Raw genomic sequence first — 72089 nt, 5'->3', positions numbered from 1 at the left:
AGAAGAAAGCAGGCGGAAAGGAGATACATTTTCAAGTACATTTTTTGCAGCAGAAATGAAAGGTTTAATTCTGATTCCTAGTGATGGAATAAGGGATGACTTTTTAATGAAACATGCCTCATAAAGAGGATTAAAAACGCAGGTGTAAGCTTGATTAGACTTATTTGCATATCATTTAATTATGCATTGGAAAGATAGTTTATACCGCGCTGTTTAAGAGAAGGTTCATCAGCCCCAATGTACAAACTGTCAACAGGAGTTCTGAACGTTCTGAAATTTCCAAGACAGAGTCTAAAGGCTTAAGGTTGCTTTTACCGGCTCCACCATAGATGATAGAGCCATCGTCGAGTTTAGAACGGACAAGTGATCGATATAAGTGAAGTCTGATCTCCTCCCCACTTGGAATTAGAAATTACTTTTAATAAATCTAGTGCCATTAGACATTTAGTTTTCAAATATTTAACATGTGGTAAGAAAGTGAGGTGATGATCAAACATTATTCCTTAAAATTTGGCTTCTTTTACGACTTTAATTGGAGTTCCACCTAGTTAATCTGGGTCCCTATGTGGTTTATATTTTCAACAAAACTGAATACAACCAGTTTTAAATTTAGAAAACGTAAAGCCATTCTGCTCTGCCCAAACATTGATTTTATTAAGACAAAGTTGCAACTGTCCCTCGATCGTGTCATATTGTTACCTGGACATGATAAATCGAATTCTTAATTCAGTTCAGTACAGGCCTCAGGCCCTTTGTGACTGTTGCCATGATTATGCCATACATTTTGTACAATGATAAATAAAAAAATACGTGTTCTCTCTTCTTTACTGTGATGCAGATATTTAGTGATATTAATAATCAGCTTTGTGTTTGTTGTAGATAAAAGAATATTAAACTTATGGACATTTGGGTGGAGATAATATTTTGAAGGAATATAGAGATGGCGTAGGTTAGTGTATGCAGGGCACACTACCAGGAAATGAAACTCCTTTTCTATTAGGCCAACTTGACATAGTTTGCAAAATCTTATTAAGTTTTCTACCAGTTTCTATTTCCAGCCAGTGTGCAACCTTGACATACATGACCGGAATTTACTCACGGTTACACAATACAAATAGTCTTCACACTTCAACGTTAATTTAAAATGAGAATTGAAGGACATTTTGGAGCTATTACATAAACTTCTATGCCATAATTGTTGAAAATTATCTTTCAAACGTTGAAATAACATCCAAGTTAATACCTGTACGTTACCAGGTGATCGTGATAACAAAACAAGACGGAATCGGAATGGAAATGATGTTGTTCTAATATTAGTAACCCAATTCTTCTATCCTTGACTATCGTATAAATACATCATTTCATAACACTTTTTAGGTAAGCGGGTACCTGGCATACACATTAAACGTAGCCAATATTTAAAAGCTCTCATCACTGCATTGATATGTAAGGGCAATCTGCCAAATTCACCAAATACATCGCTACTTGATGTACATTGTTTAACATTCAATAACCATTTACACGCATATAAATGAACTTTCTCAACTTCTTCCATTTTATGGATTGCCCATATTTCTGACCCACACAGTAACATAAGTGATATCTTGGAGTCAAACAATCTGAAAAGAAATTTTGGAGAATAAGGTTGTAAACAATTAATGCTTTTTAATAGGTTGATTACTACCATTTTAGCTTGAACTGTTATGTTGCTTAAAGCTTGTGTCCATGAAAGCCTGCTGCTAAAAAACAAACCTAAATATTTATACCCTTGTGTGACTTCCACAAGTCGTCCATTCAGATACCATTTTTCACTTTTTTTCAGCAGCCCACCTTTCTGAAAAACTACAATTTCAGTTTTTTCAATATTAACAGGCATACTCCAGTCCACACAATATTTATCTAAGATAGATAGATCCTTCTGTAGTCTCCCAATAGTATCTGAAATTAAAATCAAATCATCTGCTAAGAGGGATAATATAACTTGTATAATATCAGGGTGTATCTGTACTCCATATAGCTGCTCCTGTTCCATTGTGTGTACAATTTCATTTATGAAAAATTGAAATAAGAAGGGGCTTAAAACGCAACCTTGTCTAACTCGTAAATTACATTGAAATTGGTTTGACAACAGGTTGTTACTTCTGACACATGACTTGACATTACCATAAATTTTGTACATCTTTGTGCTAACACCGTACTTTCCAAATACTTTCTACAAATAAGAACGACGAACAGAGTCAAGCGCCTTTGAGACGTCTATAAAGGCTATAACTTACGACCAGACATACCTAAATATCTTTGAATTATAGCATTTAAAATAAATATATTGTTAATTGTCGAGTCTCCTCGTCTAAAGCCAGATTGACATTCTGATATTTTGTCATAAATATCTGCTCAAAAAGCTAATCTATTATTTAATATACTTGTGAGCACTTTAGACAAAATACTCAATAAACTAATAGCTCTATAGTCATCTTTGATTAATCTTGAGCCTTTTTTATATGTAATGGGATAATAACACCTGTATCCCAATCTTTTGGAAAAAAAACACTATCAAAGATACAATTGAAAATTATCTCAACATGAGGGACAATGTTAGATGGTGCAAACTTCAGGTATTCTGGGAGAATATTGTCCATACCAGGTGATTTAGAGTTTTTGAGAGAATGAATACTGTCAATAATTTCATCTTTTGTGATTGGTCCATCCAGGATGTCGTGGGAAATTTCCTCGCTTTCTATTATTAGTGGTTCGGCTTCGTCGTTTAAGAAATCACTATCTTCTTCAATGGTAGATTGATTAAATAAATGTTCAAAGTATCCCATTCATTCTATTGAATCTATGGGATTATAGTTACTTTTCGTATTCTGCAAGTCCTTGATTTTCTTCCAGAATGACTTTGAATCAGTAGTTTGCTCCAGTGTGGTAACGTACGTTTACTCTTCATGTAATCCCCTTGTTTTTTCTACAAATAGACTTATATTCATTCCTGATTTGATGGTAATTCAGCAAATCTTCATTGTCTTTAGTTTTTCTAAATGTTTAAATGCACGACAGCGTTCGTGTTTCATTAACAGACAGTCATCATCATGCCACGGGTTTCTTGTTTTACAAATACGTTGATGATTGTTATTATTAGTTTTTTAACATACATGCTGCTGAAAGAATTGCCTCTGTAAACGTTGATACACTCTTCTCTATGTCAATAAGAGCTTCTAAACTCGCTTTATCAAGATTCGTTGCAATTTCGGGCGATTCCATAGTATGTATGAACTGTTCCTGCTTGTTATCCACCCAGGTGTATCGTACACGGCGGTCTGTTGATTGCGTTTCCGCGGAGCATTTTGCCACGGGCGTTGTCATAGTTACAGGTAGATGTAGTGAGTCACATCGAGGCACAACCTCAAAATCGCATATATGATAAAAGAAGTCAGATGAGCATACAACATAATCTATGGTACTACAACCATTAGGGCTGACATAAGTGTACTCTCCTATTTGGTTATCCACACCTAGTCTACCATTTACTATGTGAATGTCTAATACTAAGCACAACTCAAGTAGGCTTGTTCCATACATGTTGACTACTTTATCGCAGGAATATCTTGGTAGGCAGAACCTTGGAAAATAATCTGAGTAACACCCATTATTATCAAGGAATGGGAAAATGTCATCTTCTAAATAATATACTTTTTCGCCTGTTCTTGCATTAAGGTCTCCCATCAATATGTTATAATAAAATCTTCAACAAATAACGACCCATCAACAGAGTCATTCAAAACCTTAGCTAAACTATTTATCTTTATACTAAACAATGTCACTGATAAGATGCTACCTTGGATGACACCTTGATCTTGGTCATAAAAATCTGACAAGGTGGATCCCACACGTACCTGGAAATGTCTATTTGTTAAAAACTGTGATATAAAATTAGGCAAATGGCCCCTCATCCCCATCCCATGAAGATCCTTTGAAATTCCATATTTCCAGGTCGTATTGTACGCTTTTTTTCTAAATAAAAAAATATAGATACGGCGTGTTGCTTATTGATGATAGCAATTTTAACAAACGATTCTAATCTAACCAAATGGTCAATAGTACTTGTATTTTTTCTAAAACCGCATTGAATATTTGTTATGAGATCATGTGTTTCTAATTACTATATTAGTCTATTATTGATGATTCTTTCCATGGTCTTACAAACACATCTTGTTAGCAATATTGGCCTATAGCTTGAAGGATCAGTGTGATCCCAGCCATGTTTTTGGTATTGGAACAGCATTCGCGCATGACGAATGGAAATTACCAGTTGTCCAGATTTTATCAAATATATTTAATAGTGTTTCTAAACAGGAGTAAATGTTTAAGTACCTGATATAGGATATTATCACTGTTAAAATTAATTTTCTTTATTGTTGGTTTTAACATTTCTGAAATTTAAATACATAATTTGATGATGAGAAATGTTTAGCTAAAGTTTCTCCTAATTTATTGGCTATATCAGATTTATCAGTTAATAAGGTGTCACCCTCTTTAAGATGGAGAACAACAGATTTGGAACCTTTAACTTTTATTCTTTGCACCATATTCCAAACCTTAGAAATTGGTGTTCATGAATTTATTTTAGAAACATTGAGTTTGTTTGAACGTACGACATGCTTTTGCATTTAAATTTTTTAATTTATATGAATTGTGGACAGTGGGATGATGGCGGAAATACTTCTCCGCCTTTTCCCTAGCTTTCCTGGCTTGTTTACAATCGGTGTTAAACCATGGTTTACGTGTATGTGGATTTTTAGAGGACTTTGGTATACATTCGTCTGTAGTTTCATGTAAAACGTCAGGAAACACTTGCATAGGATCACCAACAGCACTGAAAACTTCAGGTTTTAGTTTATGTGGACATAATGTCTGAAATAGAGACCAGCTTGCCTTGGAAATAATCCATTTCGTTAAAGGTGGAATATCAGATGGATTTACTGCTTGAATAACAGTAGGGAAATGCATATGGTCACTTCCACAAAGGTCATTGTGGACTGACCATTTAAATTCTTTGAGTAGGTTAGAATCGGTTAGAAATTTAGAGTGGAATCGGTTCCAGTTGCAGGATGGAGATAAGTGTTGGAGTCCTCATTAAAATGCACAGATCATTAATAGAGATGAAATCCACAAGTATTTTGCCTTTCTTATAAGTGTTTGTGCCACCACATAGTGGGATGTGGCCATTTAGTTCACCCATGATTACACAGGGTTAAGGTAGTTAATCATAGAGAGCTTGAAGATCTGACAGCCTGAGAGCTGATGAAGGCGGCATGTACAGTGAACACAGAGTTAAAGCAACGTGCAAAGTAATTCGAACTGCAACGGCCTGGAGATGAGTTTTAAGTGTAACAGGGCTCTGGATAACATTATGCCTCACAATGATTGAAGAACCTCCAGTGGCCCTATCACCCAGGGGAGAAAAATAATGACATGCATTGAACTGACGTACGTTATTTTTTTTTTGTCGGTTTTAGATAAGTCTCCTGCTGCTTGTTTCAAATCTTGCATTAAAAGCTGCAATTATTTCAAATTTACCCTAACTCCTCTACAATTCCATTGTAAAATACTATCAGAAGAAAGTATTTCTTTGGTGGATTGACTGGGGATCTACTCCTCACCTTCCTAGGGGGCGACAAGCTCTGTGACCGATGATGGCTGTTTTCAGACACATCCATGTTCTCTAGGGATCCAAACTTGTTTTCAGACCCTTTGGGGGCTCTGCCACTTTGACAAGATTTTGCTCAAGATTTGATCTTGGTCTTCAGATTTGAGTCTAGTTACACTAACACCGAAGAAACGTAACCGTGCTTCATATAAAGTGGTAAAAATGTAATTGTTGGTGATTCGTCTGATAAATGTTCTATCATAACAAATTCATTGACGAAACAGAGAGACACGCCCTAAACAAAGGATGGTGTAGCAACTCAATCAACACTGCCAATACCAGTTGTGACGACTATTTTCGTTGATACAGGCGAGATAGCGGCGAAGAAATTAAGACACCCGTGATTCAAAACAGCCTGGGGGATGTTGTTCCTGATGTCAACCAAAGATTGGCCCAACTGAGCTAGCATTACCGGCTGGTTCTGCCCCTGTCGTAGGCGTCGTTTCATGTTCTATGCGGGAGAGGTCTGATGAACAAGCCGGCCATGGCAGTACAGCCATGTAATGCTGCCTCAAAAGGACCCTTACAACATTTACAACATATCCTGCTGCAGCCTGATGTTATATCTCTGCACTTGCACAAAGAGTAGATGTCGAAAGTTGTCGCCCCGGTAGCGTACATCATTCAAATTGCCATTAACAACGATGCGTTTTGGTCTCCAATGAGTTGTCATGCCACCCCATAACATTACACTTCCACCCCTGAACTGACGAAAATTGAGCGATAATAGAGTTGTCCAGATAAAAACTGGACCCGTCTGTGAACAGTATACTATATTGTCTTCTGAACCGGAGTTACTGTCAACACCAAGCTGTGCGGACCTGATGGTGACGCTGAAGCAAAATTAGTTGTATCACTGGACCTCGAGGCCGGATGCTATGCTCCCCCCACTACTTGCGTACTGTTCTGCCAAATATTTATCTGATTCCAGGTGGTGACCAAGACGTTAATGTGGTATTTCGGTATCGATTCCGTAGATGCACCAACCGAATATGGTTGTCTTGTTGACATGACCTCACACATGGATGTGGCAAGCCACAGTGTTGCCTGCTGTAAATAACTCCTCCAAAGAGATGATATTGTGTTTCATTGAACATGAAATTATCTGCCATCTTCGTTCTGCACCAAACCTGCTTACAACATACCCAAGGGGCGTCAACGTTGATTTTCAGCAAGTCATATCATTGCGTAAGCGGTATCTACGGTGAAGCAAAAGCGTTTTTTTACGAACACCTCATAAGTAAACAATCATTGTGTGCTGTTGACATCACAAAAACACTAACGTGAGCATCATGCAACACGCAAACAGCAATTGTGGGTGCCGTGCATGAACATGCATGTACAACTTGTGAATCATGACCTTAAAGTCGAAGAGATGTTCATGAATATGTCATGAAATGTGCATTATTTCATTGAAAAACTAATTTTTACTGATCTTTATAAGAAGCACAGTTACTTTTTCCCCCGTGTATCTACATGTGTTGTATGATAATTCCAAGGCACGATATACAAAGAAGTCAGTCACAAAACATGTTTGGGTAAACCTCGGATTTTGACCATATGGACGTCAAACAAGGTGACACATCGCTTCCCTAGTGCTTCACTGTGATAACTGTTAATGTTCCACATAGTTTCCACTGACAATGCTACCAGGTGTTATTTGTTTGACAAAGTTGCAAATTTAAAGGGAAACAACTCTTCGAAGCATAGTAAGACATTAATCACTTTTTCAGCTGAATATATCATGCCTCTTTTAGGTTGGTTAAGTGTGTAAGAGAAGAAATTAACGCCGCCATGAGTTATATGGAAGCTTTGCACGATTCACTTTCGAATATTTATTCATATTTGTGTATTGTTTTGGTTGGATTTTCCAAGTAATGACGATTGTTTGTCACAAAAACCTGTCGCTGAAACCGTATACACTGCTGCACCATATGACGTGACGTCAGGAGACGATGTATACGAAGCGTCGAGAACGTCATTGAAGGTATGCGGTCCTTGAATATTACATTTCATACTTGTGAGATATTTACACAATGACATATTGCTTCAATGACCCATGTCAAAGTTCACTGCCTACACTATGGCTAGTTGAGACTTATCTGATATAACTTGCGTGTCGCTGGTTTTGTCACCTACTTGACCGAAGTTATTAACTGGATAGGCTTGATTCATATGTGAATGTATACAGCGTTGCTTACTGGAAGCTGGCAGACATAGATCATGAGATCTATTCCTGTACATACAGTACATACAGAACACACCAGATAGGGCAGATATGTGCAGGAAAATGTTTTAATCGGTAACAAGAACGACAGAACCAGTTTGGGGGATAAATTGGAACCTTTACATTCAAATCAAAATAGGGGGCACGGGTGGCCCAGCCGTCTAAGGCGCCGCGATTCGCTGTGCAGAGTTGCGTCCCTTGGGCACGCCAGAAACCTATGATTGTGTGTTCGAATCCCGGTTCGCCCCGATTATGTTTCTAGGTTTGTCAGCACCATACCCGTGCTCGTGGGTTTCATCGAAGTGGTAAACGTCTGAGACCTGCATCACTTCGGGCTTTCCTCCCACATTAAGCTGACACGCCGTGATATGACTGGAATACTGTTAAAAGCGGCGTTAAACCCAACTCACTCACTCACCAAATCAAAATATCAACGGTGTTTATGTTTACAAATACACGCATAACAATAAACTCTTATGTGTGACTTACGGTGCAGTGAATCTAGTGAATAGCAGGCCTTGGACTCCAAATAAGGGTAGAATGAAGCCCACCTCACATTTAAATCCTATTTTCTAGTATCTAGTTGCTTTCTTTTGTTAAAAAGAGTATGTTTGGAATTGTATTAAGGGTGAATGTGAAGTGAATGTAAACATGTAGATGTCATATGGTTATGGCTAGATTGGTGCCTCTAGATAACTTCATCAGCAACCATTTGATAAACATTTAGACCGTCTTGCACACAAAACTTCCCTGTGTTATTTACTCTAAAGCTGTCGGAATAAGTCTGCCTTGTCAAAGTTAATACTTACCCACTTTCAGACAAGTGAAACCGTAATAATTTCAACCTTGGTTGTAAATGTAAGCACTTGAAAATACATTTGGCAGTAATCCGGTGCACGGGCAGACACGACAAGAGTTACGGCGTCGCATTCGACTCACGTGACCCAGGAGCCCCGGACACATTTAATGGTGGATGCTAACCAGTGTCTTCTAAATAAAGGCTGTATCTTCAGTGAAACTTATGTTTAATTATTGATCCCTTATGGCCAGATTGTGACCTTATTAAGCCAAACGAATAGTATCTCCTTTCTTTCATAAATAACATCCTACTCAGCAATATTTGTTAACTGAGGAAAAATCATGAAACCATTATGTTTGCTTTGTATCTTCTTTTACTTAGATCCAGTTAATTATACATATATGCATAATTCTTGGGCGGTGGGGTAGCCTGGTGGTTGAAGCGTTCGCTCGTCTCTCCGAAGACCCTGGTTCGATTCCCCATATTGGTACATGTCTAGTGTCCCCAGCCGTGATATTGCTGGAATATTGCTAAACGCGGCGTAAAACCATACACTTTCACTCACTCACTAAATAATTCCTTTGATTACTAGTACTAGAACATTTATAAATTGTATGCAAATAAAAATGAAAAAAATATATGTAATCCAGTATGATACATGTAAGATGTTAGTAAGTGAAACTTTTCAGTGCATTTATTCATTAGCCTATACATTAGTTAAGCTGACTTGCAAATACTGGTCGATAATCCAGTGTAGACGTAATATGATCATTTGTGATACGAAATTAATGGAGTAAATGTGAGTAACAAGAAATTGACATGCTTTGATCATCGGAGCGTGAGACGTACGCTTCACTGAATATGTATAGTACGCTAGACTGAACGTCGAATTATAGCTTTGTATTCAAGGCCCCGTCACTGAAGCTGGTTGACAGTACTGAACAGGCCATTCAACTAATATGTCAGTTCCTTTGTTGGGTTTTAGTAGCACGGGACATTTATTATATTTACACGGACATAACTTGACATCTGGGTACATTATAAAGTGTGTTGACAGTACTGAGTCGGATCATGTCATCCACACACGGGAGAATTCACGACGAGATATTTGTTTGACGGAGTGCAGCTGGGACAGAAACCACAAATGTTGTATGAAGCAACAAAGACGTCATTATTGCTTTATGTAAAGGATATCCAACGAATACTTCAACATGTGGTTAAACATCGCATTCTGTGCAATCCCCCCCCCCCCCGAACAGCCTATTCAACTAACCTGTCAGTTCCATTGTAGGGTTATAGTAGCACGGGATATGTATTACTTTCACACGGACATAACTTGACATATGGGTACATTATGATACTTCAATGTGTTCAGGCGCGGAGAGGGATTACTGATGTATACAATGTATACTTCCACTTAAATATGAATTGGTTACAGTTGTTCATGGTTCACCCTTACTTCAAGTCTGTACTAACTTATGAAGATAGACGCTATTACTCAATCTCTGGCTTACAGTGTGAGGTCTAGTGGCATAGTGAATATTCTTACAACCTGTGCAAGTCAGGTAAACATTTTAACAAAAACGGACATGTCCATTGATTTAAAAATATTTTATTTACAAGGAAAAGGATTTGGCACAAGTTTTCACAACTTACGCAGACCTCTCCAAACCTTTACATGGGTAGCAGTATAAAGTAACAACATTGAAATATGTAAATAAGACAGAGTATATAGAAACAGAGAGAAGCAGCAAGAACGGGGTTTTGTATGTACATAAATCTAGTGGTGTGGTTGATATACTTATGGACAGAGTGAAACAACTTACATGTTCGTTGTAGCTGAGATGGGAGCTCCCATTTAACAATATTGACACACCAGCGACTAGTTTGGTCCTACACATTTCAGTTATATAATTGAATATAGGTAGATAAAATTGACATTCGATTAAGTAGTGATAATCGATTTCACACGGATTACTAGAGAGACTGTTACAGTTCGATGTCGCCAGAATTATTTCATTCTGCCAGATGGTCATTTCTTGTGTATAACAAGCCTTTAATAAACTCACTATTATCAACTGCTCATGTATTATGTTGAACTGAAGTTTCTCCCAATCTTATTCTGCATTTGCTTGGATTTGTAAAAAGATATTCTACGTTGCAAGGAACGTTATTGCGGGTGAATATTGAGGTGAATAGATAAATGTAGGGTGTCATCACATGTCACGTGGTTATGTGTTGATGGATTGCGGTAATAATGTTTTGGAACTTCAGTATTCATCCGTTAAATGTTTCGTCCTCCTGTCCTACAGTTGTTTGAAAAGTCCACCCTGTCACCTACTGTAGCACCGCTCTTATCCACTGAGCATAGTGTCCCAAGTTATTGGGTGAATGAGTGAGGTAGGGAGGGTGGATAGAGAGATTGACATGAATAAAATGCAACATAAAATGGAGTGATAGAGTGATAAATGGAATAAAATAATTCAGGAGAAGGATGGAAAATATTTCTGATTGGCTGAGGGGTCTCTAACTCAAACATGTCGGAAAAAGCAGACGCTCGTTGTTTGCTAGATAAACTACCAGGGACTCACAAAAATCAGTAGTTTGGGAACATTTCGGGTTGTCAGTGACATTTGAAGATCGAATCAAACACGTGTTCAAAGATGAAACGTGCTGTCGCGTATGTCACGCAAGGTTGAAATACACGTGCAGCACGACAAACATGACAACACACATACGCCGCCATCACCCAAATATGGACACTAGTGGTGCCACACGTTTAGGAAAAAGACAAAGCCTGTAACTAACTTTACTAAATCCCAAACGGATTTTAACATGAATGATCAGTCACACCCAGTTGGTCAACTTCGTTCACCAGAGGCTTTCAAAACCAAATTGCCGGCAATGTCATCACATGCCCGAGGCATTGCTAGGAGTATCGGCATGTATCTCTTGATATGAGACCAGATTCTGTAGTGGAGAATGTTGGATTCAGAAATCTGCTGCAAACATTAGAGCCCAGATACGAAAGTCCATGTAGGACTGTTACTTTTATGTCTGTCTAATGGCATTTCAAAATACTGCAGAATTTTGAGTGTTTGAAATGTCGATGAAACGTGTTCAGTGTTTGAAAAAAAATCTTTAATTTGGATTCCTTTTATTTGTATCATGTATCATATATGATCAGAAGTTTTGTGACATAATTTTTTTTAGTGACAGTCATCTCCTCATACACTGTTCTGTTGGTTGCAATAATTTTTTTTAATTTTTTTGTGTGCCTTTGGCTTTATACATGAAAATAGCAAATCATTAGTTATTGGACACTGGTACATTTAGTATGTACTCCTTCTATCTAGTCACAACTCACAAACATGAAGGACTGTTATTGTTGTGTTTGCTTCGGAAATGGCAGATGATTCATGAAGTTAAATACTCATTACAGTATATATTTTATGACTCATGAACAATCATTCACTTTAATTTTATTTTTCATTTTAATAAACTAAGTTTAATTCATTTACCTCTTGTCTTCTATTGTCACTATGTGTATCGTAGCGTATCTCGATACGCATCGAATCGTGATGTAAGTATCGAGATACATATCATATCGTGACCTACTTGTATCGTTGCAGCCCTATTAATTTATCTTAAACTGGTTGTGACAGGCTGTCTTCTACGAAACGCAAAGGGCGTTTCAGAAGAACGTTAAAAAAGTGAATAACTAATTTGTATATTTGCTTGGCTGAAGCAATCTGTCTCGAGGAGCTTGTACATTTATGCTTGAAGTATCATATTTTCTTGTCTGGCTCAATACGTTTCATCCTGTTGTTGATGCATTGACGTAGGTCGGATCTGAAACAATAAGGGAGGAAATAAGACCAGTTACACATTCTTGTTCCAACATCAAACATCAAACGACGAGGGACTGCAACTGAGGGACTGCAGTGCACACGTCCCAAACCATCTGCAGGTCAACAGATAAGAGATCAGAGTAGCTAGAGGTATGACCGAACTCCACATGGTTGACTCCTGAAGTAATCCTTCATAACATACACTTCTTCACACTGATAAACATAAATGTAGATGTAATGTATCTGCTTAACATGCCACAAAACGTCCTTTTGTATACAAGAGAACCACCAGGTTACACAGCAATGGGCAAACAATTAATAGAAAGTAGATTGGAAAAGATGTTCAACCTTTCACATTCCTGTCCGTACTTTCATACGTATGTAGCGCCACTGTTTCGTAGGTGGTTTGAGATCTCTCCTTTGGACCTTTGTACTCCGGCTCATGTGGCACACGACCTGCTTAACATGCAGATTAATTAAAGTCCATACAAATGATCAAATCAGCTCTTACATTCATTCAGGACGATTACACAGTTATCTAGTTTGAAACACATGTCCACCAATTGACATGTAAACCTAGGTGATAGTGAAAACTGTATCATGTGTTGGTTGGCAGAACAAACAATAAATACTTCTTTAATAGCTGATATGGACTATTCGATTGCATGTGTATGATTTGATTGCTGTCATCTGATTTGTAATCAAAGACAATTTTAGTCTCCAACACAAAGATTCACCAAATGTTCCTGTAATCCATTAACTCACCTTTATTGTTTTCGTAGATCTTCAACTGGGAATATGGCTGGGAGGCGCACTCCTCAAACCTGGCATACTGATTAAGATCCTGGATACCTGCAATGTTTTAGACAGAATACAACACAACATTGTTTCCTGCGTCAAAGGCCACAGGCCTACAGGACATAACATTATACAATATCTGTGTTGCTTGACGCAAATCAGAAAATACATTTCACACAAGTACTGACGGGTATAACTTAAAGGTATGAAATACAATGTCTATAGTTTGGCTTTTGGTATTGGTAACATTTTCAAAACATTCCAAGCATTGCTTATTTTAACATCGAAGGTGACTTAATAATTTCATTAAAGCGACAAAAGTGAAACATACAAGTAAAATATGAAACTCACAATCAACATAATCATAACAAAATATAGAACAAAGCAACTGACATTCTCTATCAACACCAGATCTTTGACCAGGCTCTACCCGTGAAGATCCAGGGTAGAATAGGTCTTCAGCAACCCATGCTTGCCGTAAAAGGCGACTATGCTTGTCGTAAAAGACGACTTACGGGATCGGGTAGTCAGGCTCGCTGACTTGGTTGATGCATGTCATCGATCCCAATTGCGTGGATGTTCATGTTGTAAATCACTGGATTGTCTGGTCCAGACTCGATTATTTACAGACCGCCGTCATATGGCTGGAATATTGCTGAGTGCGGCGTTAAACAACAAACAAACAAACAAATCAGGCTCAATCTTTAAATTATGGCAACCTCATAATCTGGATAATGATTGCCGATAGAGAACCATTCCAATGTTAGTTAGATACATTTCTATGTTTACAATAGATTTGTATGTATAGTAGGCGTATAATCTGGAGTTGGAGTTTCAAGTGATACTATCCATTGTTAAAGAGTTAACATCCTTTAAGTATTGTTTAAATTCCATTAACAATATTGATTTATTGAATCATCCAAGCATAGCGAAGTCCATATTTAAATAACACGTCCTTAATGTAGGTGATCCATGACGTTCTGTTTTCACTCTCCAGTCCATATAACATAAGGTACGTTTTGTTGGGAAGTCTATTGTTATCCATGATGATCAGCTTAGCCCAAAAGGTGATTCACTATGAAAGACGTGACACATATCTTAAGTGTTTCTGCCACAATCCCCACAAACAGATGCATTATTAGCAGTTTTGGGTAAATACAAAATTCTCTTGAAAAACTTGGTTTGGACTTGTCTCCAATCTGCGATATGTATTTCCAGTCCACCTGATTTAGATTTTGAAGTTTTAACATCATTTGGCATACTTTCTCTGCTTGTTGTTACAGTATTGAGGTTGCCCTTGTCCGTACAGCTTAGGGTGTAAACATTATTCCAATATATTGGTAATGAGAGAATCTGTTATTCCTTTAAATAACCACTTTTTTAATTTCTTAAATATCTTTCATTCCGAAACACAACAGTCTGAGGCATCACGATGTCCTTCAACAAGAAAAAAACAGCAACTTTATCTGTATCATGGTAGGAAGGACATCAATCTGATTTCATTCACATGTTGTGGGTGCTGATTTCAAGACTTTGGTAGTAAGTCTATGTCATGTCCTACCTGCATGGCTGCTTAGTGCAAAACATTAATGAAAATACCAGAATAATGATCTTACCTGAGTTCTGAGTATTGCCAGTTGGTTGTTCCCGAATGTCTCTGAAGGGAAAATAAAGAGAATACAAACGAAACATTTTCATCAAACAATTGAATATGATTCAATATGTTGACTTGATTCTGATACATAATATTAATAACTTCCATTGATACAATGTTTTCTGGGTGCATTTTTTAGTTTCTACAAAGACAAAACAAATTGAAAGTGTATTGCACAACTTACCTGTCTTGAATCTGAGCAGCAGGTTTACCTGTAGCAAATGATACAAACCATAAGTATATATCACGACTGAAGTCACCAGGAAACATTCCTCAATGAACACCAAAACACTTTACATATAGGACCAGTTTAAATGGACTGGTAATTGTAAGTGCATAGTTATGGATGATTATTTCAATGTTTAATAGTATTAATAATTGACAGTGAGATAACACCTGCCTCTGACTGATGAACGTTTCTATCGCCACTAGTTTAATTATTCAGGAGCTACAAGTGGCACAACCATGCTGTGGCTTAAAGAGGTTGCTTTCTCTTTGTCATAAATACTTGATGGTTGATGGCGGCAATGTGTGGCATAATTATCTGGGCAGGTTTGCTTCATCAGGCGTGACAGAAACATGGTATCTAATCCCTATTCTCCCTGATAATGTTTCGCTGAAAGACTAGATCAGAAAACTGCAGAAAAACCTACATCGACGTTCCCATTACCTCGATCATGTGTTGACAATAGGTGACGTCTTCTAAGTCCTGCGCCCATCACTATGATAACAATGATGCATATCCCAAGCCCTAGACCAAGGCCAATTCCAAGTGATGACGCAGACACACCAGACCTGTCTGGATTCCCTGGAGATAGATCAATATAAACACATATGGTAATTTCTCTATTACATTGCAAGTTAGATATTGTTTAGATATTGTTAAGTTTAGATATTGTTAACCATGTGTGTATCAGTGACATTTAACTTTCCCCTGAATCTCACTTCTCTTTCATAGTACTTGTCACATATTTAGACCACTGAGGTTCCATTGTGAATATCGTGCAGTACACACCTGACTAGACACTACTCTGACTTTGTAAAGTCATGTAAAACATTTTCAAGTCTTCATAAACTAATATGTTTAATATCTCATATTTACATTTTGTTTCCCATGACTCGACCTGTGTGAAGGGCCCCTCGTTGTCCTGCTCCCTGTCATTCCTGGCCATCACCTTGAACTCATACCGAGTTCCTGACTGGAGACCTGTGACGTCAGCGTACACATATCCTCGGGGGTTGTCCTCACACTCCTGCGTCTTCCACTCCCCCGACGTCTCCTCTCTGTAGTACAGGAGGAATGTCTGTGTGAAATCTCCACCAGGGTAGTTAGACTTCCATCTCAGCAGGACGCTGGTCTCTGTGGTGTTGACAACCCTAAACTCCAGGGGAACCAACGGAGGTTCTAGGTTTAGAAACAAAAATGTCATTAAAAATATGTAAGCGGTATTTCCTATGTGTGAACACAAAAGTCCACAGTTCGATCATCACATGAACATTTCAACAGTCAAAATCAAAACAACGTCATCGCCATTATCTGCAACTAGCATGCTATCCTTGCCAGTATTAATACCACCTACAATTTCACTCACACTCAATATACTTACAAACCCTTAAGTCAAACAAACAAGTTTATTCATTGAATAAAGTTATCTGCAAAAGCACTAATGAAACCAATTGCAAGGTTAGAACAAAAACAATCTATTTACGTATGCGTTTATACAGCAAGTTCGATGATTCGCACTGACGAAAGTCAATAGAATTTGGTGTAGTCTAGTTACAGGACAGTAGTTAAAATGTAATGGGAAAATGGGTTTAAATAGCCACATCATTATTAAGAAGCTTCATCCAGTTACGAACATAAATGTAAATGTTAGAATTAAGAATTCTTTCTTCCGGAACTTAATGTCCTCAGTGCCGTGGATTTCCTTCCGAAAAATCCTGATTGTGTACAAACTTTGCTTATCCAAAATGTCATCACAGTTATCTGTGGAGTTTCATGACAGTAAAAATATTAGCCTTAAATTTGAGTGAAAAGCATGAATCAAATATAAAACCAAATAACAGAAATACCCCAAGTTAACCTCTGATTATTAACAACCATCTAGGTATTTATCACCCGTGATTTTGAGGGGCATGGTTACCTCTGATCTAGTTATTGTTTTGATTAATTACCTTCTACTCACTCTCTAACTAGGTATAATACGTGTGATTTTTTATATGAACAAAACTTTTGCTTGTCACATAGAATCCCAAGGTTCAATTCCCCACATGGGTACAATGTGTCAAGCCCCTTTCTGTTGTCCCCTGCCATGAAATCGTTGGAATATTGCTAAAAGCATTGTAAGGCCATACTCCCTCACTCACTACATAAACAATACAGATTTTACCTGCAGCTGTCAAGTGGACCTGTGATGAGTGACAGCCCACTACATTACACACAGTGACTGTGTAGACGCCGATGTCCTGTTCCTGGAAGTTCTGGATCTCCAGAGACACACTGAAGCCAGCATGCTGCACCTCCTTGTTGTTCTTCCTCAGTGTCACCTGACTTGACCTGACTGAGTCTGGTCTGTTGACCAGGGTGTCCAGCTGTCCAAATGTCCACTTATAGGATGTGTAGTTCAGGTCACTGTTGTAGAAACTCTGGACCAATGTTGTGTTTGTTCCTACTTCAGGCCCGAACCTTTGTTCAGAATCATCAGTGAACTTTGGACGTGCTGGAACAGGTAAACAATGAAGCTTCATTATCAATACATATATGTAACACCAAGCATTCCCATCGCATACCATTACGTTAGTAAAATGCACGTGTACTACAACCTCAGACGAGATAAAAGTATATCCACTCTACACTCATACACAAAGTACACCTACCTCTAACATTGATGCTAACTCTCTTCCTCTGTACTAACACATCGTTCCTGTCTGTGACTGTGTTATCCACTCTACACTCATACACAAAGTAAACCTACCTCTAACATTGACACTGACTCTCTTCCTCTGTACTGACACATCATTCCTGTCTGTGACTGTGTTGTCCACTCTACACTCATACACAAAGTACACCTACCTCTAACATTGACACTGACTCTCTTCCTCTGTACTAACACATCATTCCTGTCTGTGACTGTGTTGTCCACACTACACTCAAACACAAAGTACACCTACCTCTAACATTAACACTGACTCTCTTCCTCTGTACTGACACATCATTCCTGTCTGTGACTGTGTTGTCCACTCTACACTCAAACACAAAGTACACCTACCTCTAACATTGACACTGACTCTCTTCCTCTGTACTAACACATCATTCCTGTCTGTCACTGTGTTGTCCACTCTACACTCATACACAAAGTACACCTACCTCTAACATTGACACTGACTCTCTTCCTCTGTACTAACACATCATTCCTGTCTGTGACTGTGTTGTCCACTCTACACTCATACACTCCTGTGTCCAGGTAGGTGGCAGCACCAACACTCCATGTGTAGTCCCCTCCACTCGGTGTTCCAGCTCGGCTGTCAACTGATGTATTTCCCCAGTACTGAATGAAACTACTGAAGGTGTATGAGGCAGGACGACCTCTAGCTTCACACTTCAACGTCAGTGGCTGTCCCTCTGTGATGTCCACAGGGCTGAAGGTAATGTCAGGAGCATCTAGGGGAAACAACAGTTAGCTGATAATCATACAAGCCATGCTCAGTTACAAAAACAAATTGCAATCCATAGGCTTTCCATACTCGTCAGATTTATCTGGAATTACATTTGTGTCCTAAATGCATCACATGTATTAAACTTTGCATTTGGAGATTCGAACAGAAGCTTTCAACTTGATGATGTCATAAACTGAACGATACTATTTTGTGAAGGTAGTGAATTGTTCCCCTTAGGCACAGCTGTACAGATAAACACAATGGCCAAACGATTGGGTGGGTGAGATTGCAATTCAATAATAATGTTCTTATAATTACACCCTTTCTGAATATTAAAATTGATGTAAATACCTTGCAGAGACACATCCATAAGCCTTATCCCCTATAATTGTTTGGGTATTTGCTTGTACCAGCCTTAAACATGGGTCAAATAATACTTCTGCCCTACAGATAAGGAAACTGTCTAGTTTTAAGTATTTGATTAAATACAGTAATAAATTCATTTCTTCCCATAATTATTTAAATTTACATCTTTACTTGATCTTCGAGATTCAAAAGTATCGCCAGGATAATCATGAATACCAACCTGTATAAAATCAATACAGTAAACTACGTTTATAACGAACACGCTTATAACGAACTGGCAGATATATCAAACTGTTTTATTTTTTGTCCCGGCCATTTGCTGTATATATGCTGTTTATGTGCTTATAACGAACTATGGATATAACAAACTAAAATTTGGGGTCCCGTTGAGTTCGTTATAACCGTAGTTTATTGTCATTGTCATTTGGGATATAACTCAATCAATCATGTCTACTGTGAGGAGAATATCACAGTGTGGGTGATCAGTTGAGATAATATGAATGCTCAATTCCATCATAATTATTCTTTTGATAGCTGGGAGGCATTCTGGCAATAGGTACCGGTATGTGAAAAACAAAGTTATATCACTTTCCCACTTCCATCGACTGATCTTTACAAGCAAATCCATTGTTCAAAATTATGTCAATGTCCTGACTTGTATCCTTCTAAAATTGAGTACAACTCAATGAGAAATGTCATAACACCTCTATAGAGTGTTTTGTTTTCCCTCTCAAACAATTTCCAGTTTCATACCCTTCTTAGGAATTATGAAACTCATTCGGTATTTTTACAAAAGATTCACAAAAGGCAGTTATGTCATAGTCCATGGTCTTCTCTTCACACACGATTGTTGTTACTTTGGTGAGTGAGAGTGACCTCCCCCTGATCCGGGTCCAAACAAAGGACACTTGGGCCCCACCCCATCTGTTGTTGGAGAAATTGACATCTCTGGTCCTTGCGTGATCGTTTCATTTTGACTATAGTCTTTGTCTCTCTGTCACATTTTAAACACTTTGTTGTCGATTATCAAATGATTGAGCCTTGCTTTTGGTCGTTTCCCTGCCTTTTGTGCTTCAGAAAACCAATGTGATACCAGTAAGTCTGTTTTCTCTGATGTGACGGAGGAAATCCTCAGTCACTCGGTACTGTGTGTCCTGTAGCAGATTCTTAGCCTCTCTGAATAGAGTACTTTTGTCAGTAGTGGTGACAACCTTTATGACAATAGGGGAGTCATTATTTTTGCATACAGGTGATGGGCTCTGTCGATGATAATGCTACATGCATCAGGCATTTCAAGTGACCCTGATAAAAAGTCACAAATATATCCTTTATATTGTTCCCTAGTTTCACCTAATTGATATTCCATGAAAATTAAGATTGTTTCTTCTATTTCAGCATTCAAAATCATCCATTCTACCGCTCATCTCTGTTAACCGGTTTTAGTTAAAATTTTGTTTGTTTTCAGTTCTCAATACACATGAACTTCGGACGCCATGTTGTCAACTTGGTTGTTCAAAGCTTAACAGTATTGAGTCTGGGTGTCAATAACTAGTACCTCATGTGAGTTTTTGTCTGTTGTATTTATCCTGACTGCAGCAGTTGGATCAACTGAAAGCGTAGCTTGTTGCTGTCGTGTGACGGGACCCGTTGCTGGGCGTAGGTTGGCGGGCATGCTCAGCATAAATAGGTATGTTTATTTATTGACTGGTTGACAGATCCACCAATGACTTCAAGTTTTGAGAGAAAATATCTGTAAATCAACTAATAAATAATTGAAGGCCTAAAGAGACTCAAACACATAGAAAAATAGGTTGTGTGAAGAGTCAGATGTTTCCTTGATTTGTTTGGCTGCATGAAATATCCAATTTGCGCTCTATATTGAGCTAAACATATACCTGTTGTCACAGCTTGTAACCCTGTATGTTAATAAACATCCTATTCCCCTTTGTCTCTTGATCTAGCCCAACACTGTTGCATCTCAAGACAATTCCCGGAGATTGCTTCTGTATGGTTGCCATAACCCCTGAACTGTTGGGCTGTTCATATGGGCTCCCCAGCCAGAGTTTAATGTATCCCTAAAAACATCGGTGTTCATGTACTGAAAGTACAAATGAAATGCCCCTTTAAGATGTTTTCCACCAAATGAGATACTTCATTAATATTGGTGGAAAAAATATATCAGATATCCAACCTCGATGACCATACTAAGTTCCTTCATAATAGTATGTCACAATGTTGGTGGAATATGTAGAATAAGAGAGGCGGAACAAGACAGAGATGCCAATCCGGCAGTGCTAAACGTTTGCCAAGAGCAGGAATTGTGTATTGTCTATGAAGCAGTAGACTGGTAAGGTCCTGACGACCTTTGTTTTTATGCAATGAATTAATTAGTCATTCGACCCTTGATGAAGCAGGACCAAGTGATAAAATGAAGGAAGCGCTTTGAAAGAGAAAATGGAAAGTTTGAAACACCCACATGCTATTATGGCCTCTATTCGAAAACAATGGCATTTTTTGTAGCCACTCGAGCAAAACAGACCTAACTTTGACATTCTGTCAACACGAGTCTTGAGTCGTATAAGGGCAACCTTAACCAACTCGGTCCATTTCAATAAAAAATATATAAGGGTCTTCATTAAAAAATAGTCTCGTCCCTCAAATTTTGATGAGATAAATTCAAGTATAGCATCGAGTGTACTTGAATTTAAGTAGATTTTAGTTTTCTATTGAAGTTACGTGAACTATTTTCTCAACTCATACCATATCTAATACAAAATAATCTTCGCCTTTTTGCGACCTGTGGAGCGAGTCGTTTAAGTTACAGTTACAGATTATTCCACAGGACTGTAGTCAGTTACAGCGGAAATAGAGCCTTCTTTCCAACAGTGTGAAGGTTCTTGAACTGGAGAGTCTTATTACCCACAAGCCAAACTTTCTGCTTTAAGCACAGACTTCTTATGAATATTGAGAGGTTTTTGTCAGTTTAAATTGTTATTAAAAAGGCTCAACAGGTATCCTAAATCAGCAGTCTATGTAACAGGAACAGTTTTGGCAACCAAGGCCTGGGCTGACCACATCATGAGCTATGAGAACAATCGTGCCGTCCATGTCCTCGATTTCCCAAAGAACTCTTTCAAGAACAGGCCAAAGACAAAGCATAAGTGAAGAACCCTGTTCAATCCATGGACAACACGTCCACTTGAAGAGTGAGTGAGTGAGTTTGGATTAACGTTGCTTTTAACAGTATTCCAGTTATATCCAGTTATATTCCAGTCAGCTTAATTTGGGAGGAAAGCCCGAAGTGTTGCAGGTCTCAGACGTTTACCACTTCGGTGAAACCCACAAGCACGGGTATGGTGCTAACAAACCTAGATTCATAATCGGGGCGAACCGGGATTCGAACCCACAATCATAGGTTTCTGGCATGCGCAAGGGACGCAGCTCTGCACAGCGAATCGCGGCGCCTTAGACGACTGGGCAATCCGTGCCCCCTTCCACTTGAAGAGCTTAAGGTGAACATTCAGCACTGGGCTGACATACACAGGGACCTTGTTGTTGAGGCATGTGGTGAACAAGTGCAGATGAGGTCTGTCCCACAATGACATTATCCATTAAAATACCTCTGGATGGAGTGACCACAGCGGGATAAGCTATAGGCCGAGATGTTGACAGTGCCTAGAATGTGGTGGGCGTCCATTCTGCCATGGATCAAATCAACCAAGGCGAAAAAGTATGCACTATGCTCCCTAATCGATGGACGAACCAGTTATGTTGCAGGGAAAGGCACTAGTATGTCCCATGTTGATGACCGCTTTGAATATGTGCAAGCCTGAATGGGATGAAGGTGAAGTCTGCCCCGGTAAGTCCTGTCTTGTACTGACATCAGATTTCCGAGCAGTGACATCCACTAGCGAAGAGTGTGGTTGGATCGACCATCCGCATCATGTTGAAATAAAGATCCTCTGCTGGACAAAGAATTCCACTGTGAAACTGGAATATTGGCGCCTATATAGATGATAGCCTGTTCTGGGTTGAGTTCTGAGCTGGTTGCCTGAATCAGAAATCACTTTCAGATCGATGATCATGCACAAATCGGTGGTGTTTTCCTTGAGTACAAGACTGGAGAATAGATAGAACTGCTGGTCGGATGGAAATGGAGCTTGTTTCCTTCCAGAACCACACGTGTTAGGCTTGGGTTAATTTACAGAAGGCAAGAATCTAAGTCCATAGAAATAGCCAGGTCGACAGGGTTTGGTCTAGGGGTACCTGACAGTTAGTAGCGGTCAATAGCGTGGAAGTGTCCTCCTCCCAGCAGATCGTAATCAGGTTGTCAGTAACCATCCCGAGGACCCATGTAGGGTTGTGAGCGCGGAAGTGTGTCCAGTATCTACACCCATTCCTTGCATAAAGGCATAAAGTTTTTTGGGGGGAAGGAACTTTTCTTGGATGATTCCAGGCTTAAGAGACATAGCTCCGGGCACTGGCCGAGATTATTGTGGATTGCTCAATCCCATATGTGGTGTCCTGACACACGTCCATCAGGTCTTGTTGAGTGTTTCATTAAATAGAAGAGGCATTTATCCATGACAGTCTTCCTAGTCCTAATCTTCGATGTACTCCATGTTTTCCTTGGTAATCAACATTAGAGGTCCCATGTAAGTGTTGGGAAATGGCTCTATGCCCTGTCTTCCATCATCAGCCATGGAAATCTGACACTACTCAAGAACATCGCCGTCCACGTCCTATCCGAGTTCTGGTGGACTTCAACCATAGATCCAAAGGCCCATGACCCATTCCAGTAGTTGAGTTACCTCCCATCATCAGATCGAGACGATCCTGGACGTCACATCATGAGTGACGTGGATCCAAGCTGCCTGCATCAGATCCAATAATCCAAGTCACCCAGCCATGATACTTGCTCCCCTAACGTGGCCACCCAGCTGGCAGACCTTTCTCAGTCTGCTGAGGTTGAGTCTGTTCTGTCAGATTGGTAGCATCTCCACCGAGATCACGTCCACATGTCTGCATGGCCTACTGGTCTTTCAGTCACTCCTTCATAAGACTCACTGAAAGTTGAGGCATGGCTTCTATCTGGGGCAGAGCCATAGACACTGGAGGAAACTGTGAAATGCTCACATGTGGTACCCGGTACATGTCGGTGGAGGAGACGCCATCTTGTTACACACAACACGTTTACCACCTTAGAAACTAAAACCCCAAAGTAAACTAATTCTCTTCAACTTGAACGCAGATGAGAAGCATGATCTCTTTCTTCTTGTAACTGAAATTCCAAACTTTATTACAGAGTGAAAATGACCAACTTTCATGATATTATATCTTCGATTTTTTTCATGTGCTTCTAGTGTTAAGAGGTGAAGACTTCCTGTCTGTGCTTGCTCAGTGGTTGAGGAAGAGAGGTATAATTAGTATCTCAACTGGTTGACGCTGAAGAGGACTGTTGAAAAGCTAAATTTGCATCTAGAAGTTGGTAAATGAGTAAAACAAACGTACAACTTTATGTATAACAACTTCTAGTTTATTGTATATAGCGATTTTATAGTGTGATGACAGATGAAATATAGGATTTCTGGCACTGATGTCATAAAGGTTTTATAATCATAAGAATTATCTTTGTTGCTTTATCAAATGTGATACACACAGACACATCGTTACTCACAGTTAACAATCACCCTGACAGTAGACCTCCCCTGCAGACTACCACCTGGACACACACTGCCTGTGTTGACTCTCCCAATACAGACGTACTCCCCGTCATCAGATCTGTTCAGGTCAACTTTCATCACACTGCTTCCTGGTATGGGGGAATCATTGAAGGTCCAGGAAATGACAGCATTGTCAGGGTTACCATCAGCTGAACATGTGAGAGACAAGCTCTGTCCTTCTTTTCTGGTCTGTGTGGCAGCCGGAGTTATTGTTGGTACTCCCATATCTGACAGATAAATTGTGTTTCTCAGTATTGGCTATCTCAATAAACATACATGTAGAATATGGTCAAGGGTAAAAAAGACGTTTAATGACCTCTCACAGCCAAATGTTGTCCCTGTCAGAGTAAGCGAGTGAATGAGACAGTACTTTTCACAGTTGCCAGGCCCTTTCTTGATATGTCTGTCGGGGTACCAAGACACACATTTTCTACCATCCAAACCTCAAACAATATAACATTTGTCATCAATAAAACAATAAGGATCTCTTTGGTTTCTTATTTGAAAATAAAAGCAGTAAATAATGTTACACAGGAAAGATGTATCTGATAGATATACATTATGCCTCATAATGTATGAATGTACATTCTATTATATTACTATTATCAAAACAAACCTCTAATGAAAGTCATGTTGCTTCGGAAACTGAGTAATTTGTGACTGTATAGAACTTAATTGTTTGATAGGCATTTCTTAAAGTAGACAAATGAAGTTGTTGTTCATAAAAAGTGTTTACTTCATCATTTAATTTAATGTTCAGAAAACAATGATCATTTGACTAGTAGATGTTACAAATATAAAACAAGAAGGGAATTATCCACTTGTATCATTCTCTAAATGAAATATTTTCCAATCTTAAATATTCAAAATAATCAATCTCACAATATACACTCAGCAGCCTGGCATCTGACTGTCGACGTGAGGACCCGGCTCTGTCAGTGTAGTTGTTACCAGCAGCACATCTGATGTCAGCTCCGTTGTCAGTCTTCCATGGAGAGAATGTGTAGGAGCTGCCTGTGTGGACTGCTGCGTTGTCCTTTGTCCAGTAATAGGTGGATGGAGGGTTGCCAGGGTAAGGAGACGAGGAACAGGTCAGTGATGTGGACTTTCCTTCACACAGAGTACCAGGGTTGGTAGTGGTGGGTTTGTCAGGTGGATCTGTAATAAACATTTACATTGCCGAGGTCATGGGATGAGGAACAGGTCAGTGATGTGGACTTTCCTTCACACAGAGTACCAGGGTTGGTAGTGGTGGGTTTGTCAGGTGGATCTGTAACATGCATATACAGGGAGTAACAATGCCAAGATCAGGGGACGAGGAACAGGTCAGTGATGTGGACTTTCCTTCACACAGAGTACCAGGGATGGTAGTGGTGGGTTTGTCAGGTGGATCTGTAACATGCATATACAGGGTGTAACAATGCCAAGATCAGGGGACGAGGAACAGGTCAGTGATGTGGACTTTCCTTCTAGTGTACCTCTATAAGACTGGGTCTACTTACACAAAATCTCTAGTGTTTCTCTATTACACTGGGTCAACTTACACCAAACCTCTAGTGTATCTCTATAAGACTTGGGTCTACTTAAACAAAACCTCTAGTGTATCTCTATTAGACTGGATCTTGCCTACACCAAACCTCTTGTGTATCTCTATTAGACTGGCTTAACTTACACCAAACCTCAAGTGTATCTATATTAGACTGGGTCTATTTACACCAAACCTCAAGTGTATCTCTATTAGAATTGGTCATCTTATAACAAACCTCTAGTGTATGTCTATTATACTGGGTCTACTTACACAAAACCTCGCATGTGGCTCTCTTAGACTGGGTCAACTTACACCAAACCTCTAGTGTATCTCTATTAGACTGGGTCAACTTCCACCGAACCTCTAGTGTATCTCTATTAGATGGGGTCTACTTAGAGCAAATGTCTAGTGTATCTCTATTAGACTGGGTCAACTTACACCAAACCTCTACATTATCTCTATTAGACTGGGTCAACTTCCACCAAACCTCTAGTGTATCTCTATTAGACTGGGTCTACTTACATCAAACCTCCACTGTATCTCTATTAGACTGGGTCAACTTGCACAGAACCTCTAGTGTATATCTTTTAGACTCGGTCAAAATACACCAAACCTCTAGTGTATCTCTATTAGACTGGTTCAACTTACACCAAACCTCTAGTATATCTCTATTAGACAGGGTCAACTTACACGAAACCTCCAGTGTATCTCAATTAGACTGGGTCAACTTGCACATAACCTCTAGTGTATATCTAATATAACACTGGGACAAATTACACCAAACCTCTACTGTATCATTATTAGACTGGGTCTACTTACACCAAACCTCATGTGTATCTCTATAAGACTGGTTCAACTTACACCAAACCTCCAGTGTATCTCTATTAGACAGGGTCTATGTACACCAAACCTCTAGTGTATCTCTATTAGACTGGCTCAACTTACACGAAATCTCTAGTGTATCTCTATTAGACTGGGTCAACTTACACCAAATCTCTAGTGTATCTCTATTAGATTGGCTCAACGTACACGAAACCTCTAGTGTATCTCTATTAGACTGGGTCAACCTACACCAAATCTCTAGTCTCTCTCAATTAGACTGGGTCTACTTACTCCAAACCTCTACTGAATCTCTAATGAACTGGGTCTATTTACACCAAATCTCTTGTCTATCTCTATCAGACTGGGTCAGCTTATACCAAACCCCCACTGTATCTCTATTAGACTGGGTCTGCCTACACCAAACCTCTTGTGTATCTCTATTAGACTGGCTCAACTTACACCAAACCTCAAGTGTATCTATATTAGAATGGGTCTACTTACACCAAACCTCCAGTGTATCTCTATTAGATTGGCTCGACTTACACGAAACCTCTAGTGTATCTCTATTAGACTGGGTCAACTTACACCAAACCTCTAGTGTATCTCTATTAGACAGTGTCTACTTACACCAAACCTCTAGTGTATCTCTATTAGACTGGGTCTACTTACACCAAACCTCTAGTGTATATCTATTAGTCGGGGTCTCCATACACCAAACCTGTAGTGTTTCTCTATTAATCGGGGTGTACTTACACCAAGCCTCTAGTGTATCTCTATTAGACTGGGTCTACTTTCTCCAAACCTCTAGTGTATCTCTATTAGACAGGGTCTATTTACACCAAACCTGTAGTGTTTCTCTATTAGACTGGGTCAACTTACACCAAACCTCTAGTGTATCTCTATTAGACTGGGTCAACTTACACCAAATCTCTAGTGTATCTCTATTAGATTGGCTCAACGTACACGAAACCTCTAGTGTATCTCTATTAGACTGGGTCAACTTACACAAAATCTCTAGTCTATCTCTATTAGTCTGGGTCTACTTACTCCAAACCTCTACTGAATCTCTAATGAACTGGGTCTATTTACACCAAATCTCTTGTCTATCTCTATAAGACTGGGTCAACTTATACCAAACCCCCACTGTATCTCTATTAGACTGGGTCTGCCTACACCAAACCTCTTGTGTATCTCTATTAGACTGGCTCAACTTACACCAAACCTCAAGTGTATCTATATTAGACTGGGTCTACTTACACCAAACCTCCAGTGTATCTCTATTAGATTGGCTCGACTTACACGAAACCTCTAGTGTATCTCTATTAGATTGGATCTACTTACTCGAAACCTCTAGTGTATCTCTATTAGAATTGGTCATCTTACACCAAACCTCTAGTGTATCTCTATTAGACTGGGTCTAATTACACCAAATCTCTAGTCTATCTCTATTAGACTGGCTCAACTTACAACAAACCTCTTGTGTATCTCTATTAGACTGGGTCTACTTACACCAAGCCTCCACTGTATCTCTATTAGACTGGATCTACTTACTCGAAACCTCTAGTGTATCTCTATTAGAATTGGTCATCTTACACCAAACCTCTAGTGTATCTCTATTAGACTGGGTCTAATTGCACAAACCTCTAGTGTATCTCTATTAGACGGGGTCTCCTTACACGAAACCTCCCATGTGGCTCTCTTAGACTGGGTCAACTTACACCAATACTCTAGTGTATTTCTATTAGACAGGGTCAACTTCCACCAAACCTCTAGTGTATCTCTATTAGACGAGGTCTACTTAGGGCAAATGTCTAGTGTATCTCTATTAGACTGGGTCAACTTACATCAATCCTCTAGTATATCTCTATTACACTGGGTCAACTTCCACCAAACCTCTAATGTATCTCTATTAGACTGGGTCTACTTAGAGCAAATGTCTAGTGTATCTCTATTAGACTGGGTCTTCTTACTCCAAACCTCTAGTGTATCTCTATTGAATTGGGTCTACTTACACGAAATCTCTAATCTATTTCTATTAGACTGGGTCAACTTACACCAAACCTCCATTGTATCTCTATTAGACTGGGTCAACTTGCACAGAACCTCTAGTGTATATCTTTTAGACTCGGTCAAAATACACCAAACATCTACTGTATATCAAATAGACTGGGTCTACGTACATCAAACCTCTAGTGTATCTGTATTAGACTGGGTCAACTTACACGAAACCTCCAGTGTATCTCTATTAGACAGGGTCAACTTGCACAGAACCTCTAGTGTATATCTAATATTACACTGAGACAAATTACACCCAAACTATAGTGTATCTCTATTAGACTGGGTCTACCTACACCAAACCTCTAGTGTATCTCTATTAGACCGGGTTTACTTACACCAAACCTCTAGTGTATCTCTATTAGACGAGGTCTACTTAGGGCAAATGTCTAGTGTATCTCTATTAGACTGGGTCAACTTACATCAAACCTCTAGTATATCTCTATTAGACTGGGTCAACTTCCACCAAACCTCTAATGTATCTCTATTAGACTGGGTATACTTAGAGCAAATGTCTAGTGTATCTCTATTAGACTGGGTCTACTTACACCAAACATCTAGTGTATCTCTATTAGACTGGGTCTTCTTACTCCAAACCTCTAGTGTATCTCTATTGAATTGGGTCCACTTACACGAAATCTCTAATCTATTTCTATTAGACTGGGTCAACTTACACCAAACCTCCATTGTATCTCTATTAGACTGGGTCAACTTGCACAGAACCTCTAGTGTATATCTTTTAGACTCGGTCAAAATACACCAAACATCTACTGTATATCAAATAGACTGAGTCTACGTACACCAAACCTCTAGTGTATCTGTATTAGACTGGGTCAACTTACACGAAACCTCCAGTGTATCTCTATTAGACAGGGTCAACTTGCACAGAACCTCTAGTGTATATCTAATATTACACTGGGACAAATTACACCCAAACTATAGTGTATCTCTATTAGACTGGGTCTACCTACACCAAACCTCTAGTGTATCTCTATTAGACCGGGTTTACTTACACCAAACCTCTAGTGTATCTTTATTAGACTGGGTTTACTTACTCCAAACCTCTAGAGAAACTCTATTAAACTGGGTCTACTTACACTAAATCTCTAGTCTATCTCTATTAGACAGGGTCAACTTACACGAAACCTCCAGTGTATCTCTATTAGACAGGGTCAACTTGCACAGAACCTCTAGTGTATATCTAATATTACACTGGGACAAATTACACCAAACCTCTAGTGTATCTCTATTAGACTGGGTCTACCTACACCAAACCTCTAGTGTATCTCTATTAGACTGGGTCAACTTACACAAAACCTCTAGTGTATCTATATAAGATTTGGTCTACTACCTTCAAACCTCTAGTGTATCTCTATTAGACTGGGTCTACTTACACCCAACCTCTAGTGTATCTATATACGATTTGGTCTACTACCTTCAAACCTCTAGAGTATCTCTATTACACTGGGACTACTTACACCAAACCTCTAGTGTATCTCTATAGGACTGGGTCTACTTACACCAAACCTCTGGTATTTCTCTATTAGACTGGGTCTACTTACACCAAACCTCTAGTATATCTCTATAAGACTGGGTCTACTTACACCAAACCTCTAGTGTATCTCTATTAGACTGGGTCAACTTACACCAAACCTCTAGTGTATCTCTATTAGACTGGGTCAACTTACACCAAACCTCTAGTGTATCTCTATTAGACAGTGTCTACTTACACCAAACCTCTAGTGTATCTCTATTAGACTGGGTCTACTTACACCAAACCTCTAGTGTATATCTATTAGTCGGGGTCTCCATACACCAAACCTCTAGTGTATCTCTATTAGACAGTGTCTACTTACACCAAACCTCTAGTGTATCTCTATTAGACAGTGTCTACTTACACCAAACCTCTAGTGTATCTCTATTAGACTGGGTCTACTTACACCAAACCTCTAGTGTATATCTATTAGTCGGGGTCTCCATACACCAAACCTGTAGTGTTTCTCTATTAGTCTGGGTCTACTTACACCAAACCTCTAGTGTATCTCTATTAGACTGCGTCAACTTACACAGAACCTCTAGTGTATCTTTATTAATCGGGGTGTACTTACACCAAGCCTCTAGTGTATCTCTATTAGACTGGGTCTACTTTCTCCAAACCTCTAGTGTATCTCTATTAGACAGGGTCTATTTACACCAAACCTCTTGTGTTTCTCTATTAGACTGGGTCAACTTACACCAAACCTCTAGTGTATCTCTATTAGACTGGGTCAACTTACACCCAACCTCTAGTGTATCCATATAAGATTGGGTCTACTAACTTCAAACGTCTAGTGTATCTCTATTAGACTGGGTCTACTTACACCAAACCTCTAGTGTATCTCTATTAGACGGGGTCTACTTACACCAAACCTCTAGTGTATCTCTGTTAGAATGGGTCAACTTACACAGAACATCTAGTGTATCTTTATTAGACTGGGTCAACTTACACCAAGCCTCTAGTGTATCTCGATTAGACTGGGTCTACTTACTACAAACCTCTAGTGTATCTCTATTAGACAGGGTCTATTTACACCAAACCTCTTGTGTTTCTCTATTAGACTGGGTTTACTTACACGAAACCTCTAGTGCATCTCTATTAGACTGGGTCAACTTACTTCAAACCTCTAGTTTATCTCTATTAGACAGGGTCTATTTACACCAAACCTCTTGTGTTTCTCTATTAGACTGGGTTTACTTACACCAAACCTCTAGTGCATCTATTTTAGACTTGGTCAACTTACACCAAACCTCTTGTGTTTCTCTATTAGACTGGGTCTACTTACACCAAACCTCTAGTGTATCTCTATTAGACAGGGTCAACTTACACCAAACCTCTAGTGTATATCTATTATTTGGGGTCTCCATACACCAAACCTTTAGTGTTTCTCTATTAGACTGGGTCTTCTTACACCAAACCTCTAGTGCATCTCTATTAGACTGGGTCAACTTACACCAAGCTTCTCGTGTATCTCTATTAGACCGGGTTTACTTACACCAAACCTCTAGTGTATCTCTATTAGACGAGGTCTACTTAGGGCAAATGTCTAGTGTATCTCTATTAGACTGGGTCAACTTACATCAAACCTCTAGTATATCTCTATTAGACTGGGTCAACTTCCACCAAGCCTCTAGTGTATCTCTATTAGACAGGGTCTACTTACTACAAAGCTCTAGTGTATCTATATTAGATGGGGTCTACTTACTACAAAGCTCTAGTGTATCTATATTAGATGGGGTCTACTTACACCAAACTTCTAGTGTATCTCTATTAGACTGGGTCAACTTACACCAAACCTCTAGTGTATATCTATTATTCGGGGTCTCCATACACCAAACCTGTAGTGTTTCTCTATTAGACTGGGTCTACTTACACAGAAGCTCTAGTGTATCTCTATTAGACTGGGTCTATTTACACCAAACCTATAGTGTATCTCTATTAGACTGGGTCAACTTACACGAAACCTCTAGTGTTTCTCTATTAGACTGGGTCAACTTACACCAAGCCTCTAGTGTATCTCTATTAGACAGGGTCTACTTACACCAAACCTCTAGTGTATCTCTCTTAGACTGGGTCAATTTACACAAGACTTCTAGTGTATATCTCTTAGACTGGGTCAACTTACACCAAACTTGTAGCGTATCTCTATTAGACTGGGTCAATTTACACAAAACGTTTAGCGTATCTCTCTTAGACCTGGTCAATTTACACCAAACCTCTAGTGTATCTCTATTAGACTGGGTCTACTTGCACCAAACCTATCGTGTATCTCTATTAGACAGAGTCTACTTACACCAAACCTCTAGTGTTTCTCTATTAGACTGGGTCAACTTACACCAAACCTCCAGTGTATCTCTATTAGACTGTGTCTACTTACACCAAACCTCTAGTGTATCTCTATTATACTGGGTCTACTTATTCCAAACTTCTAGTGTATCTCTATTAGACAGGGTCTACTTACACCAAACCTCTAGTGTATCTCTAATAGACAGGGTCTTCTTACACCAAACCTCTAGTGTATCTTTATTAGACTGGGTCTACTTACACCAAACCTCTAGTGTGTATCTATTAGACGGGGTCTACTTACACCAAACCTCTGGTATATCTCTATTAGACTGGGTCTACTTACTCCAAACCTCTAGTGTATCACCATTAGACAGGGTCTACTTACACCAAACCTCTAGTGTATATATATTAGTCGGGGTCTACTTACTCCAAACCTCTAGTGTATCTCTATTAGACAGGGTCTACTTACACCAAACCTCTAGTGTATCTCTAATAGACAGGGTCTTCTTACACCAAACCTCTAGTGTATCTTTATTAGACTGGGTCCACTTACACCAAACCTCTAGTGTGTATCTATTAGACGGGGTCTACTTACACCAAACCTCTGGTATATCTCTATTAGACTGGGTCTACTTACTCCAAACCTCTAGTGTATCACCATTAGACTGGGTCTACTTACACCAAACCTCCCGTGTGGCTCTGTTAGACTGTGTCTACTTACACCAAACCTCCAGTGTGGCTATATCAGACCATCTCAACTTACACCAAACCTCCCGTGTGGCTCTGTTACACAGGGTCTACTTACACAAAACTTCTCCTGTATCTCTATAAGACTGGGTCTACTTACACCAAACCTCCAGTGTATTTCTATTAGACAGGGTCAACTTGCACAGAACCTCTAGTGTATCTCTATTAGACTGGGTCTACTTACTCCAAACCTCTACTGTATCTCTATTAGACTGGGTCTACTTACACCAAACCTCTAGTGTATCTCTATTAGACTGGGTCAACTTACACCAAACCTCTAGTGTATATCTATTATTCGGGGTCTCCATACACCAAACCTGTAGTGTTTCTCTATTAGACTGGGTCTACTTACACAGAAGCTCTAGTGTATCTCTATTAGACTGGGTCAACTTACACAGAACCTCTAGTGTATCTCTATTAGTCGGGGTGTACTTACACCAAACCTCTACTGTATCTCTTTTAGACTGGGTCTACTTACTACAAAGCTTTAGTGTATCTCTATTAGATGGAGTCTACTTACACCAAACCTCTAGTGTATCTCTATTAGACTGGGTCTACTTACTACAAAGCTTTAGTGTATCTCTATTAGATGGAGTCTACTTACACCAAACCTCTAGTGTATCACCATTAGACTGGGTCTACTTAAACGAAATGTCTAGTCTATCTCCATTAGACTGGGACAACTTACACCAAGCTTCTCGTGTATCTCTATTAGACTGGGTCTACTTACACCAAACCTCTAGTGTATCTCTTTTAGACTAGGTCAACTTGCACCAAACCTCTAGTGTATCTCTTTTAGACTGGGTCAACTTACACCAAACTTCTAGTGTATCTCTCTTAGACTGGGTCAACTTACACAAAGCCTCTAGCGTATCTCTATTAGACTGGGTCTACTTACAGAAAAACCTCTAGTGTATCTCTATTAGACAGGGTCTACTTACTACAAACCTCTAGCGTATCTCTATTAGACAGGGTCTATTTACACCAAACCTCTAGTGTGTATCATCATTAGACTGGGTCTACTTACACCAAACCTCTAGTGTATCTCTATTAGACTGGTTCAACTTACACCAAACCTCTAGTGTATCTCTATTAGACTGGGTCAAATTCCACCAAACCTATCGTGTATCTCTATTAGACTGGGTCTACTTTCACCAAACCTCTAGTGTATATATATTAGTCGGGGTCTACTTACTCCAAACTTCTAGTGTAACTCCATATAAATGGTCAACTTACACTAAACCTGTCTACTCTTAGACTGGGTCAACTTACACAAAACCTCTAGCGTATCTCTATTAGACGGGGTCTAATTACTCAAAACCTCTACTGTATCTCTATTAGACTGGGTCAACTTACACAAAACCTCTATTGTATCTCTATTAGACTGGGTCAACTTACACAAAACCTCTATCGTATCTCTATTAGACTGGGCCAACTCACACCAAACCTTTAGTGTATCTCTATTTGACTGGGTCTACTTACACCAAACCTCCCGTGTGGCTCTGTTGGACTGTGTCTACTTACATCAAACCTCCAGTGTGGCTATATCAGACCATCTCAACTTACACCAAACCTCCCGTGTGGCTCTGTTACACAGGGTCTACTTACACCAAACCTCCCGTGTGGCTCTGTTAGACTGTGTCTACTTACACCCAACCTCCAGTGTGGCTCTGTTAGACTGGGCCTACTTACACCAAACCTCCAGTGTGGCTCTGTTGGACTGTGGGGATGTCTGACCGTTGATGTTTTCAGCCTGACAGTGAATGCTCCTCCCCTGGTCAGTCTTACTGACCGTGAATGTGACGGAGCTTGTTGTCTTCACCAGGACACCAGATGTCGTCTCTCTGCTGACTGTAGGAGGGGTTCCTGATGGCAAGGTAACCCAGGTCACAGTAGAAGTAGGGAAACTGGCTGATGTCACGCAGATCAAAGTCAAGGTTTGACCTGTAGCTAGTCCTATTGTTTCATGAACAGAGCTGATGTTTGTCAGTGTCACAGTGGTCACTGGGACTGTAAGACGTGAAGACATTAAAATCAAATCATAGTCATAGTTAAACAGATCTAACACATACATTCAAAATGACTCTCAAATATAGTGATTAGAGAAGATACTGATCATGATGTCATAGTTGAAATCTATAGAAGTCATATTGGGACCCTCAAAGGAAACACATAAGTGTCAAGGTTATCATTTTACTGTCATTAGTGACAATTCAGATCGGTCCTGTCAGTAGGATGATTTCAATAACCATACAATCCCAGCTGAAGTCTACTCACCAGGTAACATAAAACATGAAAATGCATCTTCGCCTCAACGTACTTTCCAACACATTACCCACAGATATTGTGACCATGTTTGTAATTGTTTAGTCACAATGAATGACAACCTGATAAGGCTTCATTCTGTTAACCATAGTCTGAGGTAGTTGTGATAGTGTAGTTACAGACCATAACATTCAGCAAGTGCTCTACTCACCAGGGAACTGTATGGTGTTTGAAGTGACAGACTTTGTGTATGTGGGCAGGTCAAAGGAGTCATGTTCCACACTGACAGTCAGAGACACCTGTCTGTTGTAGAGACTGGCTGTGTTTCCTGGTAGTGACAGAGTGTTGGTTGTCTGGACCTGGCCTGATGGACATGATCCCTGGGAGGAAGATGTACTGCTGGGAGGGGCGCCACTCACACTCTGTAAACACAAAACAGTAGTTAGAGAGACTGGCTGTGTTTCCTGGTAGAGACAGAGAGTTGGTTGTCTTGACCTGGCCTGATGGACATGATCCCAGGGAGGAAACACAAAACAGTAGTTAGAGGCTGTATGGTCCGAGATGGCTGATATACTGTCTGATTTGATGGTATAAGTGTTGGGCTATTTGATTCTGGCAATTCAGCATCTGACCCACAATATCAACCAGGAAAAAACCTCCAAAAACCTCAATGACTTCACAGGAAACAATAATCACAACCTATGTAAACTTATCCTGTTTAATTGGCTTCATGTCTCATTGGCTTCCACCTCGTGTGATTCTCTGTCCACCATGTTGTTACAGTATTATTCGTCTGTTGTCATAACTTTGCCTACTCATGTTATCCCACTCATGTCTACAATTGTTGTTACTGTTTATCCTCTACTGTTTATCCTCCAACTACCATATATATTCTGAACCATTATCTTCAAATTTCTGGGCCGCGTCCCAATCAAACCCTCTCATCCAAAACTTAATAAACCAAAACATCAGCCCTAAAAACCAAGCTCTAGCTCGTAAACACCCCTTACTTACCCCAATATCCCAAAGAATAACAAACTACCTAAATGAACACCAAATTAAAAATCTTAAACAAAACTGCAAACAATCAAATATCTTCACCCCTAAACTTAAAATACCAAAAATAGACACAACACTAGCTAGCCAAATAAATAAACAAACCGACCCAAACATAGCTAAAACTACCACACTAGCATACATACACAAAAATTGGCCAAATTGGTGTCACATTTACACGGACGGATCCTCAGATCCGACCTCCAAACACACGGGTTTCGGAGTCCATACCACACAACCAACTAAAACCACACAATCCTTCCGACTCCCAAATAACCAATCAATATTCACGGCCGAACTAATGGGCATGGCCTCAGCCCTCCACAATCAAGAATCCAAAAACAACCAAAAAATCCTAATACTTACTGACTCCCTAAGTGGACTACAAGCCCTACAAAACAAAAATACCAAAAACCGACCTAAATTAATAAATCAAATACTTAAAAGCTCCAACGACCTAACAAAAGCAGGCAAACAAATAACCTTCTTGTGGATACCCGCCCACGTAGGAATATACGGTAATGAAAACGCCGATAAAGCAGCTAAACTATCCCTTAAAATCCCAGAAATAAGCTTAAACTTACCCATCTCAAAATCAGAAATTAAAAGTGTAAACAAACAAAAAATCACAAACAAATGGCATAACCTATATCTAAACTCAAATAGCAAAATCAAAAGAGTGCTCAGCAAACCACTAACCAAACCAAAAATTCTCCATCCATCAAAAAAAATCGACAGAGTAATCACTAAACTCCAAACAGGACACACCAACCTAAATAACCACCTAAAAAAATTTAAAAAACACACTACAGGTAACTGCCCACACTGCAAACAACCAGAAACCCCAGAACACGCACTCATCCACTTCACACACTACCTAACACATCGAACCGCATTACAAACCACCCTCAATCTAAACAAGGCTCTCACTCTAGAAGCAATACTAAACCCACAAAATAAACTAGAAAACTTCAAGGCCTTAGGCCTATTCTTAATCAAAACGGAACTAATAAAACGCATCTAAAACCATAATAACCTACCAAATCAAAATCACATAAACAAACAATCATCCACCATACCCAGCTCCCTTAGTTCTCCTCCCCAACCCCATCAGCATCTATTCCAAATCTCAAAATTCCCAAATTCTATATAAGCAACCCCTAAAGCCCCCTCTTGGGTTGCACATACCACCCTCGCCCCTTTCGGAAACACATTAAATGGCCTGGCCGGGCCCGTGTGCGAAATACGCATCAGTCGGAAAGCGCACGTTAAATCTCCAAAGTAAGTAAGTAAGTTCAGTCTGGACGTTCATATCTTTGTTCACTTCCGTCATGAACGGATACCATCATGCTCTCGGGGACTGTTAATCAAAACATTCAAACACAACCCGGAGAAATCTACAAAAGCCATCTATCAACCGCTGGGATCGATCAAAGTACACACAGTGGGATCGGACAATAAGGCTTCATCGGACTGGGCCTCTTCTCCCACCCCCCTCCGAGCACCTCCTCTCCCACCCCCCTCCGAGCGCCTCCCCACAGACGTCATAGCTCTACTCACGAGTAGCGGCTCCTTTGTTCTCAGCTAAGTTCCATCTACCTGTCTCCCCATTACTGCATGTCTTTACTCCCTTGGTTCCAAATGTATTGTGTTCTCGCTGTTTGGAATTGTTCATAGTCTGTCTCCACTATGTCTACACTCACATCTACATCACCCCACTTAAAATCACTTTTCACCACACCTGACAGCGAAACAACCAAAAGGAAACAATCCCCCGAGCAAACAAAACGCCCAATACACTCATCTGCAGACACAGATCAAAGAATTAAAAAATGATTGTCCCAACAAACACCCCAAAACAACCTCCACACATATTGCTGTTATTTTTAAGAACATCCACAGCTGTAAATGACACTTGCTCAATCAAGTAATTCCGTCTACAAAAAGCGATCATCACACTCAAATATGTCTTTGGTTCAAAAGACAAAAAATAAATTACAACAATATTAAAAAAGCCAACAAAGGATACCAGATAATCTTCCCTAACCGAGAATCTTACAACGCAGCAAATAAAATAAATCAAATATTCCACGTCACGGTAATCAAACAAACACCTAATTGGCAACAATATACACGAGGCGTAATTAGGGTTAACCCCAGGGAAACAACTGAGGACTTACAATTATACTCTCTAGAAGCTAACATAAACCAAGACCAAAACCCTCAACCCCTCATCACCAGCACGCGCAGAATAACCTCAACTAGAAACGGAAAAACGGTCCCAACCTCCATTGTCATAATCAACTTTAAAAAAACCGCTAAATTCCCTGAAGCCCCCAAACACATATCCTTCGGAGCCCACACCAACTTAGAAGTCAAACCCTATATAAAGCAGGTTAAGCAATGTTCAAAGTGCCTCAAATACAACCACACTGCTTCCCAATGCACCTACCCTAAAACTAAATGTAAAAAATGCGCACAAACAGACTGCCCAGGCACATGCACACCCTGGTGCATCCACTGCAAATCCACCCAACACACCTCACTTTCAAACCAATGCCCACACAGACACACACTCACCCAGCAGGCCAACAAACACATAAACATAGAAACGGCTAAAATCCAAACACGAAAACTTGCTACACCTGCATCTAAACCACTCCTCCCTACACCACACCCAAACACCATCCCACAAACAAACACCACACCCATAACCGACAGCTCTGTCTGGGACCCCTACCGAGAAACCGCACCCACCTCACACACACAAGCAGCCACTCAACCAACCACGAACCCTCCCAAAACATCAACCCCCGCATGCAAAACAAACCTCAAAATGACCACCACAACACGACCCTCATCCAAGCACCCTACAGCCCATATGGCAACAACGCTCTCCCACAAGCAAGCACAACAACAAAACACAAACACTAAGAAAACATCAGCTACACCCATCCCGCCAACACCTTCACAACCCTCCACATCACATGCCTCCCCCATGGAAACTCAACCATCTAAACCTAATCCAACCCATGACGAAGATTTCTCCACTACTGAGGAAACAATAGACACTACTCCAACTTAAACAAACAAAACTTCCCAACCAGCCAACACCCCAAACCTAAATAACCTCACCTTACTCCTAGCATATATGCATAGTCAAAACTCACCAAAAGCTAGTATGGAATCCTTCCACAAAGTAGCTTTCAATCTAAAATTAACCGATCTTCCCTTCTTCCTCTTTAACCTCCATCTAAAAGAACTCACCGAATAAAATAAAAACTAAAAACTAAATCACCAATCACCCGAAACCAATAATGGAAGGACTAAATATTTTTCAGTGGAACGCCAACGGACTCACCTCCCACGGCCATGAACTAAAAACTAAATTTAAACTAAATAAAGGCCCTCACATTGCTTGTATACAGGAAACCAAATTCTCAAAAAAATCGAAATTCACACTACCTAACTACAACTCAGTTAGAACTGACAGAGCTAAACCGAAAACAAGAAGAGCCGCAGGAGGACTAATCATATTTATCAGGGAAGATATAAATTACGAAGAAATAAAAATAGACACGCCAAACCTACAAGCCAACGGCATTAAAATCACATTAAATAACCGAAACATAAACATCATAAATATTTACCACTGGGCGGAACAAAAAGTCCAACCTGAGGATCTAAACAAACTACTCAAAATAAGCGATAAATCTACTATATTCCTAGGAGACTTTAACGCTCACCATCCTACATGGAGCATAGATGATAAAATAGATAATCATGGCAAATTAATCTCCGAATGGATAGAAACAAACGACCTAGTACTCCTTAATAGCAACCAACCCACGAGGTACGATAAGATAAACCAAAAAATGTCGGCTATCGACCTAACCATATGCACCGCAGATCTAGCCCAAAGCACTCAATGGGAAGTGCACGACGTCCCGCTAGGTAGCGACCACTTCCCCATAAACATAACCATAGGAAATACAAACGTACCAATCCAAACAGAAAACCAAGAACCAAAATTCCATTACAATAAAGCTAACTGGGACCAATTCCAAGATATCTGCAACGAAGCTAACTTAAACGAAATAGAAAATAATGATCCAGAAACCTATTGTAAAAACCTAACAGACTATATAATAAACGCAGCCAAAACCTCCATCCCCTTCAAAACATCTAAGACAGGCAAACCGACGGTACCATGGTGGAATGAGGAAATAGAACAGACCAGACGAAAACGTAAATCAGCCTTCAATAAAGCAAAACGCGACTACAAATATTTAAACATAGCCCACGAACTAAACCACCAGGTTCAAAAACTAGTCCAAATAGCCAAAAGTAGAGACTGGAAAAAATTCTGCGAAGGTATAAATAACCGTACAGATGCCAGAACGGTCTGGCGCAAAATCCACGCCATTAGAGGCTTAAAACGACATAAAAAAAACCCTAACATTAACAACTCAACCAACCCCGCCCAAAAAGCAAATAATCTCGCCAACCACTTTTCGGCCGTTAGCAGTAACAGCAACTTCAGCCAAAAATTCCAAGATAAACTTAAAACAGAAAACAAACCCTAAAAAGAACCAAACAATAACAATCTAGAAATAAATCAACCCTACACAATGGAGGAGCTCCTCTACGTAATCCAAAACAGGAAAAAGGGCACAGCCCCAGGATTAGACCTAACCTCTTACCAAATAATTAAAAAACTCCCCCTAAAACTACTCCAGGCACTACTCAAACTATACAATCTCATCTACCTAAACGGACAGGTTCCTACTCCCTGGAAACAGGCCCTAGTCATACCAATCCCTAAACCTAATAAACCAGCTAATCAAGCTAACTCATATAGACCAATATCCCTAACTTCAAACTTATGTAAAGTAATGGAATCAATGGCTAAAAATAGATTACAACATTACCTAACCCAAAATAAAATCATTAACCCAGATCAAAGCGGTTTCACTCCTGGCCGCTCAACCCTAGATAACCTCGCCCGACTAGAACAAGATATTAAGACAGGACAACTAAATAAACAATATACCACAGGCATCTTCTTAGACTTCTCTAAAGCTTTCGACATGGTATGGCACGATGGGCTAATACAAAAACTTAAAAAAATAGGACTCAAAGGTCAGATAATAAACTACATCCAGGACTTCTTAAACAATCGTAAAATAACCGTGGGTATAGACCAAACTCTATCGGACCAATGTCCCCTAGAAAATGGCACTCCACAGGGCAGTATCCTCAGCCCCACCCTCTTCAATATAATGATAAACGATCTATTCGAGGGTCTATCCCCTAAAGTAAACACATCAAAATTCGCGGATGATGGAGCCATCTGGATCCGCACTAAAAGCATGAAAATGACCAAAAATCTACTCCAAAAATCTCTTAATAAAACACAACAATGGGCTGACAAATGGGGCTTCTCCCTTAACACAGAAAAAACAACAGGAATAGTATTCAAACATAAAAACATGAAACCCGCCTCCCCAATCCTCCAGCTAAACAATCAAACAATCAAATTTCAAAAACAAACCAAATTCTTAGGACTTATTTTCGATGAACATCTCACCTGGGATGCTCACATCCAAAACCTAACAACTAAATGCAGTAAAGACCTAAACACCCTAAGATGCCTAACTGGCTCTAACTGGGGAGCCTCCAAAGATACTCTCCTCTCTCTCTACATATCCCTAATTAGATCAAAAATAGACTACGGCTGCGCCATATACAACACCCTAAACAACTCTCTATCTAAAAAACTTGACTCAATACAATATCAGGCTCTCAAACTCATTACACGCACCCAACATGGTACCTCCTACACCTCACTTCAGGCCTTAACAGGAGAAATGCCACTAAGTCTACGCAGGGAACAGCTAAGCTTAAATTTCTGGGCCGCGTCCCAATCAAACCCTCTCATCCAAAACTTAATAAACCAAAACATCAGCCCCAAAAACCAAGCTCTAGCTCGTAAACACCCCTTACTTACCCCAATATCCCAAAGAATAACAAACTACCTAAATGAACACCAAATTAAAAATCTTAAACAAAACTGCAAACAATCAAATATCTTCACCCCTAAACTTAAAATACCAAAAATAGACACAACACTAGCTAGCCAAATAAATAAACAAACCGACCCAAACATAGCTAAAACTACCACACTAGCATACATACACAAAAATTGGCCAAATTGGTGTCACATTTACACGGACGGATCCTCAGATCCGACCTCCAAACACACGGGTTTCGGAGTCCATACCACACAACCAACTAAAACCACACAATCCTTCCGACTCCCAAATAACCAATCAATATTCACGGCCGAACTAATGGGCATGGCCTCAGCCCTCCACAATCAAGAATCCAAAAACAACCAAAAAATCCTAATACTTACTGACTCCCTAAGTGGACTACAAGCCCTCCAAAACAAAAATACCAAAAACCGACCTAAATTAATAAATCAAATACTTAAAAGCTCCAACGACCTAACAAAAGCAGGCAAACAAATAACCTTCTTGTGGATACCCGCCCACGTAGGAATATACGGTAATGAAAACGCCGATAAAGCAGCTAAACTATCACTCAAAATCCCAGAAATAAGCTTAAACTTACTCATCTCAAAATCAGAAATTAAAAGTGTAAACAAACAAAAAATCACAAAAAAATGGCATAACCTATATCTAAACTCAAATAGCCAAGTCAAAAGAGTGCTCAGCAAACCACTAACCAAACCAAAAATTCTCCATCCATCAAAATAAATCGACAGAGTAATCACTAAACTCCAAACAGGACACACCAACCTAAATAACTACCTAAAAAAACTTAAAAAACACACTACAGGTAACTGCCCACACTGCAAACAACCAGAAACCCCAGAACACGCACTCATCCACTGCACACACTACCTAACACATCGAACCGCATTACAAACCACCCTCAATCTAAACAAGGCTCTCACTCTAGAAGCAATACTAAACCCACAAAATAAACTAGAAAACTTCAAGGCCTTAGGCGTATTCTTAATAGAAACGGAACTAATAAAACGCATCTAAAACCATAATAACCTACCAAATCAAAATCACATAAACAAACAAACATCCACCATACCCAGCTCCCTTAGTTCTCCTCCCCAACCCCATCGGCATCTATTCCAAATCTCAAAATTCCAAAATTATATATAAGCAACCCCTAAAGCCCCCTCTTGGGTTGCACAGACCACCCTCGCCCCTCTCGGAAACACATTAAATGGCCTGGCCGGGCCCGTGTGCGAAATACGCATCAGTCGGAAAGCGCACGTTAAATCTCCAAAGTAAGTAAGTAAGTAAGTCAAATATGTCAGTTGCAGTTTGTACTCCAAGCGAGCAACACCTCTCCAAGCCTCCAGAGCCTCCTCAAGCCCACGCACAGCACCGCTGATAGCAAGCCCAGGGAGAACTTCAAAGGTAATTATATAACCACTCACCCATCCATTCACAACAACCTACACCTCCTAATCAACGCTCACACCCAAGCCCAAACCTAAAACTACACTCACAAAGCCCACCTAAACAAACTCAAACACTTCAAATTAAAACACAAGCCCTCCAATTAATCTCTTAAAGCTTTAAACAACTCACAAACCCAAAACAACCAAAACACCGCAAACACTACTCACCCCTTCCAAAACACTCCATCCACAACCCCTCACCTCAAACACCAAAACTCACACACACATCCTATACACCCAATCCCAGCATGACAGACCAAAATTCGCGGATGACGGAGCCCTATGGATCCGCACTAAAAGCATTAAAATGGCAGAAAACTTAATCCAAAAATCTCTAAATAAAATACAACAATGGGCAGACAAATGGGGCTTCTCCCTTAACTCAGAAAAAACAACAGGAATAGTATTCAAACATAAAAACATGAAACCTACCTACCCAATCCTCCAGCTAAACAACCAAACAATCAAATTCCAAAAACAAACAAAATTCTTAGGACTTATTTTCGATCAACACCTCACCTGGGAGGCTCACGTCCAAAACCTAAAAACTAGATGCAGCAAAGACCTTAACACATTAAGATGTCTCACCGGCTCTAACTGGGGAGCCTCCAAAGATACCCTCCTCTCACTATATACAACACTAATTAGATCAAAACTAGACTACGGCTGTGCCATATACAATACCCTAAACAACTCTCTTTCTAAAAAACTTGACTCAATACAATATCAGGCTCTCAAACTAATTACACGCACCCAACATGGCACCTCTTACACCTCACTTCAGGCCCTTACAGGAGAAATGCCACTAAATCTACGCAGGGAACATCTAAGCCTTAATTTCTGGGCCGCGTCCCAAACAAACCCTCTCATCCAAAACCTAATTAACCAAAACATTAGCCCAAGAAACCAAGCTCTAGCTCGCAAACACCCCTTACTCACCCCAATATCCCAAAGAATAACTAACTACCTCAATGAACACCAAACTCAAAATCTTAAACAAAACTGCAAAAAATCAAATATCTTCACCCCTAAACTCAAAATACCCCAAATAGACACAACGCTAGCTAACCAAATAAATAAACAAACCGACCCAAACATAGCTAAAACCACCACACTTGCATACATACACGAAAATTGGCCAAATTGGTGTCACATATACACTGACGGATCTTCAGACCCGATCTCCAACCACACAGGCTTCGGAGTCCATACCACACAACCAGTTATATCCACACAATCTTACCGACTCCCTAACAACCAATCTATATTCACGGCCGAACTTATGGGCATGGCCTCAGCCCTGCATAACCAACAATCTAAAAACAACAAAAAAATCCTAATTCTCACTGACTCCCTTAGTGGACTACAAGCCCTCCAAAACAAAAATACCAAAAAACGACCTAAATTAATAAACCAAATACTTAAAAGCTCCAACGACCTAACAAAAGCAGGCAAACAAATAACCTTCTTGTGGATCCCCGCCCACGTAGGAATTTACGGCAATGAAAGCGCCGATAAAGCAGCTAAATTATCTCTCAAAATACCAGAAATAAGCCTAAACCTACCCATCTCAAAATCAGAAATTAAAAGTGTAAACAAACAAAAAATAACCAAAAAATGGCATAATCAATATCAAAACTCAAATAGCCAAATAAAAAAAGTGCTCAGAAAACCACTAGCCAAACCTAAAATCCTACACCCCTCTAAAAAAATTGACAGATTAATTACAAAACTCCAAACAGGACACACCAACCTAAATAACCACCTAAAACAACTTAAAAGACACACCACAGGCAACTGCCCCCACTGCAAACAACCCGAAACCACAGAACACGCACTCATTCACTGCACCCACTATCAAACACACAGAACCACACTACAAACCGCCCTCAATCTAAATAAGGTTCCTACTCTAGATGAAATACTAAACCCTCAAAATAAACTAGAAAACTTCAAGGCCCTAGGCGTATTCCTAATCAAAACAGACCTAATTAAGCGCATCTAAAAATTAATTAATCTACCAATCCAAAATCCAATAAACATACAAACACGCACCTCACCCGGCTCCCTTAGTTCCCTCCTCCACCCACCTCGGCATTTATTCCAAATTTAAAAATTTCAAAAAATCAATTTAAGCAACCCCTAAAAGCCCCCTCTTGGGTTGCACACACCACTTTCACCCTTCTCGGAATACACTAAATGGTCCGGCCAGGCCCGTGTGCGAAATACGCTGTAGTCGGAAAGCGCACGTTAAATCTTTTATATCAGTCAGTCAGTCAGACAGACCAAAGACAAATCGAGATATGCGAAATATCTGGCATTACATCCCCTACACCTGCGGAGGCGCACAACACCTCCGACAGGGCAACACCCTCACTCATTCCCGCAGGCTACGGCGATGAAGACCCTCAAGCCTCCTACATGGAAACTCAACCCAGCACCCCACCTCCCCAAGCATGCAACTCAAAAAAACGCAAACTAGACGCATCGGCATCACCTACCTCACACACCCTCTCACCCGCAGCCCTCATCACCACATGGGCCCTCTACTTTTTTTCGGCCACCCCCTCAGTACAACTAGCTCCAACACTGACCATAAATAAAATAGGCATGTGGCTAAGGCAACAAAAAATCAATTACCTAAACATCAAACGTAGTTTCAAAGGATATCAGATAATCTTCCCAAATCAAGAATCCTACATAGCAGCAACTAAAATTAAACAAATATTCCAATTCACCGTAAATAGCTCTAAACCTAACTGGCAAATATACACTAGGGGAGTTATTCGAGTGCACCCAAGGGAAACCGACGAGGACCTCGACATATACGCCAAAGAAGCTAACACTATCCAAACCCAACCACAAATAACTAGCCTCCGCAGGATTAAATCAAACAGAAACGGGAAAACCACCCCCACACCTATTGTAATAATAAACTTCAAAAAAACAGCTAAACACCCTGAAGCCCCCAAACATATCACTTTCGGCGCTAACCATAACTTAGAGGTCAAACCATACATCAAGCAAGTAAAGCAATGTTCTAATTGCCTACAATATAATCACACCGCTAACCAATGTACTTTCAAAAAAACTAAATGCAAAAACTGTGCTCAAACGGACTGCCCAGGCATATGCACACCCTGGTGCATCCACTGCAAATCCATAAAACACTCATCACTCTCGAACCAATGCCCCCACAGACTATCACTCACCCAACAGGCCAACAGACATATAGACATAAACACGGCCAAAATCCAAACCAAAAAACCCACCGCGCAAGCATACAAACCACTACTACCAACACACCCCCCCCCAAACAACAACACTCACGCACGCAAAACAGTATACCCAGTCTCCGTATGGGACCAAAATCAGCGAGACGCATACATCGCAAATGAAACAAACACCCCACACATCCCACAAACTCACACTCTCACCCTCCCCGCCTCTCACCCTACAATTACCACATCTACACCCGCAAGCAAAACCCAACGCACAACGACCACCACACAACCAGCACCAACACAAGCCATCACAGCCACAAGGGCAACAACACTCCCAAACCTACAGGCAACCCCCGAACACCCAGTCAACAGGGAAACTACAGAAACCACTCAGACTCTCGCACCCAAACCCAGCATGCAACCCACCACCGAACAGATTGACCAAACTAAAGACAACTTAACCGAAGAGGACGAGTACACATCCTCAGAGGAAATAAACGAGCTTACCTTGTCAGCCCCAAAAACCAAAAGCTATAGAAAAAAACTCACCCAAAACGTAGCAAGCAAAAATCTAAACAACTTAGTCCTCCTACTAGCTTACGTGTTAAAGCAGTCTAATCCAGAAGCCAGCTCCAAAGCCTTCTTTGGTGTAGCACATAAACTAAAACTCGTCACCACCTCTTTCGACCGTTTCAGCAGCAACCTTAATAACCTACTAAAGTAAATACCTAAACCAAGCCTAAACCAAACATAAATCCACCCAGTTTCCCAATGGAAGGCCTAAACATTTTTCAATGGAATGCCAATGGCCTCGCCGGCCATGGTTCTGAACTCAAAGCTAAATTCAAAATAGATAAAGGTCCCCATGTAGCTTGTATTCAAGAAACCAAATTCTCACATAAAACTTAATTCAACCTACCAAATTATAACGCAGTGAGAACCGACAGGTCCAAAACCATGCCAGGCAGAACAGGAGGAGGTCTAATCATCTACGTTAGAGAGGATATTAACTACGAGGAAGTTAAAGTAAACACTCCTAATCTAGAAGCTAATGGAATCCAAGTCACCATCAATAACCAAAAAATAAAAATCATTAACATCTATCACTCAACACTAAAACCAATTAAAGATACAGACCTAGATGTCCTTTACCAATTAGGAAATAAATCAATCATCTTCCTAGGAGACTTCAATGCCCATCATCCTACCTGGGGCATTGCAGATAAACTAGACAACCATGGACAACTAATATCAGAGTGGATCGAAAAAAATGACCTAATACTATTAAACAATAACCAACCAACTAGATACGACAAAACCCACCACACCATGTCGGCTATCGACTTAACAATATGTACGCCAGACTTAGCACAAAGTCTGATGTGGGACGTCCACCCAGTACCTCTAGGCAGCGACCACTTTCCCATAAATATAACCCTAGGAAATATAAAAATACCAAATCAAACCCCTAAACAGGAACCTAAATTTCAGTACAAAAACGCCAACAGGGACCAATTCCAAGAATTATGCAACGAAGCTAATCTAAACGATTTAGAAACAACAGACCCCGAAACATTCTGTCAAAACCTAACTAACTTCATAATCAACGCAGCCAAATCCGCAATCCCCTTCAAATCATCCAACCCAGGAAAACCCACTGTCCCTTGGTGGAATGAGGAAATAGAGTTAACTAGACTAAAACGCAAATCAGCTTTCAACAGAGCTAAACGAGACCCCTCTCATCTCAAAACAGCTCATGAACTTAACCACCAAGTGCAAAACCTAGTTAAAACTGCTAAAACCAAAAACTGGAAAAAATTCTGTGAGGAGCTAAATCACCACACCGACGCTAGGAAGGTGTGGCGCAAAATTCACGCCATCCGAGGCATCAAACGGCACAAAAAAAGCCCCAATATAAACAACTCAACTAACCCCACCCAAAAGGCCAACAACCTAGCCAAACACTTCTCTAAAGTTAGCAGCAACAGTAACTTCAGTAAGAAATTCCAAGATAAACTAAATAAAGAAACCAAATTCTCCAAAGAAAACAGACAAGACAACCTAGAAATAAATCAACCTTACACCATAGAAGAACTAAATCACGTACTAAACAATAGAAAAAAAGGAACAGCCCCTGGCCTAGACCTCACCTCTTACCAAATAATCAAACACTTACCTACCAAACTACTCCAAACTTTACTTAAACTATACAACCTAGTCTACCTAAACGGACAGGTCCCATCCTCATGGAAGGAAGCTCTAGTAATCCCAATACCTAAACCAAATAAACCAGCAGATCAGGCAAACTCCTATAGGCCCATCTCCTTAACCTCAAATCTCTGCAAAATAATGGAACTTATGACTAAAAATAGGCTACAGCACTACCTAGACCAAAACAACATCATAAATCCTGACCAAAGCGGCTTCACTCCTGGCCGATCAACTCTCGATAACCTTGCCCGACTAGAACAGGATATAAAAACAGGACAGCTAAACAAGCAATACACCATAGGCATATTCCTCGACTTCTCTAAAGCTTTCGATATGGTATGGCACCACGGGCTAATACAAAAACTAAAAAAAATAGGACTAAAAGGTCAAATAATAAACTTCATCCAAGATTTCCTAAACAATCGCAAAATTACCGTGGGTATAGACCATACACTATCGGACCAGTGTCCCCTAGAAAATGGCACTCCCCAGGGCAGCATCCTCAGCCCAACCCTCTTCAATATAATGATAAATGATCTATTCGAGGGATTATCCCCTAAACTAAACACTTCAAAATTCGCGGATGACGGAGCCCTATGGATCCGCACTAAAAGCATTAAAATGGCAGAAAACTTAATCCAAAAATCTCTAAATAAAATACAACAATGGGCAGACAAATGGGGCTTCTCCCTTAACTCAGATAAAACAACAGGAGTAGTATTCAAACATAAAAACATGAAACCTGCCTACCCAATCCTCCAGCTAAACAACCAAACAATCAAATTCCAAAAACAAACAAAATTCTTAGGACTTATTTTCGATCAACACCTCACCTGGGAGGCTCACGTCCAAAACCTAAAAACTAGATGCAGCAAAGACCTTAACACATTAAGATGTCTCACCGGCTCTAACTGGGGAGCCTCCAAAGATACCCTCCTCTCACTATATACAACACTAATTAGATCAAAACTAGACTACGGCTGTGCCATATACAATACCCTAAACAACTCTCTTTCTAAAAAACTTGACTCAATACAATATCAGGCTCTCAAACTAATTACACGCACCCAACATGGCACCTCCTACACCTCACTTCAGGCCCTTCCAGGAGAAATGCCACTAAATCTACGCAGGGAACATCTAAGCCTTAACTTCTGGGCCGCGTCCCAAACAAACCCTCTCATCCAAAACCTAATTAACCAAAACATTAGCCCAAGAAACCAAGCTCTAGCTCGCAAACACCCCTTACTCACCCCAATATCCCAAAGAATAACTAACTACCTCAATGAACACCAAACTCAAAATCTTAAACAAAACTGCAAAAAATCAAATATCTTCACCCCTAAACTCAAAATACCCCAAATAGACACAACGCTAGCTAACCAAATAAATAAACAAACCGACCCAAACATAGCTAAAACCACCACACTCGCATACATACACGAAAATTGGCCAAATTGGTGTCACATATACACTGACGGATCTTCAGACCCGATCTCCAACCACACAGGCTTCGGAGTCCATACCACACAACCAGTTATATCCACACAATCTTACCGACTCCCTAACAACCAATCTATATTCACGGCCGAACTTATGGGCATGGCCTCAGCCCTGCATAACCAACAATCTAAAAACAACAAAAAAATCCTAATTCTCACTGACTCCCTTAGTGGACTACAAGCCCTCCAAAACAAAAATACCAAAAAACGACCTAAATTAATAAACCAAATACTTAAAAGCTCCAACGACCTAACAAAAGCAGGCAAACAAATAACCTTCTTGTGGATCCCCGCCCACGTAGGAATTTACGGCAATGAAAGCGCCGATAAAGCAGCTAAATTATCTCTCAAAATACCAGAAATAAGCCTAAACCTACCCATCTCAAAATCAGAAATTAAAAGTGTAAACAAACAAAAAATAACCAAAAAATGGCATAATCAATATCAAAACTCAAATAGCCAAATCAAAAAAGTGCTCAGAAAACCACTAGCCAAACCTAAAATCCTACACCCCTCTAAAAAAATTGACAGATTTATTACAAAACTCCAAACAGGACACACCAACCTAAATAACCACCTAAAACAACTTAAAAGACACACCACAGGCAACTGCCCCCACTGCAAACAACCCGAAACCACAGAACACGCACTCATTCACTGCACCCACTATCAAACACACAGAACCACACTACAAACCGCCCTCAATCTAAATAAAGTTCCTACTCTAGATGAAATACTAAACCCTCAAAATAAACTAGAAAACTTCAAGGCCCTAGGCGTATTCCTAATCAAAACAGACCTTATTAAGCGCATCTAAAAATTAATTAATCTACCAATTCAAAATCCAATAAACATACAAACACCCACCTCACCCGGCTCCCTTAGTTCCCTCCTCCACCCACCTCGGCATTTATTCCAAATTTAAAAATTTCAAAAAATCAATATAAGCAACCCCTAAAAGCCCCCTCTTGGGTTGCACACACCACTTTCACCCTTCTCGGAATACACTAAATGGTCCGACCAGGCCCGTGTGCGAAATACGCTGTAGTCGGAAAGCGCACGTTAAATCTTTTATATCAGTCAGTCAGTCGACTCAAATATGTACACAACTGCGGCAGAGGATCAAGGTCACCTTCCCCTCACAAGACACTCACAATCACGCACGCAATAATTGACGGTTTAACTATTACATGGCAGGCACCTGAACGGCTAACACAAAAACAGGGAACACAAGAAGACAAAGCAGAATACATACACGTAGCAAACAAACTACCATCCCAACCCGGAAATCACAGACTTCAAAAACATCAACAACCGCACACCAACCCCAGGTATGTCTTCTTGTGTATCCTTGTGATCAATGTGAATAACCCCTTGTTTTTTTGTCAGCCATTTAGGTACCTGCCAGTTTTCCTCACCTTCAAGTCCACTACTTTACCTACACATGAAGATACAAAGTAAATCCAACCATACCCACAATCTTCTCCCTCCCCCACCAGCCTCCCGCACTCCAACAATCACTCATCCCACTAAGGTCAGCCATTCCGAATCCACCCAACCAAACCAGACAGGAGAAACCGATACCCTACATTCAAAACAAAATCTCCACTCAAAACAAAAACTGGTAACTCAAAAATTCCAATCACTAAAGACACCCTCACAAATATACCCCACACCTCTGCCATTCTCCTTAAAAAAAACACGGCCAAGAAAATGCATTCACTGGTCCAGGTATCCACCCTTTACCACAAATCTTTTCAAAGCATTCAGACAGCCCTTAAGGCATTAAAGTAAACAAACCACAAACGGCCACTTGAATATATTATCTTATTGAAATATTTCGACAAAAACTGCAGTATTACTTCATTAGAACATTTAAGCATTTCAACAAGAAGTTTATCTAGTCCCACGGCCAAGAAAATCCATTCCCTGGCCCTGGTATCCACCCTTTACCACAAATATGTTCAAAACATTCAGACAGCCGTAAAGGCATTAAAGTAAACAAACCACACCATCTACCACCTTCTAAATTAAGCCCCAATACCACATACCTTTCTTGCGCCGAGAAAGTGCATGATGAAACAAATGTTGACTTAATAAGCAGCCTTGCTTCAAACCAGGCGGACAATTTAAAAGGTCTGTTAACTAACCACCACACTGAACACATGCTCTTACATTTGTATACATACCTTTTAACATTTGAAACATTTTACCATTCATGCCTGTATTTTGCAAACAAAGCAGTTTATGTCGATTGACAGAACCAAACGCTTTCTTAAAGTCAACGAATGCTACATAAAGCTTTTTTCTTACGCCTTAATAGATATTTCTGAACAACAGCATAAAGTGTAAACATGTGGTCAGTAGTGGAATAATGTTTTCGAAAACCATCTTGCGTTTCCGGAATTTTGGCTCTCATATTTCCCTAAAGCGTAAGTCTCTTAATTTAAATACATTATATTGTGTTGTGAATTTCACGACATGAGCTTGTGTTGTCAATTTCACCGGTGTCGTCTGGTCATGGCTCCTGTGGCTGTCCTAGCTGGTTGAAGTGATGTCGGTTCGCCTGGGGCAGTGGCCACTGTCCCATCAAAATTACTATCTCAACTGTACAGAACATTCCAAATTCAATCCCACCAAACCCAAACCCTCCTTCAAGATATATTTCCCAGCAAACAAAATTTAATCTTTAAAAAGCAGACTGGCGGGCATACAATAAACTCTGCAATCAAATCAACATCCATGACATACATTGACAACGAAATTTTCGATACAAATTTCACTACTATAATCATTACACCCGCACCATGGTGGCGCTCAGAAATTATTCAATCAAGGAAACTAAGGAAAACAGAAATCAATAAAGATAAGTGCGATATCACTAAATTCCATTTGGCTATTAAAAAAACCCCTAAGAAATTCAACAAAAGAACTCATGAGGGCAGCCAAAAGAGAACTTTTGGAAACCTTCACCAGCACTTTTTGAATGGACAAACAAGAAAACCAAAACCAAATAATTCAAAGCTATAAAAGGAACTTCCAAAACATTTTCCGACCCCAATATTCCTAACTTAAACAAGGAAAAGGCTTATGCCAAGTCTGCTCACTTCTCGGCCTAAAGAACCACACATTAACAGACCCTCAGTCATTAGTGAGTGAGTGAGTGAGTATGGTTTTACGCGGCTTTTAGCAATATTCCAGCAATATCACGGCGGGGGACACCAGAAATGGGCTTCATACATTGTACCCATGTCGGGAATCCAACCCGGGTCTTCGGCGTGACGAGCGAACGCTTTAACCACAAGGCTACCCGACCCTCCCCCCGAACCCCCCCCCCCCCCCAAATCAATTGGCTTACTATTAAAAAGGAAACACATGCCAAATTTAACTACCAAACTGACAATTAACAATGAAATTATCACTTTCAAAAAAGAAGCAAAATTACTTGGAATCACCTTTGACTCACATGAACGGCATTGTTTTCACACTTGTTCAAAAATGTCATGGAGGAAAACAGTAAAGCGAAATGCACGTGCCAGTACAAAGGCAAGCATAAGCCAATAATCTGTCATTCAGTTGTCAACATTTTTCAAGTTGGGCTCTTGAACATATAGGGGAATGACCTTGCAGATTTAGCAACAAAAGTATCAGCTAAACACCCATAACCCATAATAAACGTCAGTACCAGTACAAAGCCGAGACTAAATAACTCATCAAAATACATATAAAAAATAAATTCCAAATTAATATTTAATATTGTAAATCCACATGGATATTGACCCTTTTCAATAGACCTGTCAATACATGCCGCACTTGTGCCAAGTTGATACTTTCAGATAAAAAATAAATATATAGAATCCACAGCGGCCAATGTAAATTAAATACAAAAAGTGCAGTCAAAACAGACACCCACACCCAAACTGCACACATTGCAACACAACAGAAGATTTAAATCACATTTTCAACAACTGAATCAATACAAACAACAACAGTTACAATTATACCAGTCCCTCCCTCCACAATGCAAAAACAACATCACACAACTACTACAACCATCTGATACAACAGATACGCACAAATATCCAAATTTGTTAACAATACAAACCTACAAAACAGACTTTAGACCAATCCTAAACAAGTTACCAGCCCTAAAACTCTGATTATTAATCTACACTTTACAAGGTTCGGATCGAGATCGAAATTCTAAGCGCGGAGTTTCTATTCCGACGTCCGCGCGTAAAATTGCCTTATATCCATACTAACTAACAGTCAGACTTTATTTATCCAGTCTCTCTCAATCAATGTCAGCCGGCCACAAGCCACCGACACTACACGCCTGACACCCACCTCCGAACCCCACACCCCATCACACACACACACCCGTCCCCACCCATATAATCATAGCACTTTATATCTATTACTATTATATTCTTATGTTACAGACAAGGCTCTCCACTGCCTCTAAGTACTCTTATCGAATTCCACCGCTTTACTATTTTATTTTCCTATCTTTACTCACCCCCATTCATAGTTCTTTTTGGGCCTGACGTTTATCTATTATTACTTAATATTACTTATTTATCTAAAACCATCTGGCCCAGACTGCGACATAGCCAACGGCTGAAGCAGTCGTAAAATCCCCAAATCTGATCTGAAACCAATTATACAAGGTGATCTCTTGCATCAAGATGAACATACAGTTCCTACCTGTTGGTATCTCCATGTGATGACGGCGGCAGGGGCAGCACACGGGGTGGTCACTGTGACGGAGATGGTGTTCTGTGGGGTCACGGAGGACGGGAGAGAAGTCAGTTGTGGAGAGAATGTCACAGAGCTCCAGTCTAGGACAGCTGGTAAGAAGGAATGATACAAATAAAATCTTGTGTAGATCTATAAATTACATCAAAGTTCACACAGCCCAGTCAATCAAGAATAGAATCTACACGGGACCACACTGTACGGCCGCCCTGAATACTTCACCATCTGACTAGAACTTTTAAAACTGATATTATAACTAAGACAATGATTAATAAATATAAACATCCAAGAGTATGTCATTACAATGTATATGTATGAGATATAATGTACATTTGTTCTGATAGCCTAGATTCGTGGAACTGAAACCGGGGGTGAGGTGAGTTTAACACTGTTGTGACCAGTACCCCAGATATATCATGTGTGTCAGTTTGATGTGGGAGAATTGTTTTCTGTTCATTTGTGCTGTACGTTTGTAAAGCTAATATGTAATGAGTGATTTGTGCGATGTCCCCGACTGGTATATACAAAACATTTAGGCTGATTGGAGTGGGGGGAGGTTGGTAAACAGTGTAAATTAGCTTAGAAATGTTCGCCGTTCTCACAAATTTTTTCATTATCTTTCCCACACACGAACTGTAACGTCCATTTAAGTTGCGACTTGTTGTCTACTCTCTGATTGTATTTATTTACAAATCAGTTCTTGTGTCTAGTTTCATTGTTGTCATTAACCAACGCGCGATTCAAACACATAAAACCCACCTGCAAACTGTGACAATGTGATCATATTTGACACTGTGGTACCATCATTACATCTCCATGTCCCGCTGTCTCTGGTGGAATCTGGTGATGTTATGTCTAGAGTCAGGATCCTGGATGTACTGTCCAGACTCACGTTGTATCCTGAGACAGATGTCCCACATGTGCCTGATGATAAGCAGGCTCCCTGGATAGAAGTATCACCCTTGTAGAAGCGGACAGTTGAAGTGACAGCTGCATCTAGTGTACAGGTGATGCTGAAACTGACACCCTCCACAGGAACACGTCTGTTGGTGGCAAGAACTGGGGCAGACCCTGAAACATTATGACTTGGAGGTTGCATGTTTCGTATGTTGGTAGTAAATGAGTGAGTGGTTTATGCTGTTTATGCTGTGTTGAACAGTGTTTCAATTATGTGTGTTAGTTTGATGTTGGAGGACAGTAATGCATGTCTTATACGTTTACCACTTTGGTGAGACCAACCAACATGGGTATGGTGCTGGCGAATAATAGGTTTCCGGCACGCCTAATAAAAGGGACGCACTTCCACACAACACATTGCGGTGACCACTGTCCCTCTCGTGACCCTCATATGTTGTTGTATAACTAACCAACGTTTATGCTTATATATTTCTCACTTCCTAAATTTCATCACAAGCGCTACCATGTCCATGTTCATCACATTATTATTTCAGAAATTGATGTTCTTTATTCAGATTATAAAAGGATTGCATCAACGAGTATGCCAAAGTATACTAGCCACATAAAGAAACTGTGCACGGAGAAAATATAGATATAAGGGCACACCGTCCATATATGAAAGATAGATTTGAACACAGCAATTATTGGAGACATTCAAACGCTCATGCACGTGCCATGCGATATGACGTCATTGATGGGGGCCTATGGACGTGCAATGTGTTACTGCACGTGCATCCTGTGCAGCTGTACACAGCATGTGCAACTCAAAATTCGCTGTCACTTTGGAAAGCATGATCTGTGGTCATTCAAAAATTCAAAACTTCTCAGGCGCAGACACAAGCATATCACAAGCAAATCATGCCAAGATTGACAGCTGCACAGCGTCATGAAGCCATTGGAATGATCCGAGCGGGAATGAGGCAACAACAGGTGGCAACACATTTCCAATGCCATCGTAACACGATATCGGCATTGGTGAGGCATTATCAGAACACAAATGACGTTGCCGACCACCCACGATCAGGACGTCCCCGAGTAACGACGCCAAGACAGGACAGATGGATTCGAGTTACACATCTCCAACACAGGTTCCAAACGGCAGTAACGACGTCTCAGACAATTCCTGGACTGCGCCGTATCCATCCTAACACTGTCAGGAATCGTTTACGTCAGTACGGGATTCGACCACGACGCCCTGCCATACGTCCCATCCTGACACACCGTCATCGAGTCAACTGTCTAAGATGGTGTCGAAATCATGTTCGCCAACCTCGAATATGGTGGAGAAATGTTGTCTTTACAGATGAATCGAGGTTCAACATTTCCCACAGTGACGGGCGCCAACGTGTCTACCGGCGTTTGGGAGAACGTTATGCACGCAACTGTATTGTGGAGAGGAATCGTTTTGGAGGTGGCTCTGTGATGATTTGGGGTGGGATAACAGCACGGCATGGAACCCCTTTGGTGGTTGTTCAGGGCAATCTCACCGGTGTTGGCTACAGAGATCAGATTCTGAGGCCTGTGGTCATTCCTTTCCTGCAACGTCAGGGACCGGGATTGACATTTCAACAGGACAACGCTCGTCCTCACACGGCTAGGGTCGCAATGGATTTCCTTCACCATAACAATGTCATGTTACTGCCATGGCCTGCAATTTCTCCAGATCTCTCCCAAATAGAGCATGTGTGGGATGAAATGGAGCGCCGTCTGCGTCGTCTTCCACATCCTCTAGATAACGTCCGTGACTTGGCACAGGATTTGAAGAGGATATGGCAGGCCATTCCCCAGGCCTTCCATGCCCATTTGGTGGACTCCATGCGTCGCCGATGCACTGCTGTGATTCAAGCACAGGGTGGTCATACCCGTTATTGACTTTGTGACTTTGTCGTTTGACCCCCTACTCCATTTTGATCTTCTGACGTCATCGTAACAGATGTTGTTCAGGTCCCGTTGACATTTTCTTATGCTCCGATCATTCAGCTGCTACAGCGTCTGCATCATTTTGTTCTTGCTGTGTTGTATTTCAATCCAGAATATATTTTCTCCGTGCACAGTTTCTTTATGTGGCTAGTATATCTGCATGCGTCTAATTATCTATTGTCAAAATAGGGCGTAATATACAGTTCTGAAGATGTCATTTCTTTGAACATTAGGATGTGAGCATGAATCGACTCTAAAGCCAGCTCTGAATTTCATTAAAGTTACAACTCTGGGCGTCAGCCTACTGTAGAACAGGTATTGGTCTAATCTGTAAATCCTAATCGGGGCAAATCTTTGAGCAGTGTACTAAACAAGGCAACTCCACACACGCCTGTTCCCACTTGTATGCTGATATTTGTGTGTCAAAGTCCAACATGTCTATTGCTAGAAATGTGGTATGACAAGCCAAGTCGGCCAATGTTACTTTGTCCATATCGACCAGGCGGCCTATTCATGAAGCTGTCCTAGCTGAGACACATCTTAGCGACTTACGATTAAAATTGCTTTTAGCGAAGACAGTGGGATCTTATGTGACGGAAGTGAAATAAGACAGGTGTTCCTAATGACGCCTTCAATTATTTTGGGAATTCCCTAGATTGAAATTTTATTATTATGTTTCATTAAATGTTACAGGAATTGCAAAGGTAAACAATTAAACCACTTTTAAAGATACATGTTGATGTGATGATTAATGCTGCTGGCTTATGTTATTATGGACAATTGATCAACGAAGAATATTATTGTAAAGCCTGTATAGATAGATACAGCAAGCATTGAAGATTAATATAGAGAATTCGATGCTGGAGAAAAACGAAAACTGCCGACATCCCCCTCCCATAGTAGAACAAAGGAAACTTAGATTTTCCTTATGTTTTTGTATCCAACGGACTAGAAAAGTATGGTTGTGGTCAAATGTTTTGGTGGCAGATACTGGTTTTGGGTCAAAATGCACTTTTATTTTGTAAAAATAGAGAACATCAAATAAGGTTCCCTTTGAATTAATAGTATTATTTTATTTATGTCTTCTCACAAATTGAGATATTAGTAAAAATATGCCCAAATATGGTACATTTAACTCTATTTTCATTTTCCAACTATTGGAAAATGAGCGGTAATGAATTATAAATATTATCAACCAAGCCGTTTGATATCTCAAAATGATCCGACACCTCTTATGATGAAACGGCAGTGTTCATATTCCATATAGCTTCTTAAGCTATTTTAAAAATTGGTAATATGTTACCCAACCCCCTATATTATAAAAATGTGCAAATTTTATATTCCCATTGCTAATTTCATTAATAATCGATTTATACAACACATACATATCACCGTTTTCAAATACCTTTCTGTGTAGGATATTATTAAAGGTTTGCCTAAAATAAATGATTATTTAAACCACCTAGAAGGTACATTTGAAGGTCAATGTCTCTTTGAAGGAAAATTTCTAAATTAATACATGAAAAATAATATAAATGCTACAAATGCTCACGCAATTTTCATTACTGGTTCTGGGTATGCTTGGTTAAGCCCTATCGAATATACGAAGAAACAACAAAAAGTGTGTACAACAAGATCAAAATAGCTGCTCCACCACAAAATGGACAAGCAGATTATACTGTGGACTCAATCTCAAGACAGAAAGAGGTATATAAGGAAACTAATTTATGGCCGTCAACTTCTTTATAATGAGGAACACTTCGTTTGGGAGTATACTGAATTTTAAGGGTCGTGTCTATAAGATGTTAGCACATATCCTGTAAACTGTCACAATGTGAGATCTCACATTTAGCAAAAGGGAAACTATATACCAGGACAAGGCATTCGTGTATTATAAATGTAGGACCAAATGTCAAAAAATGATAGTGTGCATCAAACACGATTTATCAAACATCCTTTAGCTAGATTTGAAAAGGAAATCATAAACATATACTACTTAAAGTTTGCTAAGGATCACCACTTTATTAGGTAGTACGTACAGTTGTGTGCATCTGTTGAAATAGGCATCAATAACATTGCATGAAGACAGCTTTTATGAACAAAAGTCCGTTGTCATGTGCCACACAATGCCAACAAACAACATGTGCCCAATAATCAGTCAATTCACCGCAAAAAATAGAGTATCTGACCAAAACTGAAACGAAAAAATATCACGAAAATAAGTAATTACATTGTCCAAGAAAATAACTCGCAGTAGCGCCTATGTGATCAATTCCATGAAATCACAGCCTGGCAACCTTGTCTCATACTCCTAATAAGTGTCTGGATGGTTGCAAAGGGAAGATTGATCCCCTCATCAGTAAGGGCATTGCCGAGTTCCTGTAGAGCTGCCAGAAGGACAGGGCGTCGTGAGAGGACGATCAGAAGGTCGTTGCACACGATAGGGCTGATAACTCTTTGCGGGCATTATTATCATGCTGTAAGTAGGCATCAACGACCCTGGCATCATGGAGTCGTGCGTTATCGCCCAGTAGGATGAAGTTCGGTTCGATCGGATCAGCATACGGTCTCACGTACGCATGCCTGTAGTGTACACCTTTCACCATGCCCCGCTGTTCATGATTGAACCCCCTCTAAAGGGGGCATGCCCGGCTGTGATGGTTCCTGAAATATATCTCCTTGTCTACGCCACACTCGGGCATGATCATCTGTGAAGTCTAGACAGTATCCCGATTCATCAGGGAACAGTACTGTACTGAGATGTCGGGTCAGTGGGATGAGAATGCATGCCCTCCGCAACCGAAGACCAGACTAACGGATACAATTACGCATTGTCTGGAGTTACGTTACTTTACGTTACGCGGAATGTCGAAGAAGTCACGAAGTGATGACGTCTTGCTGCAATCTGGAGAAACATTCCTGCTGTGTGGTGGAACGCTGACGACCCCCTGCATGTCAGTGGGTAGCTGATCCAAATGTGTTGTATCGATTCCCTACCCTGGTGATCAAACGTTGACTGACATCATACCAAGGTGATCACACGTTAGCTGACATCAAAGACGTTTGGAACGTGACGTTGTGCTGACCCAGTTTCAAGCATGCCTATGTATCTGCCTAATTCGTCGGTCGTCAAACGACGTCCTTGGCGTTTAGGGGACACATGTGTATTCAGTTGTTGTATTTCCTAGTAGCAAATGTCGTTGTGCTCTCTGATACTGATGTACAACGATTATGTCACGATACATCCAAACACAGGTGTTCAAGCACCTCGTGCACAGTGAATGCATGCCTGTGTCCGTTCCTCATGAAATTGCGGCCCTATAGGGTTTACCTAATCATCGTGTACCAGGATATTTCAATCTTTATTTATTGGATGAAATGTTGATATCATTAAAACTTGATGCCAAGCATACTTTGTGTAGTATATAACAATGAGACATACATATGTACTTGAATCGTTTACTTTTATAGTTCATAACGGAATATCCATTCATTAACTAATAATTGTCATGTCATTCAGTGACATGTATACGTAATCGACCAGGTGCTTATTCCATTAGACACTATATATTGCATACGTTGTACTCGTAGTCAAAGGGAAACCACTCTCACTCTCTATATACATTAACTGCCCTTGACAAGAAAAGGTCACGGCCATTGCGGTTGTTGCAAATACACTGCTACTGTTTCAACCGAAATAAACGAAAACGGTAGTATAATATGCTGTTTCACGTAACATTTGTATGGAATGATTGTTGAACTGTCTGCTATCGACTCGCTGTTAGGCATACGTATGTCACAACCGGTAAATGCGATGTCTCAGCGGTGCTTGTTGAGGTCTGTTGTTCGTATTATGAAAGTGCTAGTGGATTATGTAGTCAGAAATGATACACTAGACCCATACTGTCGAATCGTTTCCTTCAACATGCTCTCTTTTGTAGGTGTACTGTCAACAAGACCAGAAGGTCAACGAGTGCATATAGCTTAGCGTACTTTTGTGATATAGAGACACCATGTTAAGTACACGCGACTATGCGCAGCCTAGATCTGTACTTACCACAATGATGTATCCCGCCAGGATCCATCAGAATCAGTAGTGGAATAAACTCTAGAAACACCCATGGACTCATTTCAAAGACTTAAGCCTGCAGCCCACCCATATGCACAGCGAGTGGCGTTGTCTGTATAGTTGACAATATCTGTTTACTTCCGGGTGTTTCACGGGTAAACTACATTGTATAAGTTGGTGTATGAGTAGGCTATTATAAAATTTCCTAATTCACATTCCTAGTGCACATTTTAGAGCGTCAGAAAGTGAAGTAAAATAAATAAAATAAAATTTATTTCTCTCCTCACCAATTTAAGTTTAATTGAGTATCTCTGATATCTGAAATATGAGATACGTGAGTGAGTGAGTTGGATTTAACGCCGCTTTTAACAGTATTCCAGTTATATCACGGCGTGTCAGCTAAATGTGGGAGGAAAGCCTGAAGTGATGCAGGTCTCAGACATTTACCACTTCGGTGAAACCCACAAGCACGGGTATGGTGCTGACAAACCTAGAAACATAATCGGGGCGATATGAGATACGTTTGTAATTACCCGTATAATTTTAATTAGTCTGAAACATAACTGTATTTTTGACGTTTCAATAATAGCTAAGAGTACACTTATTTTCATACATTTGTGAAGCCTTGCAACCATCGATATCAATCGTGAATAATCTTTGTAGATATAAGGCTATTGATCTAAAATGGTTTAAAATCAGGTACAGAATGTTCACAAATTATTTCTTTTGAAATTTCACTGTTGGATATACAATTATTTACTCCAAAAAAAATATGACATAAATTTGCATCCGAAACAAGATAATCTGAATTGTATTTATGGTGAATGGACAAAAGATCATAAAATACACTAGAAAGAGAAAAAAATACCATGAAAAAAACTGGTTGTCCAGTAAAAAAACAAATATGCATCATTTAACAGCGTAAATATATACATCTGTGTTATTTAATTGAATTAGTATTCCTGCCTTTTCATTTTTAGATTTGAAATCGGACGTAGAACAGGGGAAGTAGTTTAAGCCTGATATTAAATAATTGGATATAAAATAGAGGGAGAAGTTTGAGCCTGATACTCAAAATTCGGACGTAGAACAGGGGACGTAGTTTGAGCCTGATATTAAATAATTGGATATAAAATAGGGGGAGAAGTTTGAGCCTGATACTCAAAAATCGGACATAGAATAGGGGACGTAGTTTGAGCCTGATTTGAAAAAATGGATAAAGAATTGGGGGAGTAGTTTAAGCCTTAATATGAAAGAATTGGATATAGAATAGGGGGAACAGTTTGAGCCTGATTCTAAAATATCGGATATAGAATAGGGGGAACAGTTTGAACCTGATACTCAAGAATAGGATATAGAATAGGGGGAATAGTTTGAGCCTGATACTCAAGAATCGGATATAGAATAGGGGGAGTAGTTTTAGCCTGATTCTCAAGAATCGGATATAGAATTCGGGAAGTAGTTTGAGCCTGATATTTAAAAAATGGATATAAAATAGGCGGAGAAGTTTGAGCCTGATACTCAGATTTCGGACATAGAACAGGGGACGTAGTTTGAGCCTGATATGTAAAAATGGATATAGAATAGGGGGAGTAGTTTGAGTCTGAATATGAAAGAATTGGATATAGCATATGGGGAGTAGTTTGAGCCTGATACTCAAGAATTGGATGTAGGACACGGGGAGTATTCTGAAGATGAATTATAGGTTAAGAAAAGTATAGTGATTTGAGAGAGGCACCTTGAGTTTTTCGAAAAAAGAATACATATAAAACTGTAATAAAATAGCTGGTACTAAAACATCTGACACACAATATTTGGGATTGTTCTTAACCTTACATTTTAGAATAGGAAATGAGGAAGAGGGGTTTGAAACTTTTATATATGTTTGATCTTTTCTGTAGTTATTCAAAACACGGGGAGTCATTTGGTCCCAGTAGGGGAGTTAGCTGATCCTAGAGGGAGTGTTTTGAGCCTGGCTAGGGGAGTCATTTGAGCCTAGGCCCATATGACTCTAGAGTCAAATTTAAGGGGAGTCGTTTGAGCCTATAACACTGGCCCGGTCTGGCATCAGCTGATTATGGTGGAATGTTAATCTCTGTTTTCACAACATAAACTCGAAGACCGTACATGATAATCACATGATCTACAACACCATACTTATTTATGTTTACATATTCTTCACGTAAATCATACATGTTCCGTTTCAAAACGCAGACTTCTTGATACTAACATTAAATAAAATAATGGCTATTGTTCAACCTTAGGAAGGTGAACAAGAAATAGACTTCAGAGTGCAGTTTAGTTTAGACCTGGTTGAAGAAGATATACATTGTACACTTAATAGTAATCAGAACAAACACCGGGCCCGAGTTGCCACTTACACACATGCAGATCCGCCCATGTTACACATGCAGGAAGTCGGACGGCAATTCTACATCGTCGACGAAGTCGTTGGTGATGTAGCAACGCCACGAAAAGCCGTGCAATCCGATCTTGGCCGATCTCTCTGTTTGACCATGTCGGTTAAGTTTTGTTGGTAGAGGAATTACATAACCTGATGCAAGATCAGTGACCCACATACTTGAGTGAGGATGAATCCTTATTGTGCTTTCGTTATTTAAAAAAAAAACAACTCTTGATTATGTCAGTAGATCTGAATTAGGGCATGCGAAGTTTCCGAAGCATGTACAACCATATTCAATTTCACATAATGTTTTTTCGGGCATCATTTTGGTTCATTGTTTATTAATTATGTAGCTGATTATCTACCTTCAGAAAACAACTACGGTATGTCAATGTTTCATATACATACTCTTCTTCTGTTATTCGTAGTTTTTAAACAAAAGACCACATCCATTAAAATTGTGGTAACATTAAATGTCTAAACTCCTGTCTAGAAACTTCTGGAACAAAACAGCGTTCAATGACAAATGCTGCCTGACTCTGTGCACGAGATACCCAGTTTCCGTACATCGTGTTCGTTAATGTCTTTAATGTCGTTAATGTGTAATTTTCAAATGTGCAGCTGTTCAAGTATTAGATCTATGCAACAGATAGTGTTCAGTACAAGCGTGATATATCAAATCAATTTGTTTCCTTGTGAACCTGAATGGCAGGGAATTTAACTCAGAGCTGAATAAACTTATACAATCATATCATAGTTCAACGAGGAAAACTAGATATGATACAAACTAATAGTCAGATATCGGAGAATTCAAAGCATTTACATACAGGGTTATTAATATTTCCTAAGAAGGAAAGTGCGGCCAATCAATTTAAGCGTACTGATGGGAAATTCACCGTGGTATTTGTTTTTACTGTGATCTCACATTACATGTTACTATCAACGGCTGACTGTCAGTGTATATCCCTATCAAGATCAATGTTTGAAGCCTATTTGTATTTATCAAAGAGTATTCCCATTATGATTGGACCCATGAATATTCCGGGGTAGAATAGGTCTTCAGCAACCCATACTTGCCGTAAAAGGTGACTATGCTTGTCGTAAAAGGTGACTAACGGGATCGGGTGGTCAGGCTCGCTGACTTGGTTGATGCATGTCATCGATCCCAATTGCGTGGATCGTTGCTCATGATATGAATCACTGGATTGTCTGGTCCAGACTCGATTATTTACAGACCGCCGTCATATAGCTGGAATATTGCTGAGTGCGGCGTTAAACAACAAACTGACCAAACAACCAACCCATTATGATTGGCAAATATAAGCATTTTAGGGATGAGCGAGGGTGTTGAGAAATTTTGTCTGACATGATTCTTTGTGTGACTTTGTCAATAACCTAAATTTCTTCTTTCGTCCAACGAACAACACCAAACGAATATGAAAGGACGGATACAGCATATGTATTTGTAGTTTTAACGTTAAGCTCTATATGGGCATTCTGTTTGTCCCTAACCTGCATCCCCAAGTGGCCTGACCTTCCAATTTATCTGTTCCCTCATAGTCTACAAGCCTTGTCATGGGGACTCTGGACTGTTGTCACTGTAGGTTATCACGTACTACTCCAGTGTAGTGACATCACCCGAGTTTATCTACTGTGTATAATACTCGCAGTGAACAGGCCTTGGCATGGAGACTCTGGTATGTTGTCACCGTGGATTATCACGTACTACCCCAGTCACACAAGTACATCTACTGTGTATAATACTTACAGTATACAGGCCGTGTCATACGACTCTGGACTGTTGTCACCGTGGATTATCATGTACTACCCCAGTCACACAAGTATATCTACTGTGTATAATACTTACAGTATACAGTCAGAGTAATGGGGGTCTGGTGATGTCCATGTATTATATACCACCCCAAGTAACACTCTATACTGTGTTATACTTACAGTATACAGGCCGTGTAATGTTGGTCTGGTGATGTCCATGTATTATATACCACTCCAAGTAACACTCTCTGCTGTGTTATACTTACAGTATACAGTCAGAGTAATGGGGGTCTGGTGATGTCCATGTATTATATACCGCTCCAAGTAACACTCTCTGCTGTGTTATACTTACAGTATACAGGCCGTGTAATGTTGGTCTGGTGATGTCCATGTATTATATACCGCTCCAAGTAACACTCTCTACTGTGTTATACTTACAGTATACAGGCCGTGTAATGGGGGTCTGGTGATGTCCATGTATCATATACCATTCCAAGTAACACTCTCTACTGTGTTATACTTACAGTATACAGTCAGAGTAATGGGGGTCTGGTGATGTCCATGTATTATATACCACCCCAAGTAACACTCTCTACTGTGTTATACTTACAGTATACAGTCAGAGTAATGGGGGTCTGGTGATGTCCATGTATTATATACCGCTCCAAGTAACACTCTCTACTGTGTTATACTTACAGTATACAGTCAGAGTAATGGGGGTCTGGTGATGTCCATGTATTATATACCACTCCAAGTAACACTCTCTACTGTGTTATACTTACAGTATACAGTCAGAGTTATGAGGGTCTGGTGATGTCCATGTAATACTAAGCACTCCAAGTAACACTCTCTACTGTGTTATACTTACAGTATACAGTCAGAGTAATGGGGGTCTGGTGTTGTCGATGTATTATATACCACCCCAAGTAACACTCTCTACTGTGATATCCAACTCACGTTTGGGTATCTGAATATTTCTGAGTAGAGTTTTCTTCAGGTTTAACAAGCTGACAATAGATGTTTTAACGTCTTACACGCTCGGGCTCACACAATTAAAGTATTTTCCTTGTGTCCCTGACGGTGCTCGCCTCAATCCTCCAGTTCTGTTCAATACATACATATGCTCAGTGATGTTACCAAGTGGCCAGAACTAAATCACGTACTAAACAATAGAAAAAAAAGGAACAGCCCCTGGCCTAGACCTCACCTCTTACCAAATAATCAAACACTTACCTACCAAACTACTCCAAACTTTACTTTAACTATACAACCTAGTCTACCTAAACGGACAGGTCCCATACTCATGGAAGGAAGCTCTAGTAATCCCAATACCTAAACCAAATAAACCAGCAGATCAGGCTAACTCCTATAGGCCCATCTCCCTAACCTCAAATCTCTGCAAAATAATGGAACTTATGACTAAAAATTGGCTACAGCACTACCTAGACCAAAACGACATCATATACCCCGACCAAAGCGTCTTCACTCCTGGCCGATCAACTCTCGATAACCTTGCCCGACTAGAACAGGATATAAAAACAGGACAGCTAAACAAGCAATACACCATAGGCATATTCCTCGACTTCTCTAAAGCTTTCGATATGGTATGGCACCACGGGCTAATACAAAAACTAAAAAAAATAGGACTAACAGGCCAAATAATCTATTCTAAACGATCTATTCGAGGGCTTATCCCCTAAACTAAACACTTAAAAATTCGCGGATGACGGAGCCCTACGGATCCGCACTAAAAGCATTAAAATGGCAGAAAACTTAATCCAAAAATCTCTAAATAAAATACAACAATGGGCAGACAAATGGGGCTTCTCCCTTAACTCAGATAAAACAACAGGAGTAATATTCAAACATAAAAACATGAAACCTGCCTTCCCAATCCTCCAGCTAAACAACCAAACAATCAAATTCCAAAAACAAACCAAATTCTTAGGACTAATTTTCGATCAACACCTCACCTGGGAGGCTCATGTCCAAAACCTAAAAACTAAATGCAGCAAAGACCTTAACACACTAAGATGTCTCACCGGCTCTAACTGGGGAGCCTCCAAAGATACCCTCCTCTCACTCTATACAGCACTAATTAGATCAAAACTAGACTACGGCTGCGCCGTATACAACACCCTAAACAACTCTCTATCTAAAAAACTTGACTCAATACAATACCAAGCCCTTAAACTAATTACACGCACCCAACATGGCATCTCCTACACCTCACTTCAGGCACTTACAGGGGAAATGCCACTAAATCTACGCAGGGAACATCTAAGCCTTAATTTCTGGGCCGCGTCCCAAACAAACCCTCTCATCCAAAACTTAATTAACCAAAACATTAGCCCAAGAAACTACCTCAATGAACACCAAACTCAAAATCTTAAACAAAACTGCAAAAAATCAAATATCCTCACCCCTAAACTCAAAATACCCAAAATAGACACAACGCTAGCAAACCAAATAAATAAACAAACCGACCCAAACATAGCTAAAACCACCACACTCGCATACATACACGAAAATTGGCCAAATTGGTGTCACATATACACTGATGAACATGACGGATCTTCAGACCCGATCTCCAACCACACAGGCTTCGGAGTCCATACCACACAACCAGTTATATCCACACAATCTTACCGACTCCCTAACAACCAATCTATATTCACGGCCGAACTTACGGGCATGGCCTCAGCCCTGCATAACCAACAATCTAAAAACAACAATAAAATCCTAATTCTCACCGACTCCCTTAGTGGACTACAAGCCCTCCAAAACAAAAATACAAAAAAACGACCTAAATTAATAAACCAAATACTTAAAAGCTCCAACGACCTAACAAAAGCAGGCAAACAAATAACCTTCTTGTGGATCCCCGCCCACGTAGGAATTTACGGCAACGAAAGCGCCGATAAAGCAGCTAAATTATCTCTCAAAATACCAGAAATAAGCCTAAACCTACCATCTCAAAATCAGAAATTAAAAGTTTTAACAAACAAAAAATAACCAAAAAAGGGCATAATCAATATCAAAACACAAATAGCCAAATCAAAAAAGTGCTCAGAAAACCACTAGCCAAACCTAAAATCCTACACCCCTCAAAAAAAATTGACAGATCAATTGCAAAACTCCAAACAGGACACACTAACCTAAATAACCACCTAAAACAACTTAAAAGACACACCACAGGCAACTGCCCCCACTGCAAACAAGCCGAAACCACAGAACACGCACTCATCCACTGCACACACTACAAAACACACAGAACCACACTACAAACCACCCTCAATCTAAATAAGGTTCCTACTCTAGATGAAATACTAAACCCTCAAAATAAACTAGAAAACTTCAAGGCCCTAGGCGTATTCCTAATCAAAACAGACCTTATTAAGCGCATCTAAAAACTAATTAATCTACAAATCCAAAATCCAATAAACATACAAACACCCACCTCACCCGGCTCCCTTAGTTCCCTCCTCCACCCACCTCGGCATTTATTCCAAATTTAAAAATTCCAAAAATTCAATATAATTAAGCAACCCCTAAAAGCCCCCTCTTGGGTTGCACACACCACTTTCACCCTTTTCGGAATACATGTACACTAAATGGTCTGGCCAGGCCCGTGTGCGAAATACGCTACAGTCGGAAAGCGCACGTTAAATCTTCTATATCAGTCAGTCAGACCAAGTGGCCCATTTACCCTGAATACTGACTTTCCCCGGGGGTGGCTGTGCAGGAGTTATTACGCTTTCAGCCGTGGACAGTGTCCCTGAATAAAACTACTTCAACATGGCTTTCGCAATGTTTATTCATGGAAGGCGTCAGACCCTCCTTACGAAATAGACAGTTACCGTTCATCGTGCTTGTTGGTGTATTTCTCATTGCACACATGTGAATGTCCATATGCCATTTACTGCAGCTGTTCCAAGTATTAGATCACTGCAACACCTGGTGTTTAATACCAGCTTGTCAAATAAAATGTGCCACTTTGAACGTGAATGACATAACATTCTATTCAGCGCTGAATAAACTTTATTTAATCATATTTTAGTTTAACGAGGAAAACTACATAAAATGTATGGACTACAAATATTGTTTCCCTCCCTGGGTACAATGTGCGAGTCACTGATTTGTATCATGTCCCCCGCCAGTTTATACTCACTCACCCAAATACCCACCCACCCACCCTACCTCCCAAGTACCGACCGCCCGAGATCTTACTGAATATAACGGGAGCACGCTAAACAACAACATATATTAGCCGATAACGTCAAGACCGGCATATCAGTCTTCTAAAGTATGTCAATAAGAACGGCTTAGTAATGTGTCAGCTGCATGCTAATGCAGAACTACAGAAGATAGGCACAACAGCGTAATGTCTACCTTGTGTTTCACTGCTTGCTGCAGTGTTTGAACGCTTTCATGGAGAGATATGGCTGTATGGGAGAAAGCGATTTAATGCCGTGCTCTCTGATATCAGAAAATGTTATAGTGGGTCGGTTTATGAATATTTGTTAACAACTGAGCAAATATTATTGCCCTACGGACGAGAAGACTAAGGAACATTAATCTGACAGGACGTGATATAACAGAAGTACTGTTCAAAGCGGCGTTTGATCAAACTCGCGCACTCTACAGAAAGTTCTTTAACCAATGTTCATGTTGTCAGGGATT

At 40.0% G+C, this 72089-nt stretch overlaps 1 protein-coding gene across 1 annotated transcript; it reads right to left on the bottom strand.

Annotated features, from left to right (window-relative positions):
• Positions 1 to 12550: 12550 nt before the first annotated feature.
• LOC139457105 (contactin-5-like) lies at positions 12551 to 57382 on the bottom strand. Its single transcript, XM_071238543.1, has 12 exons — positions 57043 to 57382; positions 56233 to 56375; positions 36234 to 36444; positions 35450 to 35767; positions 25665 to 25940; positions 24737 to 25009; positions 15707 to 15844; positions 15221 to 15248; positions 14999 to 15039; positions 13350 to 13436; positions 12933 to 13040; positions 12551 to 12585 (listed from the first exon to the last, which is right to left on the bottom strand). The coding sequence occupies exons 1-12, from the start codon at positions 57380 to 57382 to the stop codon at positions 12551 to 12553; spliced, it is 1998 nt and encodes a 665-aa protein (XP_071094644.1).
• Between the last annotated feature and the right edge of the window lie 14707 nt (positions 57383 to 72089).

The sequence above is a fragment of the Haliotis cracherodii genome, unplaced genomic scaffold (assembly GCF_022045235.1).
Source record: "Haliotis cracherodii isolate W230 unplaced genomic scaffold, xgHalCrac1.p SCAF_12, whole genome shotgun sequence".
NCBI classification, from domain to species: Eukaryota; Metazoa; Mollusca; class Gastropoda; order Lepetellida; family Haliotidae; genus Haliotis; species Haliotis cracherodii.
Note: the sequence above shows the minus strand (reverse complement) of the source record. Positions and strands in the feature narration are given on the sequence as shown.

What these genes read in the sequence shown, in the direction of transcription:
- LOC139457105 (XM_071238543.1), bottom strand. Translation starts at nt 57,382, where the DNA reads ATGCAACCTCCAAGTCATAATGTTTCAGGGTCTGCCCCAGTTCTTGCC. An exon ending in AAACACCATACAGTTCCCTG is followed by an intron (nt 35,768 to 36,233) that starts GTGAGTAGAGCA and finishes CACGTCTTACAG; the next exon opens with TCCCAGTGACCACTGTGACA. An exon ending in CAGGCTGCTGAGTGTATATT is followed by an intron (nt 25,010 to 25,664) that starts GTGAGATTGATT and finishes TTTATCTGTCAG; the next exon opens with ATATGGGAGTACCAACAATA.